Below are 72,089 nucleotides of genomic sequence, written 5' to 3'. Positions count from 1 at the left end.
GGCATCGGAAGGCATGCTATACAAAATTATATAGCACTGAATAATCTTCCTTCAGTTCAGCAGCATGGGCTAAATAAAGACGTCCTGTTTCAACAGCATGCTATCTTTATTATTATTAATAATAATAATAATAATCCTAACATTTGTTATTGTGTTGTTTTCTTCTGTTGGACTCAAAGCGCTCAAGAGAGCGCTGAGGATGTGATCAAGGGGCCACCCTGCATCGTAAGGAAGTCTTGCCCAAGGACTTCTTACTGAATGCGTACTGACCCCAGCCATGATTCATACATACCATGGTCTCCCATGTCAAAGGCAAAGCCCTTAACCAGTACACTATCCAGCCACCTTGATTAAGTGGTGAATGCAAGTATAGATCTTGGGAAAGCAATAGATATAGTATATTTGTACTATGCAAAGGTATTTGACATTATTCTGCATAATAGTCTGATGCAGAAGCTACAGAATACAGGGACTTGGAGAAAATGTGTGTATGTGGATGGAGTGCTAGTTAAGGGATGGAATGCAGAGTGGCTGGAAGGTGTAATGGTTAAGGGCTCTGCCACTGACGCAGGAGACCAGGGTTCGAATCTTGGCTCTGCCTGTTCAATAAGCTAGCACCTATTCAGTAGGAGACCTTAGGCAAGTCTCCCTAACACTGCTACTGCCTATAGAGCGCGTCCTAGTGGCTGCAGCTCTGGCGCTTTGAGTCCGCCAGGAGAAAAGCGCAATATAAATGTTATTTGTCTTGTCTTGTCTTGTCAAAGAGTGGTGGCAAATGGGTTATACTCAAAATGGGAAACTGTTAGCAGTGGAGTCCCACAAGAATCAGTACTGGGTCCAATCATTTTCAAGGTATTCTTAAATGACCTAGGGGATGGAATACAGTAGAGTAATTTTGCTATGTTCACAGTTGATACAAAATAAAGCAGCTTTATTAACAGTAAGCAGAATACAGTGACATATTACAACAATATCTTGACAATATGGCCATATGGGCAGCCATATGGCAGATTACATTTAATGTTGATAAATGTAAAGTCAGGCACCTTAGACATGCCTGTGGTAGAACATCATCCTACTAATATTATAAATGGGAAAGTTCGGATGTTTGGATGTTTGTTACTCGATCATGCAAAAATGGCTGAACAGATTTGAATGAAATTTGGCACACACAAAGTACATTACCTGGAATAACATATAGGAAACTTTTTATTCCCAAAACCAAAAAGTGGGCGGAGACAAATACAAATTTCACTGGGAAATGTAAACATCAGCCATTCTTACACTATTAATGGTAGGGTTCTCATACTTTGCACAGTTGGTCACTGGGAGACAGGGATTATTATTCAGAAAAGTGAGTGGAGCCTACACAAAACAATCAAAATTCACCTATTGATTTTCAAGGGAAATATCTCATTGCTGCCATTCTTGCACTGTTAATGGCACAAGCCTCAGACCTGGTACAGTTGGTCATTGGGTGACTGGGAGTAAAAATTCAGAAAAGGGGTGGAGCCACAAACAGCCAATCAGATTTGTTTCATTTTAATGCAAATTATTCATGCCAAAGACCACAAATCTCACAAACTTGGTCATTGACTAATTGTGTGTTAGAGTTAGAAAAAGTGGGCACAGCCACCACCAGCCAAGTACATTCCCAGGAAATGCCAGGCTATCAGTGGGCGAAGACAAATACAAATTTCACTGGGAAAATGTAAACTGAAGCCATTCTTACACTTTTAATGGTAGGGTTCTCAAGTATTGCACAGTTGGTCACTGGGTGACTGGGATTAATATTCAGAAAAGTGGGTTGAGCCTACAAAAGCCAATTAAATTCACCTATTGATTTTCAAGGGGAATATTTAATTGCTGCCATTCTTGCACTGTTAATGGCACAAGCCTCAGATCTGGTACAGTTGGTCATTGGGTGACTGGGATTCAAATCTAGAAAAAGGGGTGGAGCCACAGCCAATTAGATTTATGTAATTGCAATGCAAATCATTGATGCCAAAGACCACAAAGCTCACAAACTAGGCATTGAGTAGTTGTGTAATTGTGTGTTAGGATTAGAAAAAGTGGGCAGAGCCAACACTAGCCAAATACATACATGGGCAACGCCAGGCAACCAGCTAGTATAAAATAAATGGCATAAAGCTGAGAACATCAGGCTTAGAGTAGAACTAGGGAATACTAGTTGATAACAAATTGAGCAACCGTATACAATGCCAAGCAGCAGCAGTTAAAGCAAATACAATTCTGCGATGCACAAAACAGTAAATAAAATCACAAGGTGATAGTATACTACTCTACTGTATAAATCACTTGTGAGACCACATCTGGAGAATGGGATACAATGTTGCCACCACACTATAGGAAGAAGACTGATGTTCTAGAACAGGTACAAACATGGGCAACTGGGTTCATCAGAGGGATGGAAGGACTCTCTTACCAGAAAAGGTTGGACAAACTGGGCTTATTTAGCTTGGAAAAAGGTGATTGAGTGGTGACTTGACTAACATGTATAAATACAGTACATCAGAGAGCAATACAAAATCTTGGCAGATGAGCTTTTTGTCCCTAGGTTTGTACAAAGGGTAAGGGGATATGATCTTTGTATGGAAGAAAAATGTTTTTGCCATCTATTTTGAAAAAGGTTCTTTAGAGAAAAGGTGGTTAGAATGGGGAATGTCTTACCACAGGAAGTAGTTATGGCAAATTCTCTATCTGCATTTAAAAGGGGCTTGTATGCTATCCTTGCATTGAATTATATCCGTGACTATGTTACTAGGCCATTCCCAGAGGTGTTGATACAGGGATTTTATCTGACTGGCATCTGGAGTTGGGAAGGATTTATTTCTCTTTGAGGCTAATTGGACCAAGCCGTGTAAGGGTTTTCTGCCTTCCTCTGGATCAGCTAGGATATGTGTGGGTCCAGGAAAGTGATGTACCAATTTGTTTTTTCCTGATTGATCTTGATGGATGGATGTCTTTTTTTCAGCCAATGACTAGATATAAACTAAAGCTGTGTCCAAAATTTGCATTGTAATTATTAGACTGCGTATACAGTGTTTCTTGGTGTTTTGCTAGAGAGCTTTATACTAATCTCCTGAACAAATGCTTGGGATGATCTTAACCTTAAGCCCATGAGCAAATTAGTGGAAATCTCTCCTGTGGGGGCACAGAAAGTGATAACCAGGGATGCAGCTAGGCCCAGGCAAACCAAGCGGCAGCTTGGGGCCTCACCCAGAGCAGGGGCCTCCCATGCTACCAGAGCGCCCTGCCCGTGACATGTTTGGCCACCGCTGCCTCCTCATCACTCACGCACAGAACTCAGGTCAGTGGCAACATGAACAGAGGGGTGATTGATGCAGTGACCACAGAGTACACTTCAGATGCAGAAGTGAGGTCATTGCTCATTTCTAGTGGTGGCAGAACCATTCCCCAGGTGTATAGGTTCCTGGCGAACAGTCATTGTCCACCAGCTTGTATTAGTGGCGAACAGTACGGGCCGTTTGTGCCCATCCTATACTTTCCTATAGGGCTCTTGTTAGAACCTTCCCCCTGAAGTCAGGTGGGACAGGATGGCCAATCCAACCTGATCAGTACCTGGGCCACTCAACCCCCTATAAAAGGGACGATCCTGGTAGCCATTTTCACTATGTCTGTAGTCTGTGTAGGGAGAGGAGCCGTTGCTGCAGATACAGGGACAGTGTGAGGGTCCTGACACACCAGAGAGTGTTTTGTGGGTCAATTTCGTTTTTGTTTTTTTTAAATGCTCCTATTAACATACAGTGCTGCCCATAATTATTCATACTCCTGGCAAATTTTGACTTAGTTACTTTTATTCAATCAGCAAGTACATTTTTTGACGGGAAATGACATAGGTGTCTCCCAAAAGATAATAAGACAGTGTACAAGAGGCATTATTGTGGAAAAAGAACATTTCTTAGCTTTTATTTACATTTGAGCAAAACGTGTCCAGTCCAAAATTACTCATACCCTTCTCAATGATCAATACAGTAGAAAAGCCTTCATTGGCTATTACAGCAATCTAACGCTTCCTCTGCAGACCAGCTTTTTGCATGCCTCCACAGGTATTTTTGCCCATTCATCTTTAGCAATGAGCTCCAAATCTTTCAGGTTAGAGGGTCTTCTTGCAATCACCCTGACCTTTACCTCTCTCCACAGATTCCAAATTGGATTGAAGTCAGAACGTTAACGTTGTTGTCTGCTAACCATTTCTTCACCACTTTTGCTGTGTGTTTTGGGTCATTGTCATGCTAAAATGTCCACTGGTGCCCAAGACCAAGTTTCTCTGCAGACTGCCTGATGTTGTCGTTGAGAATCCTCATGTATTGCTCTTTTTTTTTTATGGTGTCGTTTACTGTGATTAGGTTCCCTGGTCCATTGGCTGAAAAACACCCCCAAAGCATTAGGTTCAATTGTTTGAAAGTGGGGATGATGTTCTTTGGGTTGAAGGCTTCTCCTTTTTTATGCCAAATGAAGGAAACATCATTGTGACCTAACAATTAAATTTTTGTTTCATCTGACCATAACACAGAAGACCAGAAGTCTTCTTCTTTGTCCAGATGAGCATTTGCAAATGCCAAGCGAGCTTTTGTGTGCCTTATCTGGAGAAGTTGTGTCCTCCTTGGTCTGCATCCGTGGAACCCAGCAGTGTGCAGTTTCAGTTGGATTGTCTGCCTTGAGACATTGCCACCAGCAGTGCCCAGATTCACCAGGATGGCCTTGGTGGTGATCCTTGCATTCTTCTTCACCTCTCTCACGATCCTCCTGGCCAGCACAGGTGTCACTTTTGGCTTCCGACCACGTCCTCTGAGATTTTCCACAGTGCGGAACATCTTGTATTTTTTAGTAATACTTTGCACTGTAGAAATGGCCTTTTAGAAATGGCCTTGTAGCCCTTTCCTGACTTGTGAGCAGCCACAATGTGCAGCCGCAGGTCCTCACTGAGCTCCTTTGTCTTAGCTATGACTGTCCACAAACCATCTGCACAAACCGTCTTATTATCTTTTTGGAGACACCTATGTAATTTCCCGTCGAAAAAATACTTGCTGGTTGAATAAAAGTAACTTTAAGTCAAAATTTGCCAGGGGTATGAATAATGATGGGCAGCACTGTACATTAAAATCACCGTAAAATCTTGGCAAAATAGCCGCGATCACTTTTTACAAAAAATGTGATCACTGCAATTTTGCCCTGATTTTAACACAATTTTAATGTAAGTCAATGGAAGCATCTTTTTAAAAACGAAAATGAACCGCAAAATGCTCTCCCCGGTGTGGCAGGGCCATTGGATAGGCTGCATTGTTATATTGTGCTGTTTAGCTGCTTCCTAGGTGCTCTGCTACTCATAGCTCACCAGCTAGGGACCCCAATAGTCCTTTTGAGCACTCTTCCTGACCACAGAAGTCATTGACCCTGCTGTGTGCTGTGCTGATATTTTGTTATTGCATTGTGGTGTGAAGTCTGTATAGCAACACAACACCTGTACACAGTTATACAATGTAGTGTGCAGCTGACTGCGTCACTGTTCTAGCCCACTATCACTGTGCATAATTGATTGATTGATTGATTGATTGTCACTGACCCCCAAACAGCATCACCTGTGTCACCTAACTAGGCGTTACTTTCAGTTATATCAGACAGCAGTCAGTGAAGTGTCAGGGACATTTCTAACAATACTCCTTGCCTGGTCACTCACTCAAACAACATGACAGGAAGAGGCAGGCCAAAACTCAAAAGGTTCCAGGGGGCACGGTGGCCTCGTCATCCCGTGGCCATGGCATATGTGATCTTCTGCAGAAGAAAGCCATTACTTCCCAGGATGCAGAAGAGGTGATTGACTGGATCATTCAGCATTCCACCTCTTGGACCTCTGCTGCACTGTTCCTGCATCCTCCTCAACCTACTCTGCTGTGGTCAACCGCAACACCACCTCCACCACCAAAACTTCTCCAACTGAATTGGATTACTCAGAGGAGGAGCTATTTTCCCAGGCATTGATTGGCTAGAATGATGCACAAGTGTTCTTGCCATCGGATGAGGGAGAGGAGGAGCAAGGCAGACACTCAGACTGAATGCACCACAAGGTGAAATGTGACTGCTGCTGCGGCCTTCTGTGAGCTTCAAGCTGTAAGCGATGATGGGGGTGATCATGATGGATGTCTTGTGGATGCCCACAAGAGAGGAATAGGAGGAGGAGATTTCAGAGGGAGAGACAAAACCTCGAAGAGGGAGGGAAAGGGTAGGAAGCAGGGAGAGGTCACAGGGGACAAGAGACAAACAGCAGGGTGTGACCTCAACTGGGGTCGGATAGACAACGCACTCGGTTCTAGACCAGCTCAACAAGGCTCTTCCCTCTGTCCAGCACACATATAGGGCAAAGGTCCATCTAACCACAGACAACTGGTCTTCAAAACACAGGCAGGAAAGGTACATAATCTTCACTGCCCACTGGGCAAACCTAGTGGTGACGGTGGGGGAAAGAAAGACTGCGTGGCTGTTGAGTGGAGTCTGTGCCACCACCACATCTTGCATGCAGGCCAGCCACTCCTTTCATCCTTCCTTGGCAGAGTCCTCCTCTTCCACTGTGCCCTCCTCTTCCATTGTGGCCCCTATGCTCCCCAGAGTCTGGTCCACCAATCAGGCACGACGGTCTTATGCAGTATTGCAGATGTTGTGCCTGGAAGCAAAAAGCAAGTGTCCGTGCTGCATACACAGGCCAATGAGTGGCCAGGGAATTGGTTGGACATTTCCGATGATCCTACACGGCCATGGCTCACCCTGCTGAGATTCAGCGGCAGTAACAAATGCCTGTGAAACACAACTTTTTTGCGACAGCCCCACCAAATGCAATTCCACGTTGCTCATGTTGGATCAGCTGCTCCAGCAGCAATGTGCTGTTAATGAGTATCTATGTGCACTGACTAGTAGGACAGTCTCCGGGGAGATGGGGTATTTTACCCAAGGCAATTGGTGCTTATCTGCAACGTTTGCAGACTGCTTCACCCTTTTGATGAGACCACTAATCTGGTCAGTCGCAGCAAAGGCAGCATCAGTGACATAATTCCTTACATCTTTTTTTCTGAAGCGTGAAGAAGCGGACGATGAGTTTACGCTATTGTCACTTGAAGAGGTACCAATCTCATCAGCTGTACATGGGCAGAGGTAGAAGTCTGAAGATGAGTCTGAGGTGGAGGATAAAGGCTAAGGTGGTGAGGCAGTGCAAGAGGAGCAGGCTTCCTAGGAGGCTGCTCACCTTTTGGGGGACCATGATCTTGTCTGTGGCTGAGGGAACAAACCATGATAGAGAATGGTGCCCTGGATGAGGAACAGGAGTTGCATTCCTCTGCCTCAAAGCTCATTTTAATGGGGCAGTTCATGCTGTTGTGTCTGAGCAAGGACTTCCTTATCAAATCCATGAAGGAAACAGACCTGTACTGGGTGGCAACTTTATTAGACCCTCGGTACAAGCAGAAAATAGCGTACATGCTACCAGACTCTTTAAAGGTTGGCCAAAATGCAGCACCTCCACACCAAGCTGAAACAGATGCTGTATTCTGCTTTTTTATAGAATGGTAGTAGAACAGGAAGAACCATTTCTAGCCAAAGTGGTGCCAGAAACACTCCCCCGCCTGCAAGATCAGAGTGATTTTATGCTGAAGGTGAAGTGATGATCATGTCCTACATAAGGTCCTTCTTCTGCACAGAGCCTCAACAGGGTTCTTCTGGATCTACACTCAGGGAACATCTCAACCAATAGATATCAACTACCTTGGGTTAACAATCACTTTGGACAGTTTGAGGAGTGAGGAACCTCTGGACTTATGGGTGTGTGGGGTTGACCTGTGGCGAAAAATGTCGGAATTTGCCATGGAGCTGTTGGCTTGCTCTGTCTCAAGTGTCTTGTCAGAAAGGACATTTAGTGCAGCTGGAGGGATTGTGAGACACAAGAGAAGTCATCTAACACACAGCAGTGTCAATTTTTATTTTACATTTATAAAACTGAACGAGTTGTGGATACCACAAGGTTACAGCACTGGTGTGTACTTTGGTCCTGATTTATTTGGATTTTTAGCAGTGGCGTAGCTTAGGAGCTATAGGCCCCAGTGAAAGTTTTACATTAGCCTACCCCCTCCCCAGCACACTATACATAACAATTGATATGGCAAACCAAAACCTGCCAAGGACAACCACATTGTCAGAGGGGAAAGAAGGAGATGGGGAACAGCTTGTTAATGATTACTACTATTCAAAGCATCTATAGAAGTGATTATTACCAGAACAGGACCAATAAAGAGCTAAAACTGCATTGAAGGAGGGCCCCTTTGGACCAAGGGCCCTGGTGTGGTCAGAACCTCTGCAACCCCTATTGCTACACCACTGACTTTTACCCATTACCACCCTGGCACATACCAGTACTCCGGGCCTCATGTGCCTCCAGGCCACAAGTGCAGCTTTCCTGCTCCTCTGCCATCACCCAATGTGTTGCTTGGTCCTACTTCTATTGGCTTTATTCCCCCCCCCCCCCTTCCCCCAACATTTTTGGTATCAATATTTTTTTTTATTGATTTTATAGTAATAGTACAACAAAAAGGAACAGTGTTGAACAGTTGCACACAGGCGATACAGTTAAAACAAAACTTGGTTTGAAAACAGTCTGGCAGCCTCTGGCAACATGTACCAGAAAGAACAAACCTGAGCGTGTGGCATGTACAACTTTAACCTTAAACAATAAACAAGAACATAGAACTCGGTCCTGAGAGGTTCCCCAGCAATCAGCACTGGGGACCAATTTTCGCGGGCAGGGCTAGAAGAGGGAGAGAAGGGCTAAACACCCGCTCACCCTCCATATTCCATGTCCCCTGACCAAAGGACACGGCAAAGAGAGGAGAAAGAGAAGAGGCTAAGAAAAGGGAAGAGAGGGAGAAGAGAGAAGGAGGAGAAAAGAATAGAGTCCGAAGGAGTCCAGGGGAAGTCAATATGTTGTAAATAGGTCGGCGTCCATGCCCGGGTATTCAAGATCTATCCAGGGTTTCCATATTTGAAGGAATTTGTTATGGGTGTTGCGCAAGAAGCTTGTTAGTTTTTCATTGACCATAAATTCTGACATACGTGCTTTGACCTCTGAGAAATTCTAGGGCGTTTTCTTCCAGTTCTTTGCTATTGTCATTTTAGCCGAATAAAAGAGAAAGGAAGCAAGCTTATTTTGATTAGTTGTGAGGCCAGAGATTTTACCGTAGAAGAGGACAATCCACCGGTCTTTTCGTATGGTAATGTGGAAAAGGGATTGTAAGAGGCCAAAAACCCTGCTCCAAAAGCGGGTTAGGTGCGGACATTGCCACTAGGTATGGTACATTGTGCCCTCCCCTCCACAGCCTCTGAAGCATGTGGAGTCAATATCTGAAGAGAGTTTATGTAGCCTTGATGGGACTAGATACCACCTAGTTAATACTTTATATGCAGATTCTATAGCGTATACATTCGTAGAGCAGCTAGCTATGCGAGACCAGCAGTCTGACCAGTCTTCACTGTCTCTATGGTGACCTAGCTCTTTTTCCCAACCTGAGATGTAGGAGTGTAGCCTGGCAGATTCTGGACGGGAGAGTCTAGAGTAAATTAATGAGATTGAACCGGGGCCAGATGGATTTCCAAGGCACATGTTCTCAAAGAAGGAGGTCAGAAGGGGAAATTCTCTGTCTCGTGTGAGTGTAGAAATACAGTGCCTGATCTGTAAAAATCGAAAATGTTCATGTGGAGGAGGGTCATATTTGTCTTTGATGTCCACCCAGGAGAGGAGGCCTCTGCCAGTCAAAAATGTTTTAACTAAGAGGAGTTGATGGTCTGCCCACCATTTGAAGGAGTCAGGGTTATCATGCCCTGGCGGAAGAAGAGGGTTGTGCAAAATTGGGCATAAGGGTAGATGTGAAGATTGCAAACCCCCTGAGTACCTGAACGTGTCCCAGATGCCAAGGTCTGACGAGAGGAAGGGGCTTAGTTGTTTGGGTCTAACTTGTTTTGGGATCCATAGAAGAGTATGTAGCTTAATGGGATGGCAGTCAGGGACATCTAGGAAGGTCCAAAGTGGGGCATTTTGCCCTTTGTAGAGAGATAGCAAGCGAGCTGCTGTAGCTGCTCTATAATATAAGAGGAGATCGGGGACTCCCAGGCCACCGTCGAGTCTGTGGGCTAGCAGAGTGGATTTTTTGATTCTGGATCACTTATCGGCCCAGATAAAAGATAATATCTTATTCTGGAGTAGTCGTAAAAAGAGGGGCGGAACGCGGGTGGGGAGCGTCCGGAATAGGTATAGTATCTTTGGCAATATAGACATTTTGATAGTATTTATCCTGCCAAACAGGGACAATGGTAATTGGGACCAGTTTGTCATTAGTGCGGTGACTTGTTTAAGTAGGGGGGGGGGGGGGGGTAGTTATATTCGAACAGTGAGTCAGGTTTGGGTGTTAGAATAATGCCTAGGTACGATATAGAGTTGGCCCATTGAAAGTCCAGAATTGAGGAGACTTCTTATTTGAGGGCAGGGTTTAGGGTGATGTTCATGGCCAAGGATTTCTAAGTGTTAATAGTGAGACCTGATATGAAAGAAAAGCCTTGCAGAAGGGCTAACAGGTTAGGGATAGAGGTAAAAGGTTGGGTAACAGCAATAAGCATATCATCTGCAAATAGCAGGGCTTTGTGGTTGACTCCAGCATATTCTATGCCTGAGATATTTTCATGCTGCCTAATGGCTATGGCTAACGGTTCTAGGGCTAAAATGAAGAGCAGGGGCGAGAGAGGACACCCCTGCCTAGTGCCCCTTTGTATTTGGAAGTGATTATAGGCATGGCCCATATATCTGATATTAGCAGTAGGTGTGGAATAAAACATTTTGATCTAACTAAGGAAGTGAGGGCCGAAGCCCCACTTGGTCAGGGCATAGTCTAAGTAGCCCCATGAGAGGGTATTGAAGGCTTTATATACGTCTAGTGATAGGAGTAGACTTGGTATTTTGCGGGAACGGAGGAAGTGAATAAGATGTGCTGCTCGCCTTGTATTGTCGCTAGCTTGTCTACCTGGAACAAATCCAACTTGGTCTTTATGTATGGCCTGGGAGAGAAAGGAATTTAGTCTATGTGCTAAAATTTTCCCTAGAATGTTAAGGTCTGTGTTGATAAGTGAAATGGGGCGGAATTGGTGGGCTTGCAGGATTGGCTGCTCAGTTTTTGGTATCATTGAGACTGTGGCCTGCAACATGGAGGCTGGGGGTGTCGCCCCCCAACATTTTTTATTATTAACCTGGCGCATGCCTCCAGGCCTCATGTCCGCCCTGGCCACAGGCACAACTTTCTTGCTCCGTCTACCACCACCCAGTATGGCGCTTGGTCGCACTTCAATTGGCTTTACTAACATAAGAAATATATTTTATTATTACCATGGTGCAAAGGCAAATGCAGGGGGGGGATTACAGCTGCCCAGAATCCCCCCTCAGACCAGGGCCTGTACAGTGTCTGGGGACAAGCAAAAGCTGAGACACCAGAATATCTGCAGGAATCCTGCAGCTCACAGCACTGCCCCCTTTCTTTCCTTGCTACAGTTGACTTTGGATGTAGCAGCAGCGTGTGTACAAAGCATGGAGCAGCTCTAGTGAACTTAACAGAGTCAGGTATGAACACAGCCCTGTGCCCTGCTGTGTGAATGCTTCACTTTCCCCTTCATTAACAATGTCGTCTGTCCTCATTATCTGCATCCACACTTCTCCTGATCTACGCCGTTGTCGATCAGGAGCAGATCAGACATTAGGTAATACTTGTCAGATTCTGTCAATCAGACGGTAAATTGCATTGTGTGTACCCAGCATGATGTCCTACCATATTAATATTATACAACATTGTGTATGGCTGAGGGAGTCCTTTCAGGAATTCCCCCCCCCCCTTGAAAATCTTGGGTTTGCCCCTGTGGTGCATGCCAGTTACTAAAGGCCTCAGTCCCATACAGACAGGGCAGTTTATAGGCTAAATTGCACCCAGGGCAAGGGTGTAAAAACTGTGCCCCCTTCCCCCCGCAACCCCGTGGATTTGCGAACCATTACTCTTTAGGGACAGTCACACAGCCACAGGTCACAGGTAGATCTGCCTACTTACTAGTGACTAGCCGCTCATCCAGGAGGAAGCAGGGACCATGAAAACACACAGGCGAAGAGAGCCCGGAAAGCTGACTCCTCCACGGGCGCCATGCACTGACAGCCTGCAGTACCTCTTTGAGGACATCAGGTGTCATCACACGGAGGTGACGTGATGATGACTTGACATCAGACACAAGCAGCCCAGGAGGAGTTGAGGAAGTTGATCACACTGGTAATCTTCTTCTTCCATTTGTCTGCACCACGCGTCACCAGCTCCCTATCTGTTATGTCCTTCTGCCTGCTCCCCCTTCTTCTACTTGCCGGTCTGCGCCCAGGGCGGTCGCCCTGTTCGCACTGCCCAAGAAACAGCCCTGCATACAGAGAATGAAAGTTAAATATTTTTTGGGAAGGTAATTGCCCATTTTTCTGGCCTAACCTAGTATGGCTGCTATTTTAAATGTTTAGGCAGGTAACTGCTCAATTTTTCAGGCCTCACCTTGATATTTCAATTGTTTAGGAGGCAGGTAGCTGTTCAATTTTTCTGATGTCACCTAGTGAGGCTGCCATTTGAAATGTTTTGATAGGTAACTGTGGCTGCTATTTCTAATTCTAATGTTCTTCAGAGGCACTAGGTACCCAAGATGCAATAAAACTAGGGGTCGTTGAAATTTTAGGTCACAAAAACAGGGTTTTGGTATTTAAAATACCTCTGCGTAAAATACCTAATCTTTGCGGAATATTTCACCCTTGATCCACCTCCGCCATGCCCCTGCCTGGGTATTGGTACACTTTGTATACCTTTCTTAAAGGAATTGTGCCTGTAGAAATGCCTTGAAGGTTTCAGAAGTACAACTGCCATTAAAGACAATAGGGCTCACCATGAACAATCGGTTCACAAACGTTCGTGGTTGCAAACGCATCCGCGAACACAACATCGGGAAGTTTGGCCATCCCTACATTTCTTGCATTTGAAGTGTGCCGCAAGATTACTGTGGGTTGCTCTCCTCTCTTCGGGTTGCCGCTGATCTGTAAGTGTTGATTAAGGGGAGACAGCAGGAAGCTACATACCCCTCACTGACACCAGTGCCCTGTATGGGAGGGGACACCTTTGACTACCTATACTAGGGGTGGCTATCTATATTGGGAAAACAACTTAGCTACCCTACCTATACTGGGGGATACCTTGACTACCTATATGTTGGGGGGTTCACCTTTAGCTACCTACCTATTCTGGATGGTTACTTATTATTTACCCAGGGGCAGGGGGGCACCTTTGGCTTCCTATTATTAATGGAGAAGGGGCCCATGACTGAGGGGGAGAGGATACAAATATTGTGCCACTTTGGGACACAAAAACCTTAGCAGCACCCCTGTTGATAACACCTTATGTAGTAGAATGGAGAGTGGCCAGAACTTCTGCTCAAGTTTTCTTGCCCCTTCCTGATCAAGTGATTGCTGTGACCTCGAGAGGAAGACGTGAGGTAAAGATATTCATGTACTGAAGCACTAAAATCACTCCTCTAGTCTCCCACTCCTCTTTTCTGTCATATACCTATACATTTTAATGGACAAGTTCATCAGTTTGAATTGATGATTCTTAAACTAGATACAACAACGCCCACTACAGGTGGCTTCTGTCAATGCTGTTCATATACAATATTGGTGAGTAAAAGGAATTCTTACGCTTTCTCAAGTTTTTTCTACTTTGTTATTTGACTATCCTGATTTTTGTTACTGTGTTATTAATAATTTCATATTTTGTCTCTCCAAAATGCTCCTGTGTTTTAATACCACTATAACCAGATGTATTGCATTATATTCAATGGCTGCAGGACCGGGCCGAGGCATAGGCTGGAGAGGCTCCAGCCTCAGGGCGCAGTGTAGGAGGGGGCGCACAATTCATTCAGCTGGCATTCCTAATTGTGTATGAAGCAGAAAGACATAACAAAAGGGGATACATAGCAATGACTGCAAGCCAGATAACTAGATATTAAGGTGTTGGGGAGGTTGTGGGCCCTGTGGCCCTCTTAGTCTAATAGCAATCAGTGTGTGACAGCTGGGGTGGGAGGGATGGAGGGGTGCACTTTGGTGTCTCAGCCTTGGGTGCTGGAGGACCTTGTCCCTGCTCTGAATGGCTGCTTGTTAGATTGAGTTTGACACTGTGAAAATCAACAGGCAAATAGTGAAATTTGATCAGCATAAGTATAAAAAACTGTTGTTGGTTTTTTGTTTGTTTGTTTTATTTAAGTCTCTTTTGAATTTAAGTCTGAAAAATTGTAATCATTCCTGCATGCCAAGACTGGCTTTTCCCGATCATAAGACACTAAATTCACGAAACTGTGGTAAGCAGAATTAAGTGGGTAATGCATTGCATGCAATGTATGGTCTGGGACCCACTAGCAGCGTTATTCTAAGCGCTTGTGATTGGAAACGCTCATGCTAATGTAATGCTACGGGTGATTTTTTTTTTTTTTAAATCACATCCCTCAAGTGGGATCACACCCATAGCATTACATTATTAGCAAGAGCTTTTCAAACCCCAAGAGCTTAGAAAAGCGCTGCTAGTGGGTTCCAGGCCTAAGACCAGGGTCACACTTAGCAGAATCGCATGAGTTATCCCCCTAGAACATATTTGAAAACTCACGTGATTCTGCTAGTGTGACCCTGGCCTAATGCATTTTGCTCTACTCATAATGGGGTTAGACTTTCCGCAGGCTATTCTGCATACTGCAATTTAGTGAATACATCCCAAGGTCTGTCCATGTGTTGCCTGAACATCAATGTTTTGGTGATTATTAGGGACGGTCATTGAGTTAAAAATTGTTGAGTTGATGCAGAATTATTTAAATTGTATACAGCATGAAAATGGACCAATTGAATTGCACTTTTGAGCATTTTTGCTTTAGGGCCCGTTTCCACTTGTGTGGTGCGAATCGCCGCGGTAAAAATTTGCATGCGAATTTTGCATGCGGTTGTATGCGAATTCGCATGGATGACGATGTATGCGAATTTAACCATGGCAGTGCCTGTGTGCTTTTCTATTGATTCCATTAAAATTCGCATACCAAAACCGCATGCGAATTTCCCATTAAATACATTGTATGCGAATCGCATAGTGGTATGCTGTATTTGAATTCTGATGGCTCTGCCGTGCAGATTTTTTCTGCACAGAAAAACGCTCAGAAATCCTGACAAGTGGAAACAGTCCCATTCACTTGTATTGTCTATGCGAATCTGCATGCAGGAAACGCATGCAGATTCGCACAAGTGGAAACGGGCCAATTGTTTTCTCCACATGTGCTATATACTTGGAGGAAGCTCAGCAGGGACAAATGGCCAAACACTTGCCATTTTAAAGCTGTCAATTAATTGACTTGACAGGTATGGTTTGTGCAGTAAAAATAAAATGAATTACAATGCAAATGAGTGGCGAACCTTGAATATGCTAGGTGACCACACAGATATAAAGGCCCCTACACACTTGCCACTTAGATCACTCGAAACAATTGTTTAGACAGCGATCATTGCCCAAAAAATAGTTAAAACTGGCCCTAGACTATGATACATACATAGACATATGACTATGGTAGGGATTAGATTGTGAGCCCCTCCTCCCAGAAAGAGTTAATGGACAAGACAATTATACTCTGTACAGCGCTGCAGAAGATGTTGGCACTATATAAATACAAAATAATAATAACAATTAGAATGGTATTGCAGCACAGCTTGGATAGAGTGAAAATACCATTAATATTATATACTACTAATATTACTTTTTTTTGGCTTAATTCAGGGATAACCTAAAGTTATCTGAACTTTCTATTAACAATTTTAAATGTGTACAAGGTTGGCATCCCTTTCGGGCACAGAGCAAGGTGTATAGGAAAGTTTTGCAGCAGTTCGCAGTCTCCTGTACTGAGCTCTATGCTTCCCAAGCTGACAGTTTCAAGTTGCCCCTCGCATTCGCCGCTTCTCACGATCCCCCCTGAAGGGGCCCCGCCACACACTGCCGGGAGCCCCCGAGCCGCCTCTATCCGCCCGGCCGACAGCTCCAGACGGCTCAGCGCTCGGAGCCTCCCCCGCCGGCTCATCGATCCGCTCGCCTTTCATGTGACCGGCGCTGTGGGAGCCAGGCTTCCTGGAATCAGCCCAGAGAGGGTCAGAGCCTTACCGGCCGCAGCGCTTCCAGGCACCGACACATGGACTGGGACCCCTGCACTGCCAGGGACAGCTGTCTAATCACTAGCTCTCTCTGTAGGTAAAACAGCGGGGCTTTGACTCAGAATATCATTTATTATACACGCCGCCATACAGCTGATGCTGCGTGTGCAGCTCCTAATTCAGCTCTATAGTCAAGCCGTACGCTAAAGTCTCAGCAGCAGATAAAGACCACACACTATAGCTGCACTACAAATCTCAGCATACTGAATTACGCATAAGACTTGCTACATAGATTTTCCACACTGCATTTTTCTTTGAAAAAAATATATATACAGTATTACACACCTGTATTTTTTAATTTATTTTTTGCTGTGTTTTTGCATAAGTTCCTATTTCGTGCAAAAGAAGTAGTGGCGTACCTAGGGCATTGGACACCCGACGCTGGGTATTATAAGACCCCCCCCCCCTTGAAAAAAAAAAGAAAGGAGCGAATTTGGCATACTAAGCGCGCCACATCAGGTAATGTCAGATATAGGTGCCACCAGTACAGGTATATAGTTTCCCCAGTAAAGGTAGTATAGTTGCTCCCATTATAGGTAGCTAGTATAGTTGCCCCAGTAGTATAGGTAGTATAGTTGCCCCTAGTATAGGTAGGTTAGTTGCCCCCAGTGTAGGTAGTTTAGTTGCCCCCAGTTAGCTATACTATACTACCTTCACTGGGGGCAACTATACTAGCTATACTGGACCCCAGTATAGCTAGTATAGTTGCCCCCAGTGAAGGTAGTATAGTATAGTTGCCCCAGTATAGCTAGTATAGTTGCCCCAGTATAGCTAGTATAGTTGCCCCCATTGAAGCTAGTATAGGTGCCCCCAGTGAAGCTAGTATAGTTGCCCCCAGTGTAGGTAGTATAGTTGCTCCCAGTATAGCTAGTTTAGTTGCCCCCAGTATAGCTAGTATAGTTGCCCCCAGTGAAGCTTGTATAGGTGCCCCCCAGTGAAGCTAGTATAGTTGCCCCAGTATAGCTAGTATAGTTGCTCCCAGTATAGCTAGTTTAGTTGCCCCAGTATAGCTAGTTTAGTTGCCCCCAGTATAGCTAGTTTAGTTGCCCCCAGTGAAGCTAGTATAGTTGCCCCCAGTGAAGCTAGTATAGTTGTCCCAATATAGCTAGTTTAGTTGCCCCCAGTATAGCTAGTTTAGTTGCCCCCAGTATAGCTAGTATAGTTGCCCCCAGTATTGCTAGTTTAGTTGCCCCAGTATAGCTAGTTTAGTTGCCCCCAGTATAGCTAGTTTAGTTGCCCCCAGTTTAGCTAGTATAGTTGCCCCCAGTATAGCTAGTTTAGTTGCCCCCAGTGTAGGTAGTATAGTTGCCCCCAGTGAAGCTAGTATAGTTGCCCCCAGTGAAGCTAGTATAGTTGCCCCCGTATAGCTAGTATAGTTGCCCCCAGTATAGCTAGTTTAGTTGCCCCCAGTATAGCTAGTATAGTTGCCCCCAGTATTGCTAGTTTAGTTGCCCCCAGTATAGCTAGTTTAGTTGCCCCCAGTGTAGGTAGTATAGTTGCTCCCAGTGAAGCTAGTATAGTTGCTCCCAGTGAAGCTAGTATAGTTGCCCCAGTATAGCTAGTATAGTTGCCCCCGGTATAGCTAGTTTAGTTGCCCCTAGTATACTAGTTGCCCCAGTATAGCTAGTATAGTTGCCCCCAGTATAGCTAGAATAGTTGAGGCCAGTGTAGCTAGTATATTTGCCCCCAGTATAGCTAGTATAGTTGCCCCAGGAGGGGGAAGCAGCGCCAGAAAGAGGGGCAGTGGGGACAGTGGTGGGGAGGGGGGCCAGAACCCCCTCCCTCACCTGGGACCCCTCCTTCTGCCTCTCTCCCCTCCATACAATATCAGCAAGTGCAGGCTCAGCAGGCGGCTGTTTGGTTTCACAGCTAGTGAAGAACAAGGACACGGGCCTAGCTAATGCTTTACCTACTTATCTGCAGCAAGTCTGACCCTGCTCTCACCAGGTTTGTTCTCACAAGTAATTACCAGTGACTACTAGTGATTCAAATGAGGCTTAAGTGGCGCAGGTGTGCGACGGGGATACAAGTGGTTATTTACCCATAATTCCGGCATCCGCCCTGCGTTCCAAACAGCTTGCACGTGTCCTATTGGTCGCGTTGCAAGCCTCACACCGGCGCACTTCCTCCTTCCGGCTTGTTTGGAATGCGGGGGGGGGGGGGGGGTGGGGTGGGTAGACAGCGAAATTATGGTTAAATAACCTCTTGTATCCCTGCCGCACACCTGCGCCAATTAAGCCTCATTTGAATCACGGGTAATCACTCGTGACTACTCGTGAGAGCAACCCTGGCTCTCACTAACAGTCAGCAGCCAGCAGAGAATGAATCCAATATGGCCACCGCAACTGCTTTTTGATGGGGGGGGGGGGGGATCCAGGAAGGGGTGCTAGCTGATAGGCTGCCATGTGTATGCTGATTGTGAGGTAAGGGGTCAAAGTTTAGCTCAATGATGATGTATAGGGGGAGATCGAACACGCCAAATGTTCGCTGCTAATGCGATCAGCCGATGTTCGCAGAATACTGTTCGTTGGTGAACTGTTCGGGCCATCTCTACTGTTTATAAGTGAGGAGTTGTTAAAGTCAATACAACCAATTAACACTTTTTCCCCCTGTTCCTTGAAATATAAGAACTAATTTGCAGCCCAGTAACCAGCCCAACACCCTTGAAAACGAGGTGTCTGCCCACCCTCATTACTATACCGTATATACTTGGGAGGTCAACGACACAGACTTGTAACTTTGCTTGGTTGAAATATAATGTCATTCTTCAACACACAAAATGAGAATGATGTCATTCAAAAACTCAGTTCCATGGGATGCAGTTACCAGAGTGTCAAATTAACTTTGACTATGGTACACGCAGTTGAGTTTTTAGGGGCGTTTGTCTACGCCGCAAATTGTGCTGCAAATCACCCCAGGGACTGCTGCACAAACCGCTGGCCTAAGGCCTAAAGCCTAACTGACAGATAAAAAGTGATATCCTCAGCACCCAACCATGCCCCTTCACTAATCTAAAGGTGGCCACTAATGATCCAATCTTTTTCATCCAATCTTACCATTTCTTACCATTTCCAATCTTACCTTTTCTATGTAATATAAGGGACTGCCTATATTATCTGTTGAAGTATATTTACTCAGTTTACTCTTCTACTACATAGATTTAGAAAGATTGGATGAAAAACATTTCATCTTTTTCATCCAAAGATGCTACCAAAGAGGTCAGTATTTTATTGCAGTAGCAGTTTAGTAAGGAGAACTGGACAGAAATGGTACTCAGCATATTGCCGAAACAAAAACATATCAGGTGAGGAAATCTGTCGGTGGATCCCTGAGGAGAAGGCCAATGGCGCTGGTGGACATTTGTACGACTTTAGATTTTTGGATGGAATGATCCATATCTGATCATATGACTATACTGTATTTACTGTCACACTGTGCGTTATCCATGCATTGTGTTGCATGTTTATGCATGCGTTTTGAGAAAACACACTGCATGCAGTGTGTTGCGATGCAGCACCCCATTACATTTAAACGCACTGAACGCCTTGTGAATGTCACGTATGTGGTGCATTACAGTGCAGCAAGCCACGTTATAATGCTTCCTTTAATCTGCACTGCAACGCATCACTTTGACCATAGCTTAAACCTTAGTTGCCTTGGTAAATCCAAACAGCTGTAGTAAAATTGCAACAAAAAAGCTTGAGTGCTGCAATAAAGTACTTACCTTATATACTCGCATACAAGCCTAATTTGTCAGCACAAAAATGTTCTAAAAAGTTACCCCCTTGGCTTATATGCGAATCAGTGGAGCAGAACGGATGGTGGAGCAGATTTTGTTACTGGCAGAGGAGCATAAGGATCGTGCACTAGTAATTCTGCTCTTGCCAGCTGGCTCTCTGCTGTGTCTGTGTACCCCAACCCATGCAACATGGTGTGCAGAGTGCGCTGCTCAAGACTACCTGTGTCCCCTGCCTTATAGAGCGGAGCGTGCAAGCAACGTGTCAGCAGTGCAATGATCAGGGATTCTTCCTATGTGGCAATCGCTGTGTCTCTTATATATGACACCATCTAGTGGCATCTTGAAAAACAGCTGTATCATCCTTGGGGCACTTCTGGCTACTGTGGAGGAGGCTATATTGGGAAGGGGGCTTATACACGAGTCAATCACGGTTTACTGGTTTCTGAGGGAAATGTGGGTACCTTGGCTTATACACAGGTCAGCTTATATGCGAGTATACGGTAGCCTTCCGTCACACACAAATCCTTGCTATTTGCACCTTTACAATTGTTCACAGGGTCTCCCTCCGCCTCTTCTGTGTTCTCCTTCCAAGTGATTGGAATCATATTCCCATGGTATAGACATCGGCAGAAGAATAGGATTTAGGGAGAATCCATCTTAGTTAGGAACTATAGATTTTAACTTAAAAACAGAATTGAACACTCACATCCTGGGTCCTATTGGAGCCGGTATTAGTTACAACACCTTGCACTACATCCAGTACATAACATTTTTTATACTGCTTATACACATTAACACATTCCTGTATTGTACACGTAACTAGTGGTGAGGCATGCTGTCATAAATGGGGCTCTCCAGAGTCACCAATTATAACAAGACTTTCATACCTTTTCTCGTCTTTTTCACTCTTTGCCATGTCTTTTCCTACCTACTTGACTGGCCTCTGCACCAATGCAGACACTAGGCAAGATATCTTGTGGGAGGATGTGCTAGGTAATTAATGCAGTAGTCATATTTTCAGCTGGCTTTAGGTACCTGCTAAAGATCAACTGAGAACTGCTAGAGGTAGCCATCAAAAATGCTGAGATGGTAGGCCAGCAGATCATGCAGTAATCCACTGCAGAACTGCTTTAAAAATAAATGTGTTCATACAGTATAATCTCGCTATAATAAACTCAGATATAGTAAACATTCGGGTATATTAAACTACCTTTCCAGGTTATGACCAATCTCCATCATAAGTCTATGGGAGCAAAGCCTGGTATAGTAAACCCGGATATAATATAACTTCTGTTATAGTAAACATGTTTTTTTGGCCCCTACGTGACACTGACTCTGGAGATAGTAAAAAGTGGGAGGTGCATGCATCATACGTCGCTGCAATTCCCGCCCGCGGAGGTAATAGAGCCAATCACAGGAAGCTGCTGCCTCTATTCAGTGACAGCTGCAGTTTTAAGGAGCCCTGGATACTGTACCAGCAGTTTGTCCAGCATGGCTATGCAGCTCTAAGGTATACATAACCTTGTGTCCACCAAATGTGCAAGTGCTTGTACTGTACCTCTTATAGGAGCACAGAGTTGCTCCTTTGCAGCAGAGAATGTACCACGGCATGCTGGGTAATTTCTAGGACAATTTCTGATGTAGTAAACTCCTGATATAGTAAACCACTTTTCCCTGTCCCTTGGAGTTTACTATAATGAGATTATACTGCACCATGTTATGGAAGAGAATAAGGCCTAACTATATTATGGGATGTCTGGCAGCCTACCACAAAGCCAAGCGCTGCCTGCATTCAGTTGCTGGATCATGTTTGGATGTTGTCTATATTGTGCTGCGTGTATTGCATACATTTGCAAGGCCATGGTATAGTATACTACAATATACTCTTTGTGTATATCTATACAAACTGGCGTAGTATCATTAGTTGCTTTGGTGTAGTATCAAGACTTTTGCGTTAGGTTTGTGTGAAAGATTGGACACTCTGAGCATTTCTTGTTGATCGCTTCTGCCTTCTGGCCCTTTTGGCTCTGGTGTACATCAGCACCATGACATTCAAATCTGGCCTCTGAATGACCCTTTTCATGGCAGGATCAGCAACTGGGTGACTAAAACAGATGGCTAAAGAAGCTTTCTGCACCCTGTCCACTTCCTGGGCTCCCTATACTCTGCATTTATCTGACTCTATGAAAAACAGACAGTTCATGCAACAGGCCCAGCCTTATGCCCCATACTCACGGGCTACATTTGTGGCCTGTCGCTAGCACACGGGAGCGTGTGCGCGACAGGCCGGCGACAGCTCGTCGCCAGGTCCCCCCGCATACACACGGCGGAGGGCCCTGGCAACTGATGCGAAGGTAGCTGTCAATGATGTTCCTCCCCCCATCGGAAGCTCAGGGTATTCCCTGCTGGTTGCTGTCGCTAGTCCGCATACCCACGCGGACTAGCGCCAATTGCGGCGGCAACTGTCGCCAGGCGATTGACCGCGCCAATCGCCTGGCAACAGCAGCGACGAGCGACGGTTCGGGGTGCGCGCCCGTGTGGCGCCTCATACTCACGGGAGACCTGTCGCCGCAACACGCGTGTGCTGCGTGTTGCGGCGACAATTGTAGCCCGTGAGTATGGGCCATTAGTTACCAAATTTAAAAAAATCATCCAACTCCGACTTCTCAGTTTATGAAACCTCAGACTCCAGGTACCCAAAAATTGCTCCATAGCCCTGGTCAACATGGATTACACACTTTGATGTAGGGGTAATATTTTTCAGTACAAGTGCAACATTTTTATTTTGTAGTTTCATAAAATGATCCCTTATATCAAAGAGTCCTGAACACACATATATAACCGGTGGGTGAAATCAAGTAAATGTATGAGTAAGTTCCCAGGTTCTAGGAGAAAAGCAAGGCATTGGAACGAAAAACAATATAAATGAGAGGAGCAAGTGCAATGTACATAGTGTTACTAGAGGGGACTGAACCCAAGACCTAGTTCACACTGCAAAATGAAAATGCTTAGCAATTGCAATTTTGCAAAGCAATTTTCAGAGCGATTTTTAAAGGAATGCATTTTTGCACATTCCTTTAAGAAAAATCACTCTAAAATAGTACAGGCAGCACATTTTTCATTTTGTCAAAATCGAAACTCTGCCGTGAGAACACCCTAATAGGGTGACACTGCTGTAGCACTTTGCTGATTGCTGATGATTGGCAAACTGAAAGCAATCGCTCACAGTGTGAACCAGCTCTACACTCCAAGCCACCATAATAGCCACTTAGCTATTGTGCTACCAGATCTCTGCATAACTCTAGCCAAGTGAAAAGAGTCTGTGGAACTACACCTTCATGTCACATGATTTTACTCAGCACTCTCTTCTGCACTACTATTTACTGGCAAAGCTGTATGTCTGGACAGTAGTGGAACCAGTGAAAACGCAGACTATGATTTTCTTTGGCTCCAGTTCAAGGATTCAGACAATTATTCTGGCAGTTGTATGGATTAAGCTAGAGGGCAGCCAGGGAAACAAACTGAACACAGGCATAAAAATTAGAGCCAGTCTGTAGTTTTTTTTCACTTAGGTTTCGAAATAACACTTGCGTAAATGCTATGATATGGACGGTTTACTGTAATAGTCACTGATCTGCTGCAACACAGAGGTTAAATTATTGTTATAAAAATTATGATGCACCAGTGAACATCGATATAATTTCTGCGATTAATCAAATTTTAATTAATGACCTCTGGAAGCGGGACTCAGTGAGAGCTGTGCGGGAAGATGAGATTTTTCAGAGCAGCAGGATGTCAGTCCCATTGGCTGTACACAGAAGATTACCGTGCTCCTTTTGGATGCAGTTATAAAATCTTAAAGACTTTGTAGACAAAAAATGTGTGGCCCATCGAGTGCTGGGAAACTATAAGTCCAACTTGCTGGGCCAGCGACTGCTAGGTATGCTGCTATGATAAGCTACTAATTTAGTGGAATGTAACTGCATACTAACTTGTAAATAATTATATTATATATTATTTAATATTGTTGTCAGGGCCTTGTTGATTCTGGGATTTGGTGGTGGACTTATGGCTGGAATACACGGGTCGATCCGGCAGCCGACTAGCCGCCAAATTGACTCCCGCCACGTGTGCGCGCGGATCGATTACCGCTCGTCCCCGCCGGCGCTTTCTTATCAGCGCTCGATTCCCTGTCATTGTCCGCCGGCGGGGATCGAGCGGGCGCGGGTCGAGCGGCTTGATTGGGCCAGCTGAATATTATCAGCTGGTCGATACACGGTACAGAAACGTACTGTGTATCCCCAGCATTAGACTCTCCTAGGGTGTGGCAGCTGAGGGATCATGGGTCATCACTAGCAACCCACCCCTACTGGGTGGTGGCCACCGGGTCATGACCCCTAGGATTGCCCTACTGGTGATGTAAAGAAGAGGAAGAGGTGAACCCTACAGTGTAGGGGAGCAAGCAGGACATTACTGGCAAGACTGACTGACAGGACTAATGTGACGAACTAACTGGACTAGCAGAATGAGGATGAAAGGACAGGACTGACCTGGCGGGGCTGACTAACAGGACAGGTGGGACCAACTGGCAGAATGGACAGACAGGATAGGCTCTTGCTCTCTACCCGGCAAGAAGGACGCTGTACTGAAAGACTTCTGTAGGTGGTTTTGGAGGATGCAGCAGGACACCAAGACCCTGATGCTGGGAGGATAAGCGTGGATTGTACTTGGCACAGGTACAAAGTCATTTCCAACCATTTCTGAAAATGCATTTTTACTGTGCTTAATTCCATTTTTTATAATGAATGCTAAAAATCTGTCCAGCACTAATTAGGGCATATTATAACTGACAACCACCTCTAGAAGGCCATGTCTCACACATAAAGTTCTGGGACTCCTGAATATGTTTGTTAGAAGCATTCATGCAGAAAGCCTCTGGCCATTTAAAATATGCACAATAAATAGGAAAATCAACCCCAGATATTGTGCGGCAAAGTCATTGTACACACATTACTATGGTGTAGAGGTCCACTCCCATAAATGGTCTGGAACCAGACATGCTATGGTCTTTACCTGTTGTGGCACCCCTGGCAATTGTAATTTGTTCAACGTATTGATCAATTCCAAACCAATTTTTACTACGTTCAGATGCGTTTCACAAAGTTCATGAAAAACTGTATAATGCATGTTCTTTTGGGAACAATAAAACACATTTCTCATATTAGACATGTTTATTGTATTGTTAGCTCATGCCTGCTAGAGTGGCAAGATACACCAAGGTGTGATGACCTGTTTAATACAGGCATTAAGAGGTTCCTCATAAACATCTGCTGGCATGGACTTTTTTTTTTGATTATTGTTTGAACAGAAAGAACCCAATTAGATAAACATTAACACAATCAGAAGTTTCAAGGAGAAGCTTGACCGGTAGGCAAAGGAAGGTGTGACAGTCATTCTACATTTGCATGTGTTGACTTCACTTGAACTGAATGTTTCAAGATCACCAGCAACACCTAGGGCACACGCACCTTCTGTTTTAGACACTGTTTTTAACCACTCTGTGACTACCTAACCCCGATTGGTGGCCACAGAGTCGCTCCCCCAGGACCACCTAACGCCGATTGGTGTCAAGTCCTGGGGGCGGCGATTAACAGGGAGCACTTGCACGCATGCTCTGTCATTCCCTGCTGAGACACGGAGCAGAACTCTGTGTTCAGCCTGCCAGCCAGGCTTTTTGACAGGCTGTAAAAAAGAAAAAAGCCGTTGTTTACATTGTACAGCGCTGCAATTTCCTGCAGCGCTGTATCGGGGACAGCTCTGTCACTGAGCTCTCCACTCGAGTGGCTCAGAAAGTGATCGCCTCTCATAGGCCGATGCCTATGAGAGGCGATCACACTGATTGGCTCTCAGGGGGGAGGGAGGAAGATCATTTTTTTTTTAAAAGAACATTTTTAAAAAAATAAAAAAAAAACTTTATAAATTAATAAAAAAAAAAAGCCTGCACCAGCGATCAGAGCCCACCAACAGAAAGCTCTGATGGTGGGCAGAAAAGGGGGAGGGGGAGATTCATTTGTGTGCTAAGTTGTATGGCCGTGCAGCACACTGTTAAAGCTGGGGAGTGTAAGCCTGTGGTCCTTAAGTGGTTAAGAGTTTAGCGTTATTATAAGTGTAACTTTCCTTTTGTAAAGAATTTGTTTAAAGTGTGATCCGAGCGGATGGGGCTGGAGGAAGCCCCAGGTATGTATAAATATTTTTATTTATTTGAGCTCTGGTTTTTTTTAAATATTTTCACTCTCGACACACGGCTTAACACTTTCTTATTTGTAGATAAGTACTTTCAGCCCTTGATAATGACATACAGCACTGTTTCTCACACCAATGCTCAAGGCCAACCAACAACAGTCCGTGTTTTGTGGAAATCCACAGGGGTAGTTAATCGGGACTGCTGAAGCACTAATTACCTCACCTGTGAATATCTGAAACATTGCTAACAGCTGTCCCTCTTTCGGAAGGACGGCCCCTCTTTGGGAACCCAATCCCTCTGTTCCTCTTTCTTCCTCATTTGTCCCTCTTTCTGGACTGATGTACAGATCTGTGTAAATATTGTTTAATTGAAAAAATTGTTTAATTGACTCTAAACTTTAGTCACATCCTTTAAATGTATATATTTCTTATTTTCACATGTTATTATGAAGGAAAATGAACCAGAATATAAAGTACCAGTGTGGTTTGAACTATAAAACAATGTACCGTATATTAGTAACAGACTTGACCAGCGCTGCATACACTTGTGTGTGTGTCACTCCCACCACCAGCACTTAATGGAGAGCGACTCCCCCATTAAGTTGGACCACTAATCACAATGGTCTAGTGCGCACAAAGGCTCCCCTCGCCTATATGTGTTGCTCCACTTTTGCTGCAGCCACCAGTAGTGAATGAAATCCTAGGTAGTTCCACTTTAAAAGTTTCCTCAAATGAAAAACATAAAACTCATAGCGCAACACTGTATAAAATTCTAAACTTTTATTCCAGTTATGCACTTACAAGCTCCAGGGATAGAGTTTTTCCTGCGGGCTCTCCAAAACTCTATGCGCTACCTATCCCTGGAGCTTGGAAGTGCATAACTGGAATAAAAGTTAAAAATTTTATGCAGTGTTGCTAGATGAGTTTTATGTTTTTCATTTGAGGAAACGTTAAAAAGTGGAACTACCTAGGATCTCATTCACTACTGGTAGCTGCAGTAAAAGTGGAGCAACACATATAGGCGAGGGGAGCCTTTGAATGCACTAGACCATTGTGATTAGTGGTCCAACTTAATGGGTGAGTCACTCTCCATTAGGTGCTGGTGGTGGGAGTGACAAACACAAGTGTATGCAGCGCTGGTCAAGTATGTTATTAACCACTTCACCACTGAGGGGTTTTACCCCTTGAACAACAGAGCAATTTTCACCTTTCAGCGCTCCATCCATTCATTCGTCTATAACTTTATTATTACTTATCGCAATGAAATGAACTATATCATGTTTTTTTCACCACCAATTAGGCTTTCTTTAGGTGGGACATTATGACAAGAATTATTTTATTCTTAATGTGTTTTAATGGGTAAATAGGAAAAAATGTGGGAAAAAATATTATTTTTCAGATTTCGGCCTTTATTGTTTTTAAATAATGCATGCTACTGTAATTAAAACCCATGAAATGTATTTGCCCATTTGTCCCGGTTATAAAACCGTTTAAATGATGTCCCTATCACAATGTTTGGCGCCAATATTTTATTTGGAAATAAAGGTGCATTTTTTTCAGTTTTGCGTCCATTCCTAATTACAAGCCCGTAGTTTATAAAGTAACAGTGTTATACCCTCTTGACATGAATATTTAAAAAGGTCAGCCCCTAAGGTAACTATTTTGTTTTTTTTTTATTGTATGTATTTTTTTTTTTTAATAACAAAAAATAAATAAATTGGGGAGTGTGGGAGGTAATGAGTTAATTTATTGTGTAATACAATGTATTTGTATGTGTAAAATTCTTTAGGGTGTAGTTTACTATTTGGCCACACAGTGAGTCTGTTTACATGCGACCTGTAAGCGTCCGGAAGGACGCTTACAGGAAGCAGTAGGAGGCTGGGAGAATCACAATGATCGCGCTGTTTCTAATAGAAGCAGCGGATCATTGTGGGGGCTTAGATCAACGAACGGGAATGGATTTTCCCGTTCATTGATCTCCGGGCGAGCAGGTGGCAGCGTGCACGAGCGGCGGGAGCGCAGACAGCGGCGGTAGCGCGGAAGGTACGGATTTCTCCGTCCCTGGGGGTTAAAGGATGGAAAAAGGGACGGAGAAATTCGTACCGCCGGGGGTAAAGTGGTTAATATTGATTGAAAGGACTAACTCACCTATTTTTGACTACAGCGAAGCTTAAGTCGCCGATTTGGGACTTTTTTTGTGTTTTTAGTGAATTGGAAAAGGGTTTATGACATTTAACTGGACTGATTCAATGTTATACCTCAAATGACCCGCAGTTTGAAGTAGCTGCTGAGTGATTAGAGTTCTACTATAGTATATTTTATTCTATGCGTTTGATACAATAAGATTTGGAACGTTACTCTCAGACCTCTTTTACATTGGTATTTTGACATATTGAGTGCAGAGCTGAACCAGCTTATGCTGGAATTGAAGTGAATGTACCATATATACTCGCATATAAGCCAACCAGCGTATTAGCCGAGGTACCTACTTTCCCAACAAAAACCAGGAAAAAGAGATTGACTCACATATAAGCTGCCTCCCCAATATAGCCACTTCCACAGTAGGCAGATGTGCCCCCAGTACAAGTCAGTTTCCCTTCACCATAGCCAGATGTAGCCAGATGTACTCAAAATGATGATACAGCTGTGTCTCAAGATGCCACTAGATGGCATCATAAATATGAGATACACAGGAAGAATCCCTGGCTATTGCACCACCGAAACATTGCTTGCACTCTACGCTCTATAAGCCAGAGGACACAGGTGGTCTTAAGCAGCACACTCTACACACCATGTTGCAGTTGATAGGGGAAACGGACACAGCAGGGAGCCAGCTGGCAAGAGCAGGATCACTAGTGCACGATCCTTACACTCCTCTGCCAGTAACAAAACCTGCTTCACCCCCCATTCTGCTCCACTGACTCACATATAAGCCCGAGGGGGGTAACTTTTCAGCACATTTTTGTGCTGAAAAATTAGGCTTATATGCGAGTATATGAGGTATTTTTCTTATGCAGTCTTTATGGTATGCGTGACTAGAGGTGTGCAGAGGGCATGATTAGGGGTGTGGCAGGGGCATGGCATAAGTGTCTCTCTTTCTTATCTCAAAAAGTTGGAAGGTATGCTGAAGTTTTCTGCAGAACATGTACTGTTAGTGGGCTTTGAGGACATGCTTGGGAAACACTGATCTACAGTATATTTTAATTGCTTGAATTTTGTTAAAGTTACATTTTTTTAGTTCCATTTACAAAATTAAAATTATATATTGTTTCAAGATCCATAGAGGAAACCATCTTGCAGCATGTCATCAGTTTATACTGAAACACCTGGGTTCACACTATGCCGTAGCAGTACCAGGTCTGTATTGTACTGATGAGCTGTACCACTCCAGAGTTCATTGCAGGGTCCACTGCCAGTCTTTAGCAGATGTATGCCATTTATCTGATGAGTGGCAACAGAATCTGCTGTCCTGAAAAATTGTACTGCCGAAATATATTTTGTAGCTGTCTACTAAGGACACCACAGCAACTAATTACATACAGGAAAGGGCCCATAGGAAAGCATTGACACTCTCTGCTTGTCGATGTGTCCACTCTGTCAGTAATGTGAAAATATAATGTAGCAATGTATTTCCCATCCCACTCAGGGTGTGCACTCTTGCAAAGTGTAGATGCTGTACAAACAACTGCAGCTGCATCCCTTATGAGACTAATTACAGAAATAAAACAAAAAAACATAAATTTTGAGATGATGCATGTAAAATATATTTAGGAGTTTAGGTGGTGCTCAGAGCCTGCAGAAGGTGTTACTGTGGTACACAAGTGGGCAGTGTTTGTGAAAGAGCATGCTATCCATGTGCTGTGTCTGCATGTGGACGGGCAACTTCTATAGCTTCTGGGTCGACTTTATTTACTTGTAAAATTGTTCTATGGTTTATTTGTCTTGCTTTACATTGGTCAAGTGTTCCTAAGCAGAGCATGTTTCTTGGACTGAGACTAGACTTGTCAAAGTTCTCAAAGAGTTAATAGTCCTACCCCTTCACTGTTCCTGGCTCACCTTCCATTGCTATGCAGACATGATTATGAACTGATTGCTAACAGAAAGCTGCCCCCCTAAGCCCTGTATAATATGGACTGTAACACAGACTATTAAGAATGACATGTTGGCCTGATAAAAATCCTTTCCCTCCACACTTCTCACTAGGGACGCGCTCAGTCATGATGGATATTATGTTGTAAATTAGCCTAATTCGGCTTTATCTAATTAACTACCAATCCATAGTCGCTCTTCCCTGCAAATACAAAGGTACTGCAGCTTATCACATTCACTGGGTCTGCTTTCAGTGTAAACAAATGGCAGTCAAAAATCAGATTTGCTTTTTCAGAAAGTGGCTAAAGGTATGTATGGATTATGTATGGACTTGAAATAAATGTTGCCTGGTCTGACTTGCCTAACCTCCCTGGCGGTTCATTTCTGTCTGGATTTATGAGCCTAAAAGCGGTACATTTTTTTTCAAGAATTTTAGCAACCAATTACATTTTTAGGCCTCCAATTCCATAACTCACCAAAATATATCAGAATAAAAACCTGGTAGACATTCTGCATATACTGTAAATAAAAGACTAGAACATTGTTGAAATAATTAAATTTATCAATATAGTGAAAAAATAGCAAGATTGTACAAATAAGGCAGCGGATTATTCTACAGTATGTACATGTATACCTAATACACCTTCTGCGTATGGTATATTTTAAAGCAGGGAACGGCACAGAGGCCAACATCACAATCAAGGCAGTAGAATCGTGATTCCCTTCTGACTTTTTTCCCTTTCTCATCAGCCTTTGAGCAGCAAACAACACATGTCCTGGTTGGTGTATTTTTTGGGGGGAGTGGGTGGGATATACTCCATGAAGTGACAGCCAGTGAGGCACTCCGGGTTCACAATGTAGGAGGCACAACACCCAACTCTGACATCTGCTGCGGTCTGATATTGCAGGAAGATGCATTCACACATCTTCCAGATAAAGTCTGCGTGAGTTACTGGCCTGTCACTGCACTGCTTGTAGAGGATATGTGCATTCCACAAGCTTTGCTCCAGGAGATGGCGAAAGATCCTTTTACAATACTTTTTCTGCTGTTTCCGTACAGCGGCGTAAAAAGTAATCGCTTGGTTGGCTCTGTCCACATCACCCATCATGCAATTGTAGTCCACCACGACCTGAGGCTTTTGAATGTCTTTACCTCCTCTTGTTCTGGCAGTGACAGTCGAGGTGTCGTGGACTGTACTGAGGAGGAGACAGACATCTTTCTTGTCACGCCAGCGGAGATCCAGCATTTTCCCCTTTTGGCAAACAGCAATGTCCCCAGTTTTCAGCTTTTGTTTGGCAAACGCTAAAGGCATTTCCCGCCTGTTAAGGTAGCCATACATCTAGCGATTCTGATTCAATCAACAAAGTGATTGATTTTATTAAGGAATCGACTTCAGTATGGTTGATTGAAAGCCGATCGACTAGTGGCCCACACACTACAAACGATATCCTTTGCGATTCACCTTCATATTCGATTTGACTGGTGTTGTGTTTCCATGCTCTGGATGCAAAATTCGATTCAGAGTTGATCGAATTACATGTGAACAGCAGCCGATTCCTGTACGATTGACCGATATCTTACATCCAGCTCGATCGACTGAGCTGGTCTATTCGACATGAAATCAGCCACTTTTCATCGATCGTGAACCCTGGAGCACACTAGATTCTTTCTCGATTCTATAAAATGATCAAACTGCATTGTCGATCTTACAGCAAAATCGCTGCCATAGGCATCAGTCCTATTTTGTATGAGGAACTCAAAAGTTCAGGGGAGCTGTAAAAATTATCAGTGGTGACACAATAGCCATTGTTCAGTAAAGGCTCAACCAGAGACAGCACAGAGGATGTTGCCACTCCATAGTTGTTGAACCTGGGGTTGAACTTGGTGCCTTTGCCAGTATACAGTATTGTATTCCATGATTTACTCACTCAGCATGTATGATTTTATACCAAAGGGGGCCTTCTTAGATGCTATGTACTGGACCCAACTCAGCCTCCCCTTATAGGCTAAGTTTTTGTGCAGGGTAGGTGGACTCCTCAAAGGTGTCGTTGTTGCTGCAGTGCAAAAACTTCATGATCAAGAAAAAAAAGGGGTAGCAATTATTTTATTGGTAGACCAATACCATTTCTGCAGGGGCTTCCCCACCACCCCCTGCAAAATAATTAGTTCCGAAAAAGAGCCAAATGTCCTTTTTGGTGGCCGGCTCCCATGTCCTGCTCCTTAAAAAACGCCCTTGAGTAGCAGCCAGTTGTTGGGTGGCACTCGTTTCCTCGACTATTATTTTAATGACCGCATCTGTGAAAAAGAGCTGCAGGTAGGCCAGGGGGTTGTGCTCACAGTCTACCTTCAGACCAGGCTCCCCAGTCAAAGGGAAATGTGGGTGCGCTGGCGGAGGCTAACTAGTGTCAATGGGGCACCAAATGCAGACATCACTGACCTCAATGTGATGGAGTCACTGTGGCTATGCGTTGCTGTCACTCGAGTCCGCCAGTGACTGCAGATCCCTCAAACGCCACCAGCGCTTCCCGTGTGAGACGCCTCCTGGAGGCTGACGCCATAGCAGATGACAGGCAGGCAGAGCTCAGTGCAGGCGGCAGGCAGAGTTGTCAAATGCAGGCAGAGGTCGTGCAGGCGGCAGGCAGAGAGTAGTCGGAATCCAGGCAGAGGTCAGTACAGGCAGCAGGCAGAGAGTAGTCAAAATCCAGGCAAAAATCAGCAACTGTAAGGCAATCAAAGTCCAGGCAAAAATCAGTGCAGGCAGCAAGCAGAGAGATTAGTCAAAATCCAGGCAAAAATTGGTAATGGGTAGGCAGAAAAGTAATCAGATCAGCAGATCTGCAGACTAATTATAAGTGGCAGAGTGCTGTCTGGGAGCGAGCATTCCTTTTGTGTTTGGTAAGTTGAAGGAGTGGTGGAGGCGGATTCCTGGTGGTGGCAGCTCCAGGGCTTGCCTGCACTTCCCTATTGTGTTACATTCTGGTTTGGAGGCCCCGAGTAGTGGCAGTGCTCGGGGCTCCCACCTGTCATGTGCACTAGGGTTTGCAGATAACACACGCACTTAGCTCAGACGCAGCTGGAAATCAAATGGCAACATTGCATTGGATACAAATCCCCTTGTATCCAATACAATGCTAAAGTGGGCCAACTAGTGCCTTAATTTTTATTTCCCTCGCCTCACACATGGTGTCATGCCACCCCCCAACGTAATGCTGCACCGCCGCTCGGTTATCATGAGTGGCCGCCTGGATCCCAGAACAGAGCAAGGTAAAGGGGAACCAGGCGGTTGGAGAGAGAGGCCTAGGTCCCGCTGGCCAGTGCTGATTGCGCACGGGACCCAGGAAAACAGCAGGAGAGGCGGTTTCAGCCAGCCCGAGCTGAGCTCCGGCTTACCGCTCTCAGCTACTGTGACTCAGCCTAAACTCAGCTCGGGATTACCGCCAGGGGGGTTAACCAGTCTTGCACCTAGCATTGGTTGGCTTATAAAGGTCTACACTTTCCAAAAACATGAGTATATTATTCAGTTTAGACCACTAATTGCCAAACTTAAACTGTACCTGAACTGAGGTGACATAATGACTTAAACATGGGTACATGTAGTACCTATCCTATTTTGAGTTTGCTTGTGTTCATTTCTATTTTCTTTAATATTATTATTATTTTTGCATTACAAGAGTTTATCAAACCACTGCTTTTATTTGTGCAAATGAGGCAGTAGAGAAGCAGTCAAATACAGCCATGGCTCTCTTGAGAAGTAAAGAGAAAGCATAATACTTGTATTTATCTGAACATAGACTTCTGAACAACAGAGTGCTGAAAATGTTAATGGTAATTGAAAATAGAGACTTACCATACCTCAGTAGAGGGAAGTCTCTGAACCAGGGGTAGGGAACCTATGGTTTGGGAGCCAGGTGTGGCTCTTTTGATTTCTGAAACTGGCTCACAGTTAAGGGTTGATTCACTAAGCTACACTGCTCAAGCAGCGCAGCTTAGTGTGACAGTGCAAGTAAAATTTTAAAAGTAGGCACACTACTGCTGTAGCTTGCACTACTAATTTACTCATGCTCCGCCCAAAACTAACAGCTGCTCCAACTGTCCCACCCTGGATTCTGTCAGGTCCAGTGACTTTGTAGGACGAGATCCCTGCTCTTTGATTGGCCCAATAGGCTGCCTGTCACTTGCCAAAGTGGGGATCTCGTCCTAGAAAGTGAATCAACCCCCAAGTCAGCTAGCCAATTGTACAAGCTGTTAGTTGGTATTTCTCCTGTCTGGCTCTCGGGGATATTGCTGATGTTGCTGAAAGCCAAGAGAAGCTGAAGACGTGTCTGACACTTTAGCTGCCCGGAGGATCAACTGTATACACATAACCAAGGCAACAGGGACGTGAGCCCTCTGCTGTGCATGCAGGTTGTGCCAGATATTGTATGGCACACACCGAATTACATTTTAAAATATGTGGGGTTTATGGCTCTCTCAGCCAAAAAGGTTCCTGACCCCTGCTCTAGACAGTCCAGAGGCTTTCCCTGATTTTCTTACGCCCCTCTAATCCTGCACTGAGACACTCTGAAATTATTAAACATTGATTTCAAATATTACTTGCGTCCACACTCCCCCTCCATGTATGAATGTAACCACACTGCGCAGATGCAAAGTATGGACCACGCCTCCGCAGCAGCACAAAGTCCTTCTGCTCAGGTGCAAATCCTAATGGAGCCTGCGCAGAGCAGCCATGCTAATACATGGGCGTAGCGCATCCGCAAAGAAGAAGAGGGTCAATGTAGATCGGAGAAGCCTCTGGAGCGTCTAGAGACATCTCTCTGCAGTGGTGCGAATCTAACTTTGTCCTTTGCTTCTAATTTGCTGTAATTATCTGCCCTAGGAGCTAATTGAGCCAGATTCTATTTCAAATGGCTGTTGTTTACACTTCACATTATGACTGCATCTCTTAAACTGAAAATAAGTAATGGTAAAGTTATTTTTACCATTACTATCAAACATACACCTAAGTATCTTATAAGTTTATTTTAAGATCAGGTTTGCTTTGCCATGTACAACCTACCAATCTTGCACCCAAAACAATGTTACCTGATCTCTTGGAATAAAGGGGCAAAACTTTCATGGGGCACTATGGCAAAAAATTGTAACATTTAAAATACATTTAAAAATAAACAAATAAGAAGTAAGTTTTTTTTCCAGAGTAAAATAGCCATAAATTACTTTTCTCCTATGTTGCTGTCACTTACAGTAGGTAGTAGAAATCTGACAGAAGCGACAGGCTTTGGACTAGTCCATCTCTTCATTGGGGGATTCTCAGGGATTTATTTATTTTCAAAAGCACTTTGCCAAAAACCTTATGCCAAAAAACTGTGTAGCGAGCAGGAAAGCTGGCCAGCATCATTGTTTAAAACCTTTTTAGGGAATATCTTTATAAAGAATAAAAGCCTTGCTCAGAATCCCCTATAACCGGTTCAGCACCGCAGTCCGAAAATCTCATGCATCCGAGCAACGTTCACCTCCCATTCATTCGCCTATAACTTTATTGCTACTTTACACAATGAATTGATCTATATCTCGTTTTTTCCGCCACTAATTAGGCTTTCTTTGGGTGCTACATTTTGCTAAGAATTATTTTTTTCTAAATCTATTTTAACAGGAAGATTAAGAAAGAAATGAAAACTATTCATTATTTCTCAGTTTTTGGCCATTATAGTTTGAAATTAATATACGCTAGCGTAATTAAAACTCATGTATTTTATTTGCCCATCTGTCCCGCTTATTACACCATTTAAACGATGTCCCTATCACAATTTATGGTGCCGATATTTCATTTAGATATAAAGGTGCATTTTTTCAATTTGCGTCCATCACTATTTATAAGCTTATAATTTTAAATAATATAATAACATATTCTCTTGACATGCATATTTAAAAAGTTCAGACCCTTGGGTAACTATTTATGTTGTTTTTGTTTTTTTTTAATTGTATTTTTTATGTTTATTTTTAATAAAAAAAGTGTATGTGGGTAATTTTTGGTGTGGGAGGGAAACTGTTAATTTTAAATGTAAAATATATATTTTTTTTAATTAAAAATGAATTGTGGTGCAGTCTACTATTCGGCCACAAGATGGCCACAGTGAAAAAAGTCCTAGATGCGAACGATTTCGCATCTAGGAACTTAAAAGCAGGGGAAATGTTTCCTGGGGGCAGAAATACCGCGCTCTCTGGAGAGAAAGCGTCGGTATTTCTGCGGGGAAGATAGATCGGTGAATGGGAATTATATTCCCATTCACTGATCGGGGGGCTAGCGGCGGGCAGCGGGAGCGCGCGTGGGGGCGCTCCCGATCGCGCGCACGAGGCGGCGGCAGCAGCAGTGCCTATCTGGACGAGGAAGCTCGTCCAGATAGGCCGAACTGGATAAAGAGATGGACTATTCCAAAACCTGTCGCTTCTGTTAGATTTTTACTACTTACTGTAAGTGACAGCAACATAGGAGAAAAGTAATTTAAGGCTCATTTTACTCTGGAAAAAGTATAAAGAATAAAAGCCTTGCTCAGAATCCCCTATGAAGAGATGGACTATTCCAAAACCTGTCGCTTCTGTTAGATTTTTACTACTTACTGTAAGTGACAGCAACATAGGAGAAAAGTAATTTAAGGCTCATTTTACTCTGGAAAAAATGTACTTCTTATTTGTCTATGTTTGCACATATTTTTAATTTTACAATTTTTCACCATAGCGACCCTTTAATGTGTACACTTTTCTCCACGTGGTAGACTCACACAACCAGGAGGCCCAGCTTCCAGGAATCAAATAACAAGTGAGGTCACCAAAACTTCCCCACCCATAACAAGTGTGGCCCCAACAACAACTACTTAGAGTGATCCTCCTTTTGGCAGAAGGAGGATGAGTTAAGACTTAAGACAAAATTACTGAAAACATAATTGTGCATGACTATTTACTCCCCTTGGGGCTTTCACCCTGCTGGGCTGCGCGCGCATCTCTTGTTGGTAGGCGGAGCTCCGCTCCGCCTTCAGTCTCCAAGTGGCGATATAATTACCTTTTACAGCGCTGCGATCTGCAGCAGCGCTGTACTGGGGACAGCCGTGTGACACGGCTGCCCCCCTGGGACATTAGAGAGCGATCGGCTCTCATAGGCAGAAGCCTATGACAGCCGATCGCCAGGATTGGCTGGCTGCGGGGAGGGAGGGAAGGAGGGAGGGGGGAACAAAATAGCCATATTTAATAAAAAATAACAAAAATATTTATTAAAAAAAATATAATGTGCCCAATGGATCAATTATCACTACCCGATATTAAGCTGTATTGAAAAATAAGCAGATAGAATGGCACACAACAATGTACCTGTAATAAAAGTGTGCAGTATCAAAAGGTTATCCCACCCTTCCATGTTTTTCTGTTTAAGTGACTGTATTGGATGTAGTGCAGGGTAGAATCTGAGAAAATAAACGAGGTCCAGTCACTTTCTTTTTAATGAGGAAAACTTGCCACATATTTTTATTGAAGCAAACTTGAATCCAAACGCAGCATTTACCAGATACATAAAGTTTGGGTAGAGACACCAAAAGGTGGGTGCTGGAACAAAAACACAACAGCACAACGGCCATTCTGATTGAATTCTAGGATGCTTGCTCAAGTGAATTCCAGGAGAAGCAACATCGCCAGAAGCAGGGATAATTACTCAGTAGGTACAACCCTATCAGTTGTGCCCACCATCGTTACCACAGGACCGCTTCCCGAGGGTCCACTATCATTTTGTGGTGATGCTTGAAAGATTTAGTCTGATCTGTAACCTTGGTAACCAATGCTTATACAGCTTATCATTGTTATCATTCAGGTTGTTGCGTTACTTCCACCTAACACACCTCATCGCAATGGCTATTAAAGTGAATGGAACATTACACACTTCCTGTGATGCGGCAGAAGTGCTCCAGCTGAAGCTGCTGTGCGTTATTGCACCACATGTGGCACTGGAAGAAATGAAAGTTTCTCAAAGTGCCAACTTTGAATATTGGCTTGTGTGCTGTGCGCATGCGCTGATACTGATTTTCAAATTACATGCTTACTTTCTACCAGTATGCACTGATGAGGATCAAACAATCCGAAACAGTCTGTATGCATGTTGGATTATTATGGCTCTGTACAAATTAACAAGCTGACACATCATTGCATTCCAGCGGTTCTGGAGGTGTGTTTAGCTTCTAAAAGTACAATGGTTAATTGGCATATATTCAGCAGTGATGCTCTGGGAAACATCTCAAGCTCACTCCAACCTGAATTATCGCAAATTCTTTCTGTTAAGAAAGCAAACTTTTGTCTTTCTACCAGTATAAACAGTACTTTTGCACCGTAAAGCATGGCTGCAGAATAGATATGGAAAGCAGAAGGTGCCACAAAATCACAATAGCTAAGCCCCCAAACAACAAACAAACTCTGTAATGTTGCATCATGAATTATTCCAAGACTCTCAGCGTAAGCAATGACAGGCTTTCTGCTATGAAAATGATGTATGGCCGGTAAACATCCTCTTGTAGACCCCCAGTGCCCAAGGAACAAGGTGACCATCTCCAAATACAGTTAAAGCACTGATTAGTATCCAGGGGCATATACCAAAAAGGTTCATTCACAAATGTCACACACACATAAATACACAGACAGAAATGCATTAGATCTAATAGTCCATATTAATCAGTTGGCGGATTCACATTTTAGGCATCTTTACATTTGCTAAAAAAAAACCTTGCACCTAGCTGCATTTTTTTTTCTTCACTCCACTCGAAGTTTTCATTAAAATGTATTGTACTGTGGGCACATAAATGTGGTATTAAAGTGGACCCAAACTAAAAATACAAGATTTCAGCAATAAAATCTATTGTCTAAATTATAATAATAAATAGCAGCCTTTTTTCAGCTGCATGATGACAAATATAAAATATTTTACATTTATTGGAGAAACCCCTCCCTTCCTTTCATATTGCCGCCAAATAATCCGGCAAACTGGTGGAGTAGGTGGTGTCCAGCAAAGGAGGAATTGCTAATGGCTGCCACCTGTATAACCCTAGTTATGCAAAGAGAAGGGTGAAAAGCATGCACTGAAATGCTCATAGGCTTGAAGGAGTGTTTATTTATATTTGTATGTGTCAGAGCGGTGCAACTAAATATTTTGAATTAAAAAATTTTTTGGTTTGGGTCCACTTTAAGTGGCAACATAGTCTTAATTTCTCCCTTTTAGTGTTTCTGAAATAACTTTCTTTATACAGGAGGATGAGGCAGTGCAGAGAGCCGACTACCAATTAGGACTGAATTGACAAGGCAGGAAGCAATGTTTTCTGAGGAATGGAACACCACAGAGACAAAGTAAAGGTATGTATATAATCCTGGCTCAGAAAAGTCATCCAGAGTTCAGGTACATATTTGTCTCCTCAGTTGAGACAAAGAACATAATACCCTGAGAATTTCTAACCTTTCTCCACTTAGCTAAGGCTATGGACTTGATTCCCTAAAGTGTGCTAACAGTTAGCACGCTGGTGAAAAGCCCATTATCACGCCTAAACTCAGTTTAGGCGTGATAAAATAAACTCGCGCGCAATAGCGCAGCACGGTGCGCGCCCAGTGCCCATTAAACCCTATGCGATGTTGCGCATGCACCGGACTTTGCTTTGCGCGCGAGTTTATTCCTCAAAACGGTGCTAACCTACTTAGTGCATTGGTTATCACGCCCAAAAGTCTTTAGGCGTGCTAAGTAGGTTAGCACCGCTTTGTGAATCAAGCCCTATGTATACAGCGTTAAAATGTAACAGCCACATTATAAAGCAAAAAGTCAAATCGCAATGCAAAACCTACGTGATGTTCACAGTGTGGCCGGTGCAGTGCGAATTTAATTGTGTGGCATCCCAACACACTGGATGTAGTGCTTTACTGCATTATGAGTGAGTTAGTAGTGACAGTAAAGCCACTAAACTAAGGCTAAGTATACAGGGAGTGCAGAATTATTAGGCAAATGAGTATTTTGACCACATCATCCTCTTTATGCATGTTGTCTTACTCCAAGCTGTATAGGCTCGAACGCCTACTACCAATTAAGCATATTAGGTGATGCGCATCTCTGTAATGAGAAGGGGTGTGGTCAAATGACATCAACACCCTATATCAGGTGTGCATAATTATTAGGCAACTTCCTTTCCTTTGGCAAAATGGGTCAAAAGAAGGACTTGACAGGCTCAGAAAAGTCAAAAATAGTGAGATATCTTGCAGAGGGATGCAGCACTCTTAAAATTGCAAAGCTTCTGAAGCGAACAATCAAGCGTTTCATTCAAAATAGTCAACAGGGTCGCAAGAAGCGTGTGGAAAAACCTAGGTGCAAAATAACTGCCCATGAACTGAGAAAAATCAAGCGTGCAGCTGCCAAGATGGCACTTGCCACCAGTTTGGCCATATTTCAGAGCGGCAACATCACTGGAGTGCCCAAAAGCACAAGGTGTGCAATACTCAGAGACATGGCCAAGGTAAGAAAGGCTGAAAGACGACCACCACTGAACAAGACACACAAGCTGAAACGTCAAGACTGGGCCAAGAAATTTATCAAGACTGATTTTTCTAAGGTTTTATGGACTGATGAAATGATAGTGAGTCTTGATGGGCCAGATGGATGGGCCCGTGGCTGGATTGGTAAAGGGCAGAGAGCTCCAGTCTGACTAAGACGCCAGCAAGGTGGAGGTGGAGTACTGGTTTGGGCTGGTATCATCAAAGATGAGCTTGTGGGGCCTTTTCGGGTTGAGGATGGAGTCAAGCTCAACTCCCAATCCTACTGCCAGTTTCTGGAAGACACCTTCTTCAAGCAGTGGTACAGGAAGAAGTCTGTATCCTTCAAGAAAAACATGATTTTCATGCAGGACAATGCTCCACGCGTCCAAGTACTCCACAGCGTGGCTGGCAAGAAAGGGTATAAAAGAAGAAAAACTAATGACATGGCCTCCTTGTTCACCTGATCTGAACCCCATTGAGAACCTGTGGTCCATCATAAAATGTGAGATTTACAAGGAGGGAAAACAGTACACCTCTCTGAACAGTGTCTGGGAGGCTGTGGTTGCTGCTGCATGTAATGTTGATGGTGAACAGATCAAAACACTGACAGAATCCATGGATGGCAGGCTTTTGAGTGTCCTTGCAAAGAAAGGTGGCTATATTGGTCACTGATTTGTTTTTGTTTTGTTTTTGAATGTCAGAAATGTACATTTGTAAATGTTGAGATGTTATATTGGTTTCACTGGTAAAAATAAATAATTGTAATGGGTATATATTTGTTTTTTGTTAAGTTGCCTAATAATTATGCACAGTAATAGTCACCTGCACACACAGATATCCCCATAAAATAGCTAAAACTAGAAACAAACTAAAAACTACTTTCAAAAATATTCAGCTTTGATATTAATGCGTTTTTTGGGTTCATTGAGAACATGGTTGTTGTTCAATAATAAAATTATTCCTCAAAAATACAACTTGCCTAATATTTCTTCACTCCCTGTACAGTGATGTGGTGTAACAGCCACAATATAATGCGGGAAGTCAAACCACAATGAACTACTTATGTGATATTCACAGTGTGCCCAGAGCAGTGCCTAACTGGAGCGTGGCATCCATACGCACTGCATGCAGTGCGTTACTGCATTGTGAGTGCATTAACAGTGACAGTTAAGCATACTTTTCATTGACTTTATGCTTCATTGTAAGGGCCTGTTTCCACTACACACAGATTGAATGCAGAATAGACGCAGAAAAACTGACTCCAATGAATTCCTATGGTAAAATCTGCATTAGAAAAATCGTGTTTAGTGGAAACAGGCCCATAATCATTCATTGGAGTCAGTTTTTCTGCATCCATTCTGCATTCAATCTGCGTGTAGTGGAAACAGGCCCTAAGTGACGCAACCCATGCATAACGTGATGCGACTTTTCCATTCTTTTGTGTTCCTGCAGGAAACACAGCGCAACAACCTTTCTGAGAACACAGCCTTAATGTATTACTGGGTATTTGCAATTGAAGTTTTTTTCCAATAAAGATATGCGAGCTGATTTGCCAGAGTAGACCTGATATTGATAATGCCATCTTCTCAACTTCTCTTCTTAAACACTGGTATGTTGGGGTTTAAATTTAAGAGGCGAATAGAAATGTTGTCAGTGAAGACAAAAAAAAATGAATAATATGAGAATTTCTAACTCATCCCCACCGAGCAAAGCGGGTGGTTTCAGTGCACGGTCGCTTAGCGCCACTAGGCACTCCCATAGCAGTTCAATGTTATACTGTGTGGGGCACGTAAGGGTAATTCAGGACTACAGTAATCGCCTGATTCCAAATTACATCTCCATCCGAGTTGCGACGACTTGGAGAGGAAATAGTATTTAACGCAGCAGGGGATCTGAGCAGCAGCAACTTCGGGGGTCATTAAACTTCCCTTTTCTAACAAAACAAACAAAAGTTTTGTCTGGAGCTCCCTTTAACTTTTGTCATTTTGTCACTTTAATGTAAAGTATTTTAAATCTACCTGAAAATATGAGGACTGCAGTTGATATTGTATTAGTTATGTGTTTTGGTAAGCCTGCTCTTGGTACTGTGCTCATGACAAGACGTGACAGAGAAATAACTGATTTCACAAGGCGTCAGCCGGTGCCGACGTCTTACGACATCAATTTATTGAGCAGTTATAAAGTTCTCAGGCGTGCCAAAGCATTTCCCCCATCCTGCCTTTATGTCTCTGGCACGGTTGTTATTCCACAGAAAGGAAAATTGTTCTCTAGCTCTTGCTCTGTCCTAGGAAGCCCCCTCTTGGAATAAATTTGCAAAACAGCATGTGAAAGGATATCTCTGCCTAGCAGTCATATAAAGAAAGCAGCAGGGTTCCCACAACTGGTCAGAAGTCAAATTAACACTAAATGTGAGCGTTTATGTATTCTTATAAAAAGGTGTGTGTGTGTGGGGGGGGGGGGGGGGGGGATCTGCCACTTATTGTTAGTGCAGAGCTGGTGTTTGCAGAAAAAATTCAGAATTATTATTAATCATTAAGGCAGCAATCTTAGTCAAATAAAATATTCACCATTTATTCAAGCACTATGCTCAATATAGAACAACCAAATGTATATTTATGTGTGTAAAGTACACAAATCCCATAATGTATTGCTATAGGTAACTATAATGCATATGTCAAAAAAGGACATCGGGGTTGATAGATGCACATGTGGGGGCAGACGTGTGCATTTTGCGTGCCTATAGTTACCTTGCTGCCTGGTTCTTTATCATGTATAGTTTTGGCTCTTATGTTCTTCTGCATTGTGTTATGACTTTGTCAGACAGTGGCTCTGGTCGTCACTGCAGATCTATGTCAGGATGTTTTTTTATGATGTAATGCATTGTTATGTTGTGTCTTCTTTGTTTCAAAAACTTTCAAAAATAAAGAATCTTAAAAAAAAATTTTTTAAAAAGGACACCGGCGAGATTCGGGTGCTGGGCGAAGCTGCTAGTAGAATATCTGTAATGCTGCCGATATTCTTTCTACTATCCAGTGCTGGATAATTACAATTCATACAATATTGGTACATTTACTGATATTCTATTATCATTTTACCTAACCTTCCTCTCACACTAACCATCCCTCTATTTACTCCTCACACTAACCTACTACTATCTAAACCTAACACTAACCCCCCTTAACTACTCCTAACATGATGCAGGAAACAAAAGCGAAAACCGAGAGCCCCTGATGGGGCAGATTATTACACGATTAAAGACAGTAAGTAGAATTGAGTAATAATACTTACAAAATGGGTCACCACTAAGGTAGCCACTGTGTAGGCAGGTGGGGAGTATAGAACCTGACCACACTCAGGTTAAGAAGTCGCTCTCTGTAGAAAGAAACAGGGAAACACACCCCTCCACCAATGGTGGACTAGCAATAAAGAAAATCCTGGAACAGATGCACAAAAAGGATAAAACAATGCTTTTAAAATTGATAAAAATGGGGGGTAGTGGTGGACTTACCTCCCCATAGAATACACATGTATGAGTGTAATTCAAAAATCTTTAATTGAGAACTCCAAAGTGCAACGCATTTCGCAGGATAATTCCTGCTTCATCAGGCAATATAAGGAGTAGGGATAATCAAAGAGATGCAAATTCTTCCAAGTTGATGCAAAGTTATGCAAACTTGTATGCAAATGTATGCAGTTTGAAAAAGGCCTAACCCAGGTTTAAATTCATTGGTCCATTTTGAAGCTGCATATATTTGCATAAAAATTTGCATAAACTCGGAAGAATTTCCATCTCTTTGATCATTTCTAATAAGAAGTAACTGAGGGACATACAAAACACCTGGCTAAGCTATACATTAATGAGGTTATGATGTATAAATAAGAAACAGTATAAAAATAACATTCCATGTTGGGAACAACATATATGTATAGCATCAAAAATAACATTACATTCATCATATGTGTAAGGTAGTGACAATGATGATATAGATATATGTTTTTCCCAATATGGAATATACATATATGTTGTTCCCAACATGGAATGTCGATCTGTAATGTTGTTTTTATACTGTGTATATAAGCTGTGTTTTTCAGTTTTGGTCAGGAACCAGTCCGACGAAGGCTTTTTATAAGTCGAAAGCTCACTGTTTATCCATCTCTAAGTTAGCCAATAAATGGTATCATCCTGATTCAAAACTTCTTATTTATACATCACAACCTCATGAATGTATAGCTTAGCCAAGTGTTTTGTATGTCCCTCAGTTACTCCTTATATTGCCTGATGAAGCGGGAATTAACCTGCCAAACATGTTGCTCTTTGGAGTTGTCAATTAACGTTTTTTGAATTGCATTCATACCTGTGTCTTCTATGGGGAGGTAAATCCACCACTACCTCCCATTTTTATCAATTTTAAAAGCATTGTTTTATTCTTTTGGCGCCTCTGTTCCAGGATTTTCTTTACTCCTAAGGCCCGGTTCACATCTGCATTTCCAGGCAAAAAGGATCGGTGAGCGGATCCGGTCTCCGCTTCACCGGATCCGGATGGCTCAGTCCGTGGCCCATTCACATAGTGAAAACGGATCTGATCAATGATTGATCGGATCCGTTTTCACTCAGCAAATACATACCTAATCTTGTGCCGCAGCCTGCGGTAGAGGCTTCCTCTTCTTCCGCTGTGATTACACATGTGACTAGTCACATGACGCATCATGTAGTCGCATGACGCGGAAGAAGACAGAAGCCTCTACCGCCGGCTGCTATGGAAGATTTGGTATGTATTAACCCTCCCTCGCCCACCCACCCAGCTGCTGCACCCTCCCCTCACCCTCCCGTCGCTAGATTCGCGTCGTGGCAGGCCCCCATCCCGCGTGGACTAGTGTGAAGAAACGTTCCATTTCCCATTGCCCCCAATGCTGCAGTATTTTTGTCCAGATCCGTTCCGCTAGGCAGAACGGTCCGGAAAATTAGGGCCTGCTGCATTTTTTGGATCTGGGGGCCGGAACGTATCCGTACTAACGAATGCATGTGAATGGATCCATAGGTTAACATTGGATCCATTCACATGCGTTCCGTTTGTACAGTATACGTTCCAGTTATGTTCCGGTAAAAAACGGTAATGTGAACCGGGCCTCTCACTAATCTACCGATATCTAAGCATACATATGCTAACCTACCGCTATCTAAGCCTAAAGCTCAACACACACCATACAATCTTGGTTGTACAATCTTACAACTTTCATGTAGTATAAGAGTTTATCCAATCGATCATTCCAGGTATTTTCAATCGGTTGGCCCTTATACTGCATAGATTTGGTAAATCTGTACATCCAAGATTGTATGGTGTGTGTTGAGCTTAGGCTCCTTGCATACTATGTTCATTGCATTGTGGTTCCAGTGCATACAGTAAAGTTTACAGTGCCATAAAAATATCCTTCACTGCTCTGTAAACACACACGTTACCCTTTAAATGCACTGTATGCAGTGCGTTATCCCGACAGAATCTGCCGCGCCGCCCTGCAATTAGTGTACCAACCCCCTAGGAATAACATTGCATCGTGTTGGGATGCAATGATATTGTGCGTTACGATGGATCACATTGCAGATAGTGTGCAGGGAGCCTAAAACGAACCTACTCGCAACATTAATCTACTACAGAGAGGCGAAAGAATAAACCTGCTTATGATGGTTGTCTTGTGTTGCTGTTCTCTTCCAATGACAGGATTAACTGGACAGAATTGAAACTATTTTGTCAGTTGTGATTCTTTACCTAAATTGTATTTTACATGTCTCTTCCTAGGATTCAGCTTTAGAGTGTAACTCTCCTGATACAAATAATGCTAATTTACTTCTGGAAAACAAAAGATCACTCAATTTTACTTCTGAACATCTTAAGCCCCATCTACACGATACGATTCTTTGTACGATTCGATTACGATTCTATTTATGATCCGATTAAATCTGACATGTCCGATCAGAATTCAATTCGATTCAATTCGATTTGCCACTGTTTTTCCATGGCGAATTGAATCAAATCCCGATCTGACACGTCGGATTTAATCAGATCATAAATAGAATCGTAATTGAATCGCACAAAGAATCGTATCGTGTAGATTGGGCTTAAGCATGATTGAGCAAGCATTATTCACCAAATACATTGAAAAAGGTCGCCATGGTAATGTGGGCACCAGGGATATTATTATTAGCTGCTAAAATATTGGTAAATGACCAATAGTCTACTATTGGGCTCTAGCTAATTCCAGTAGTAAAATATTAGTAATTTTTAATGATATCTTACTTATACCTAAACTGACCCTATGCTCACTTGAACCCTCCCTACCCTAACCTACCCTCTGCACCACAATCTCCACCAATATACAGTAAGTATCACCTTTAGCACTAAAAACTCCACTGAAATTACAATGATTATCAGGCACTGCCAGTGCCTAAATTACCCCTAGGCACTGGCATAGCCGAAATTAACAATAGGGTCTATGCTCCGCCCATTTTACCAGGTACCCAGCGCCCAAATGACCTACTTATTTACTCACATCTTTGCTGTTTGTCTTCCCATATGTTGTTAGCGATGGTCAGTGATGTGCAAATAATTGAGTTGAAACAAATTGTCATGTTAATTTAATGCAAATTTATGCAGCCTTTAAAAAAGGCCCAATCAAATGCTTGGCTCTTTCATACATCATGAACAACATGTAATGACTCTATGTTTTCTATGCACATGAAAACAATATAATCATTATGAGGTAACTGTATTATACAAAGACAAACGGAATGGAATGTGTTTTTATCAACAAAAATGGAATTTCCCTTTAAATTTCAGCATTTACTGTGACATAGCATTTTTGCTATTCACTTATTTCTCCCTGCATTATCTTATCAGCTTTGCGTGGTAAAGCAGGAAAAACTGTCTGCTGAGCAAAGATGACCTATGGATGAAGTGATTTCTGTCCGCCTTGTCCACAAGGCTGGATTTACACTTTATGTCCCTAGGCCAAGTAAGTTGTGGCTCCCCTTTCTTGTGCTGCAGCGCCGCTCCCATTGCATGTGCAACCCCCTCTTCCATGTGTAACATCCATATATCGCTACCCCTTTCTCTCAAGAGCAGCTCCCTTGAGCAGCAGTTTCCCTTTTTTCATGTGGTGATCCCCATTTTCAGCTTCCTCTTTTATATCTAGCAACCCTTCCTTCATATCCAGGTGTCCCCCGGGGCTGCATCCACCCAAGGCCCGGGCCTTCGTGGCCTTTCCAGTAATCGAGCCCTGCTCTTCCGTCTAAATGTATTTACACATGCCTCCATATAAACTGAGAAAGCAACATGTGGACAGGTGTCCTGAAGTCGTGTAAACAGCCGACACTCTACTCCAGTGGTCTTCAAACTACGGTCCGCGGGCCGAAGCCGCCCCCGCCCCAAGGCTTTTTCACTGACCCCCAAACACAAAATGTATAACTTACAGATGTGGCCCTCTGCACCTTTAAATATTGGCGGCTTGCATATAGAATAGCAGTGCTGGCACGACCCATCCACATACTGTAGAAGCCAGCGAGCAGTCATTCTCTGGCTTCCAATCCAATTCTGCATAAGGTGACACTGATGTGCAACTTAACGGCAGGTTGTCTCCTGGGTAGGCTTCACTGTCTGGTGCACAAAGATGTTCTTCACGCGCCGCATGACTGAAAGGCTGCTGCTGGGAGTTCTCCTCTGGGCATGATTGGGGGGAATATATACCTAGATTCAATGGGTTCTATTCACAAAGCATTACCACATTCGGTAATGCTGAAAACAGCTGATTTTACCAATCACCTTCCCAAGTTACAATTCACTAAATCTCTGCACAGAAAATTACAGTTCCCGACTAGTGAGGAAAATTACCGACTGGTGCGGTAATTACCTCGGGAAATGTCAAGAAATGTCATGCTTTGGTCTAAATTCATCAAGCATTACCACTTTTGGTAATGCAGAACAGCTGAAAATTCAGCATTCATGAAGTGGGGGAAAAAATATGAAAATGTTTACTATGCAATGTAGTTACACATTTTTCCCTTCATTCTTCACTTAGGGATGTACTTACTTTACCTGCCAGCGGTTTAAACATTAATAGCTGTGTGTTGAGTTATTTTGATGGGACAGCATATTTCCAGCTATACAAGCTGTACACTGACTACTTTACATTGCATGAAAGTGTCCTATCTTCAGCTTTGTCCCATGAAAAGATAAAATAAAATATTTACAACAATGCGACAGGAGTACTCACTTTAGTGAGATAGTTTACCATAGAGAATCAGACATTTTTGCTACTTTTTGTTTCTCGTTTTCTCAAACCAGAAGGGTAGGCCTGGTCCTCCAGCTGACGTAACAACACTACAAATCCCAGCATGAGTTGGTAGCTTCTAGCTGTCAGAGACAGATAGTCAGGTAATATACTGTGCGTAGACCTGGATATATATTTCAGCAAAGTGGAAAAATAAGCCTAGCGCTTGGAGACAGTCAGAGCATTACACACCCATGTGTGCGTGTAAACCTAAAGTGAGGGGGAGCTCCCAGTATTGGTAGAACAGCTGTTTGGCCCATCAGCTGCTGTTGTGCAGGGCTCTCAGCCAAGCCGTATGAGCTGGAATCCTCCGTGCTTACTTGGAAATAAAGCTCACAGATGCAGCAGCCGGCTGTGAGTCAGCTCCGGCTCCCAGGGTGCTGGGCTGAACCCCCCGCATAGCGGCGGGGTCAGACGCAAAGCCTCTCATTACCCACTGTGCCGAACCAGATGTTGAGGGAAGCCATCAGGGGGAGGATAAGGATGGACTGAAAAAAAAAGAAGAATGAAAAAAAATAGGAACTTCTGGTCTCATTATAACCTTTCACTGCAAGAAACAGTGTGCTGGGATGCAGTTTGTAGGGGGTTACACAATGTCCTGAGTTTAATTGGATATCTTTATTTTAATTTGCGAGGTCAAATTGGAAACATGAAGCATGGCCTGAGCTAATATATTTGCAATATGTTAACTTGAACTTAGGAATACTCTTGAAAACATATTGTGTGTCAGGCAGCTTTCCCCACAAAGACAGTTCCACACAGAGCAGGGGATTATCCACCAGGTAACCTAGGCAGGTGCTTGGGGCCTAGTAGGTGTCAAGGGGCCCACCTGCCACCTTCTTTGACTTCTCTCCACTTCAGCTTACCAAAAGGTCCACAAGGGGGCCCCAAATCTACTACCTTGCCTAGGGCCCCATTACATCTTAATCCAGGGTCGGATTTACCATATGGCACTGTAGGCATGTGCCTATATGCGCCTGATTATGGAAAGGTGGCTCACTCCCCTCCCCTAAATACTCCCCACCTCCTTCCCTATGCAGAGTCCTGAGCAGAGTGTAAATGAGAGGTTACTCACCCAGCTCCCTGCATTCCACTGATGAGATCTCCCTTCAGCGGGGGGCACCTCTTTCTACTTTATACTGAGGGCACCTCTGGCTAGTGGCTACCTAATGCTAAGGGGCACCTGTAGCGATGACGGGCAAGGGAAGTAAAGAAAAAGTGACAGCTGGGCCAGCCAGGACACTTGTGGTGCATATCCGTTGGTGTTTTTAGGTTCATGGAGGGCGAGGTCATTTGTGTCTATAGGCTTCTGTGATGTAAATCCGGGCGTGTCTTAACCCTGGTCTCTGATACATATAACCTCATTTTTAGAAAAATAAAAATTAGGACAATGTGGAAAATGTCAATAACAGCATGAAGATAATTTAAATAGTACAATGGCAACATATCAAATTCTGAAACAGAGAAGTGTGATTTATGAACAATAACGTCTCATTTTTAAACCGTGTCTGGCCTTGCTGGCCCTGGTACAAGTGGCAGACATGGACACTCTCTTAGGGCATGGAGTGTAAAGGTGCGTACACAGATAGAAGAAGGTATTGAGCGGCACCATCAAGTGTATTAGCTCTTAACTTATTGCAGACAACTTCACATGTTGCTAGTTGTCTGCAATACTATGAGCTAAATGGTGCCAGTTTCTACCTTCCTCTATCTGTGACTGGGTCTGGAGTGCCTTCTGACCTAATGACCTTGCACATCATAAACTACCTACACAGGAGTGCTATCCATCCCTACTTTGATTTAAGGTGCGTACACATGCACAATTACTGTCTGCTGGTCTTCTGTGTCTCTGGCGTCGCATACTCCACCTCCTCTAATCAGGAAGTAGAGTGAGCAGCGATGGAGACACAGAAGACCAGCAGCACATGAAGCTTTATTGTATGGAGACCGAAGCCCAGAAGAAGTGAGTTGTCAGAGTAACCCATGCCTGCCACTGCCTTTGTGGTGCAATAGAAGAGGGAGCACAGAGAGGGGCACCGAGGTGAGGGAGGGAAGAGTTGGGTCCCCTCCCTGTGGCTTTATCACAGTGTGTCCGATGCTCCCCCCTTGGCCCCCTCCGACACTGTGCCCCGGACGGACTTCAGCCCCTAAAAATGGTGCTGCTGAGGTACCACCCCCCCCCCCCCCCCTTTGCTTAAGGGCAACCTCTGGGAGCACATTGCGAAAGAGTCTTAAAGTGAACCAGAGGCGAAGCACCCTCATGTATTTTACCATATATATCAGTGGGAACATTAGAGAAAACACCTACCCTGCTCTCTGCTTCATTCTTCACTGCTCAGCCTGCTTGTTATCAGCCATGATAAAATTCCCGAATGAGCATTCAGTCTGGCTTTGCTCAGGAATCATTATAGCTGAGTCTGACTTCTCTGATGTCTTTTCAAGCCCAAGCCTGCTCCCTTCTGGCTCTGCTATAATGACTCAGCTATAATAATTCCTGAGCAAAGCCAGACTGCCCAGTCGGGATTTTATCAGGGCTGGTAAGAAGCAGGGTAAAAACCTGTACTGAGAAAGGGGGGGGGGGGGGGGGGTGGTTACTCACCTCGGGAGGGGGAAGCCTCCGGATCCTATTGAGGCTTCCCCCGTCCTCCTGCGTCCCATGGGGGTCTCGCTGTGCCCCTCCGAACGTTGGTGATGTAAATATTTACCTTACCGGCTCCAGCGCAGGCGCAGTAGTGGCGCTGCGCTCCGAAGTGGGCGGAAATACCCAATTTCAGTCAGGTCCATTCTACTGCGCAGGCGCAAGTCTCCGGCGCCTGCGCAGTAGAACAGACCCGACAGAGATCGGGTATTTCCGTCTACTTCGGAGTCAAAAGCCGAAACAGCACCCCCACTGGAGCCTGGAAAGGTAAATATTGAACAGGCTGATGGATTTGTCGGCATGGCTTTGTGGGGCTGCAGCCAGACCCCCGTGGGACAGAGGAGGACGGGGGAAGCCTCATTAGGATCCTGAGGCTTTCCCCTCCCGAGGTGAGTACCCCCCAGGGGAAGCTTTCCTTGTTACAGTGTCTCTTTAAAGGGAACCTAAAGCGATGCTTCTATATGTATTTCCTTTTAAAGGATACCCGAACTGACATGTGACAGGATGAGATAGACATGTGTATGTACAGTGCCTAGCACACAAATAACTATGCTGTGTTCCTTTTTTTCTTTCTCTGCCTGAAAGAGTTAAATATCAGGTATGCAAGTGGCTGACTCAGTCCTGACTCAGACAGGAAGTGACTACAGTGTGACCCTAACTGAAAAGAAATTCCCCCTTTTTTACCTCTTTCTTGCTCCCAGAAGCCATTTTCTGCTAGGAAAGTGTTTTATAGTTTGAATTTCTTATCAGTAAGGGTCATACTGTAGTCACTTCCTGTCTGAGTCAGGACTGAGTCAGCCACTTGCATACCTGATTTTTAACTCTTTCAGGCAGATAAAGAAAAAAAAAGAACACAGCATAGTTATTTGTGTGCTAGGCACTGTACATACACATGTCTATCTCATGTTTGCGTTTTTCCTATACTTAACTTTGAGGCAGAAACGCACCCGCAATCCAAAATCTGCAGCAGCCCGGGAGTATGCGTTTCTGCAAAACGCCTCCCGCTCTGGTGTGCACCAGCCCATTGAGATACATTACCCTAGCGGATCCACACCCACAAGCAGATCCCAAACCGCAGCAGAACCGCTCTGGTGTGCACTAGGCCTCTGACTGCAGTAGTGTCTGAATCACACACCTGAAACAAGCATGCAGCTATTCCAGTCAGATTTGAGTCAGAGCACCTGATCTGCATGCTTGTTCAGGGTCTGTGACTAAAATTATTAAAGGCAGAGGATCAGTAGGACAGCCAGGTAATATGCACTGTTTAACCTGCTGAGCGGTCTGGACGAGCTCAGCTCGTCCAACACCGCCAGAGGCTGCCGCTCAGGCCCTGCTGGGCCGATTTTCACCAAATAAAGTGCAGCACACGCAGCCGGCACTTTGCCAGCCGCGTGTGCTGCCTGATCGCCGCTGCAGCGCGGCGATCCGCCGCGTGCAGCGGCGAAAGAGGGTCCCCCCAGCCGCCCGAGCCCAGCGTAGCCGGAACAAACAGTTCCGGCCAGCGCTAAGGGCTGGATCGGAGGCGGCAGACGTCAGGACGTCGGCTGACGTCCATGACGTCACTCCGCTCGTCGCCATGGCGACGAGGGAAGCGAAACACGGAGGGCCGCTCATTGCGGCCTTCCGTGTTATTTCTTGCCGCCGGAGGCGATCAGAAGATCGCCTCCGGAGCGCCCTCTAGTGGGCTTTCATGCAGCCAACTTTCAGTTGGCTGCATGAAATAGTTTTTTTTTAATTAAAAAAAAAACCTCCCGCAGCCACCCTGGCGATTTAATCAGAACGCCAGGGTGGTTAAAAGGAAATAAATATGGCAGCCTCTATATCCCTCTTGCTTTAGGTTCCATTTGAAGCTGTGAAGCACCAACTTCTAACATATTGCATCTCACTAAAAATCCCCAGGTGCAGGCAGCAAGTTTTTTTATCTCACGGAATGACATCAGGCCCTTTGGGTGCTATAGAGAGACTTCGCTTCAGTTATCATCTGTTACTGAAAAGTACAACAAATACAACTCCAAACTTCTGAGCAGCTGAAACCCTACATCAGATAAAAATGGTGTTGCACAGTGTATTAGATTAAATGGGCACTATGAAACAAACAACCCTGTTTGTAGAGCATCATTAGAACATCATTCAGTATTTTTAAAACCACAGTGCCCTGGCTAATTTCCATAGTACTGCTGCAAAAAAAATGAAACGGTCTCATTCTTTTGTTTTGTTTTTTAATGAAATCTAAATCTTCCAGCTGTGATGAAAGGCTTTAGTGACAGGTTCTTTTAAGGTTCCCATTATGCTTTAGCATGGTGACTTAAAGACTGCAGGAAATGTTATCAGGCAGTGATAAACTGACAGGTAAGGTTTCTGGACTGAAATAATCTTTTTATAAGATCCATGACCTTGATCAAGTCTGTGTCACTAACCATGATGAACCAGAATTTGCAAGTACTGATGTTTACCACACTGCTAGTAGTGACCAATCTGTCATGTGGCTGACATCAAAAGTAGCAGGAATCCCTGTTAAGATGGTGTTAGACACTGGGTCAGCAGATTCAACAATAGCACACCAAGCTACTGCTAAAGGCCCAGTGCACACCAAAAACCTCTAGCAGATCTGCAAAACGCTAGAGGTTTTTGAAGCAGATTTCAGAGCGATTCTAGGCATGTTTAGAGACGTTTATTAACATGCCTAGCGTTTTTTGGAGCGTTTTCGTGTAGCAGATTACAAATATTGTTACAGTAAAGCTGTTACTGAACAGCTTCTGTAACAAAAACGCCTGGAAAACCGCTCTGATCTAGCGTTTTTCAGAGCTGTTTTCCACTTTCTTATACTTTAACATTGAGGCAGAAACGCCTCAGAAATCTAAAAAATGCTGCAGCCCCCGAGTTTGCGTTTGTGGAAATAACAAGCCGATCTGGTGTGCACCACCCAATTCACTTTCATTAGCCAAGTGGTTTCCCTCCTGCAGGCATTTTAAAAAACGCATCACAACCGCTCTGGTGTGCACCAGCCCAAAGACATATTCCAGGGAGAAAATACTACCATTCTAAATGCATGGTGGGGGAGGGTGGGTGGGTTTTTAAAATCATACGTAGAAGCTGGTGGCCTCAATTGTGGAGAGCTGCTGTTTCTCACCTGTTGAGTTGATTGAAGCAGCTGTCCCCAATTGGTCATGGTGGTTTGGGTTGCTTTCGAGCAGCGTGGACTATTTGGAGTGGTGCAGGACAATGGATTTTTCCCCCATGCTGTGATAGTTTGTGGGAGGTGTGGATGGTTCTGGGCTGGACACTTTTTGCTCGGATGTGGGAGGAGCTCCCCTTTTTTATTATTTTTTTTCTCTCTTGTGCATCCTGTTGTTGTCGTTTGGTGGGTGCCTATGTTGGCTCCCGTTGGGAAGTTGCTTGCTGGTTAGATGGGGGTGACTTTGGGTTGAGGATAGCCGGGGGTGTGGGTGATTGTGGGCAGCGCTGTATGGGTGTGTGGATGTGGGGTTTTCCAGGGGCCTGTAGATAGGTGTAATGTGTAGAGTATTAAATAAAGAGTAGTAAAAAAAGAAGGTGGTGGCCTTGCACTGTGGGGCTGGGAATAATAAGAGAATAGCAATCAACTGATAATCTATTAAAATTCCACTCTTATTAATATACACAGGGCTGGTTCTAGACTTTCTGCTACCTGAAGCAGACTTTGGAGGATGTGCATGGAGAGCAGTTGTGTTACATTTGGTGTGATCACTTTCATACCTATACTGGTCACTGGAAGTTCAGCATGGCTCCTCATGCCAGAAAACTCTCTAAAAAAAAGAGTTTTATATAAAGATGACCTAGGTTATAAGTAGATTGCTACTATCCTGATACTGAGCTGCAGTATGGTGGCTAAGATCATACAGCGCTGTAACAGGACAAGTTTCAATCAGAACAGGCCTCACCATGGTCGACCAAAGAAGTTGAGTGCATGTGTTAAGCATCGTATTCAGAGGCTGTCTTTTGCAAATATATGTAAGTGCTTGCAGCATTACTGCAGAGGTTGAAGGGGTGAGGGCTGCAAAGACAAATGTTTATTGTTTACAGTCAAGCATGGTGATGCAATTGTCATGCCATCATGTACTATGACATACTGAAGCAGAGCATGATCCTTTGGAAACTGGGACGCTGGGCAGTATTCCATGATAACCACCTTTTTTTAGAGCTATTCAGAATCGCACATGGCTCTTGAAAACATTGTGGCCCCATAGGAAAGCATTAGTTGCGTTTTCACATGTGATTTCATATTTTGGCAAAACACTACAGATTTTAACAAGTTTGACCCCTACCTAATCCTTCATAGGTTGCACATTCCAAAAACAGTCAGATGCACATTTACAAGGCCATGCACAAGCATGTCAAATGGCCCACATTGGCTTCATGGGAATTAGCTGATGGCCCTCACCCACTTGCCCCATTTCTATACACAAGGCTGTTTCCAGCTGCAAACATTTCAGGCAAAGGCCTGGAGTGCTGTGTAGTGTTCAGGGCGCAGATACTGTACCCCCTGTGAGCTTACCTGTGCACAGCTGTGAAATCTGCAGGCAGTACACTTTGCTGTGCACTGTGCTGCTGCCTGCATTTGATTGTGTAGACATAGCTGGTTGTGTGTCTGACCGCTCTCCTCCTCATTTGATAAGGAAATCCTGCCAGCTGTCCATCTCCTGGCCAATCATTAAAAAGGCTGTCAGTAGGTGCCAAGAACTGATTCTGTCACCAGTACAGTAAAAAGTTTCTGTGCAGGACAGCATGTAGTCTGGAGCATGTTAGATTGCTGCTGTCAGCTGCACACTGCAGTTGCCTGATCAGCTAGAAGAAGATAACTGAGAAGGCCAAATGACTGTGGAGAAAAAAGACTGAATATTTATGGCAACCAAGCTTGCAGAAAGGGCACTGGGGTTATCAAGCAACATAATCCTGGAGAAGCTACAGGGATGTGTGTATTGAAATGGGAAAATGGAGGTGAGACATTCCAAATCCAAAAAAGCTTTATTGGCAGGACCAAATACATTTAGCATTGCCAAAGCAAAACATCAGCATTCCTGTTTCAGTTTAACCGTGATGAAAAAGTCTTTGTGTACACTGGTAGCACTTGCATGTCACTAAATGAGATAAAGAAGTCTTTGGGAGTTTATTGGGGACCAGTTTATTAACCTCCCTGGCGTTCAGTTTCTGCTGGATTTCTGAGCAAAAAGCGATCCAATTAATTTTCATAACCTTTTTTCCTGTATCTTAACAAAATGTATCAAGCAGGGGTCTAGTGTACATTTTTAGTCCAATAAAAGTTTGAAACACAAAATCTAAACTTTCAAAATTACTCCCCAAAATCTTTGATCATTTTATACTTCCAAGCTGCAGCTGCTCAACCTGCACTAATACAGTAGAGATGATGGGCAGATTCGATCAAATCTGATTAGAGAGAGATCGGTTGGCTGCTCATACTCCGTAGGTTGATTCCCGATAAATTTCAACATGAAATCGCTCGGGAATCGGCTGTGCCCATTGCCTCGTCACTGCCCCCCCAATGTAAAAATGTACTCCTGTATGTGCATTTATACATTACCTGTCCTGAGTCGCCCACCACTTGGTGCCCATCTGTCTTCGGAATCCCCCACAGATTATTGTATGTAAGTAGCCAGGTCTAGGTGACCCCAGTATAGGCTAGGTAAGTTCACTTATCCCCAGTATAGGCTAGGTAGGTACAGATGTCCCCTAGTATAGGTGTTGCTCAGTATTGGCTAGGTAGGTGTAGGTATCCCCCAGGACAGGCTAGGTAGGTGCCGGTGTCCTCCAGGATCGGCTGGTTAGGTGCCCCCCATGATCAGCTGGTTAGGTGCCCCCCAGTATAGGCTAGATAGGTGCCCCCCAGTATAGGGTAGATAGGTACCCCCCAGTATAGGGTAGATAGGTGTCCCCAGTATAGGGTAGATAGGTGTCCCTCAGTATAGGGTAGATAGGTGCCCCCAAGTATAGGGTAGATTGGTGCCCCCCCAGTATAGGGTAGATAGGTGCCCCCCAGTATAGGGTGCTCGTGGTGGTGCCCCAGGAGGGGTTTTCTTGATAGAGATTCGGTGAGCTCTCTCCACTGTAAAAAAGGGTGAGAAAGTATTGTCGGGAAGTAGCTTTTTTAGAAGGGTTTCAACGTAGGTAGTTGCATCTTTACCTTCCATTCCTTCTGGTAATCCGAGGAGTCTAATGTTATTCCTTCGGTTGTGGTTTTCTGCATCCTCGGATCGGTCTTCCAGTGCTTTGAGGCGGTGTCGCATGTCTGGAATGGCTACCTCGTGTTCTCTCACCCGGTCTTCTGCATCTGAGGTACGTTGTTCTATTGCAGAGATTCTATCTCGGATGGTAGACATGTCTTGTCGCAGGAGCCCCATGCCCGCCTCCACATGATCTATCTTAGAGGTGAGGGTGGCTTGACAGACTTTTATGGCTTCCATCAGGGCCTCAGCATAGGGAGGGGGGGGGGGGGTTTCCTGGTCTTCCGTGTCGTCTACAGGCAAGAATTCTGTCCCCTGCTTGTTTTTATTTCTGCTGGAGCTGGGAGTCTCCGGAGGGCAGTCTAGGGCACGATTCTTCTCCCCCTTCTCCTTATCTTTATTGCCCTTTGTGCGCTGAGCCATCGGATCTCCGTAAGGGTGAAAGCGTGAGGAGGAAGAGAGATGGCTTCTAGCGGGGCCAGGTTCCTGATCCCAGTCTGTGCTGTTAAAATCAGTCGCCCGGAGGGTCACACCAATTAGCCAGCTTTAGCTCTGAGCAGGCAGGGAATCAGCAGGATGAGTTCAGGCTGTGGATGTTCAAATATTATTTCGCAATTTATAATAAAGAGAGCAAGGGCAGCGGAGCTCTCACACCACACGTCTTCTCAGCTCTACATCCAGGCCACGCCCCCCAGTATAGGGTAGATAGGTGTCCACAGTATAGGGTAGATAGGTGCCCCTCAGTATAGGGTAGATCGGTGCCCCCCAGTATAGGGTAGATAGGTGCCCCTCAGTATAGGGTAGATAGGTGCCCCCCAGTATAGGGTAGATAGGTGCCCCCCAGTATAGGGTAGATAGGTGCCCCCCAGTATAGGATAGATAGGTGCCCCCCAGTATAGGGTAGATAGGTGCCCCCCAGTATAGGGTAGATAGGTGCCCCACAGTATAGGGTAGCTAGGTACAGGAGCCCCACAGTATAAGTTAGCTAGGTACAGGGGCTCCTGTACACTATCTGCAGCATAAGGAATGTAAAGCTTAGTGTCCCCCCCCCCCCGATCCCCCCCTATTGTCCCCAATGCAGCCGCTGCCTTGTAAGATACATACCGAGCCTCGTTCCAGCAAGTGCACCAGCTGCAGATAGTATACAGGAGCCCCTGCACTTAGTTAGCTTATACTGTGGGGCTCCTGTAGCTAGGGAAACCCCCTAAGTGGCATGCCCGACACTGTGTTGGGCATACCGCTTTCAGCAAGAATTCCTTGCCCGACACAGTGTCGGGCATACTGCTCAGGAGGTTAAGTATACAGAAAGTCACAAGTCATTACTCAGCGTATAAAAACCATTACAGACTCACAGCCTTTAATCCTTCATATACACAAAGTGTAGCATGCACTCACAAATATCAACACCAGGAAAGCTGCAGGTTCAAATAATGTGCAAGGATGTGTGCTCCAGGCCTGTGCAGGTCAACTAGCGGAAGTTTTTACACAAATATTCAACCTCTCTCTCTCTCTTCGGGTGTAGTCCCCTTATGCCTTAAATCCACAACCATTGTGCCACTTCCAAAAAATCCTAGGATAACCTGTCTTAATGACCGACCAGTTGCTCTAACCGCTGTCATCGCCAAGAGCTTTGAACGACTGGTAGCCACACACACATTAAAGCCTCCATCCCATCAAATCTAGATCAACAGCAGTTTGCCTACTGAACAAATAGATCGACTGAAGACACCATCTGTGTAGCTCTCCATACTGCCCTCTCACACCTAGAAAAGCCCAACTCCTATATTAGGATGCTCTTTGTTGACTACAGCTTAACATTTAACACCATCGTACCTAGCCAGCTGATCAACAAACTCCATGCACTAGGTCTTGCTCCCTTCCATATGTAGCTGGTTATTGGACTTTCTTACTAATCGCCCTCAAGCTGTCTGTCAGAAAAACAGACACATCCTCCACCCTTACCCTGAGCACTGGCATGCCACAGAGCTGTGTACTAAGCCCTCTCCTCTACGCACTTTTCACCCATGACTGCCAACCTATCCATACCTCAAACATAATTGTTAAGTTTGCACATGATACGACTGTCATTGGGCTAATATCAGACAATGAGGAAGCTGCATACAGAGAAGAAGTTAGGAACCTGACTGCATGGTGCGACATTAACAACCTGTTATTAAATACAAAAAAGAACAAAGAAGTTATTCTGGACTTTAGAACCACCAAAGAGACCACTGACCTACCATTAATAATCTATGCAGAGGCTGTGGAGAGAGTTTCCAGCTTTAAGTTTTTGGCAGTCACCATCGCAGAGAACCTGTCCTGGGCTGACAATGCTTTAGCTGTAACTGGCAAAGCACAACAATGCCTCTACTTTTTGAGAAAACTAAGAAGCGCTAACCTTTTACAGAAGCTGCTGGTTAATTTCTACAGATGCACTGTAGTAAGCGTTTTGACCAATTGCATCACAGCCTGGTACAACAACTGCACCAAGGCTGCTAGAAAAGCCCTGCAGCGAGTTGTTAAAATAGCAGAAGTCATTATCGGCACTGAACTACCATCACTGGAACTTTTTGTATAAGACTCGCTGTATGAGAAGGGCCATAAATGCCTTGTTTGAGCTCCTGCCATCAGGTAGACATTTTATATCAATCTGCATACAAACAAACAGACTGAAAACCAGCATTTTCCCATCCGCCATAAACTTGATGAACTCTGAATCCTCTCTGAAATAATTAACACTGTGTACAAATTGTTTAAATATCTGTAATACCTGGCATACTTTAATTTATTCTATTTCTACCTTTGTTACTATCACTTTGTTCCCTATATGCACTGTGGGGTTGTCATGAAAAGTAATTTTGTTGTGTTACACGACAATAAAGTGCTTGAATCTAGAATACTCTTTATTTAAATATCTCTAAAATCACATAAAGACAAACATATTTAAAAGAGAAACAGATCTGGAACACCAAGATCTAGAAAGTTCAATACACATTATATCCAAAACATATTGATCAAGTAGGAAAAACTGGCAATTAATCTAATTGGGCATGTTTCACTATCTGAATGACTGAGGCCTCTTTTCTACGGACAGTTGATAATAATAATAATAATAATAATGGCAGTATTTGTATAGCGCCTTTCTCCTGTCGGACTCAAAGCGCTTGCGAGGCAGCCACTAGAGCGCACTCAGTAGGCAGTAGCAGTGTTAAGGAGACTTGCCCAAGAAACTCCTTACTGAAATAGGTGCTGGCTTACTGAACAGGCAGAGCCGAGATTTGAACCCAGGGCTCCTGTGTCAGGGTGATAGGCAGTGAAAAGCCTCTCAAACTCTCACAACTGCTTGCTGCTGCCTGGCAACTGCTTTCTGAGTACACAGTTCAACTGCCTGTGGAAATGAGCCCTAAAGATGCCCATTAACCATACCATTTTTTCACCAAATAAGATCTTTCGTTGCGATTTTCACCACTTAAGCCTAACTGGACGAAAATTTTCGTCCAGTTAGGCTGCGCGCACTCCCGCGGGCCCCCTGTGCGCGCTCCCGCTGGGGGTCGTTAGCCCAGCGATCAATGAAAGGGATTATAAATCCCTTTAACTGATCGGACACCCAGCCCCCCCCCCCCCCCCCCTCCCCGGAGAAAAGCCGACAGACACTCTTCAGACGCTGCGGCTTTTCGGAGATCAAAAAGTTCCCCTGTGGTCTATCTTCTTCCTGGGAGCGAGCTCGATCGCTCCCAGGACTTTTTGACTGTGGCCATCTTGTGGCCAAATAGCAAACTACACCAAAATCACCTTACATTGAATAAAATACATTTTTATACATGTAAAATCCCCTGTTTACCTCCCACACCAAAAAATACCCACATACCCATTTAATAAAAAATAAAATAAAAAATTACAATAATAAAAAAATAAAAAAAAACATAAATAGTTACCTAAGGGTCTAAACTTTTTAAATATTCATGTCAAAGGAGTATATCAATATGATTTATTAAATTATGGGCTTCTAAATAGTGATAGACGCAAATTGAAAAAATGCACCTTTATTTCCAAATAAAATATTGTCGCCATACATTGTGATAGGGACATAATTTTAATGGTGTAATACCCGGGACATATGGGAAACAATACATGAGTTTTAATTATGGAGGCATGTATTATTTTAAAACTATAATGGCTGAAAACTGAGAAATAATGCATTTTTTCAGTTTTTTCTTATTCTTCCTGTTAAAATGCATTTACAGTAAAGTGGCTCTTAGCAAAATGTACCACCCACAGAAAGCCTAATTGGTGGCGGAAAAAACAAGATATAGATCAATTCATTGTGATGAGTAGTGATAAAGTTATTGGCAAATGAATGGGAGGTGAAAGTTGCTCAGATGTAAAAAATTCTCAACCCTGTGGGCTGAAGTGGTTAATGATCAAATTGCATAGAAAATTCACCATTTATGAAGGCAATCGATAAAGAATGATTCTTTGGTTGATCGCTAAATAGGATAAAATTGATTAGAAAGTTGGATTTTATGGTTAAATTTGAAGAAAGAAACATTCAGTAAATGTGAACAATTGATAATTACCTCGCGATTATTTTTGATCATAAAAATCACATCATAAGATCGCATTTAGTGAAAAACTGTACTGTAAATGGGCACCTTTAAGCTGGCCATACACTAGGCCGATTCCCGCCAGATCGACAGCAGATTCGATCACTGGGATCGAATCTGCTGTCACATCGTTCCCGCAACAGGCCAAATTTCTATCCATTTCGTTCGATCCCGTCGATCGCTCCGTGCGGAAAATTACCGTTGATCGCCCACGGGTAGGGAGCGCGTCGCTAGCGGCGTTCGTGTACCCAACGACCGACGCAATAGAGCCCGCATACATTACCTGCTCCGCCGGCACGACTGCCCCCAGTCACCGCTGCTCTGTCTCCGCGCTGGTCTGGTCTGGTCTCCGGGTCCGCCATGTTTCACTTCTTCTAGCCCGGCAGGAAGTTTAAACAGTAGAGGGCCCTCTACTGTTTAAACTTCCTGCTGGGCAGGAAGAAGTAAAGCATGCCGGACCTGGAGACCAGAGCAGAGACGGAGCAGCGGTGACCGGGGGCAGTCGCGCCGGCGGAGCAGGTAATGTATGCGGCGGGGGGGGGGGGGGGAGGGAGGGAGCGGCGGCAGCAGCACCACCACCACAACAGATTGTGAACGGTTTCAGGCTGAAATCGGTTCACAATCTGTTTGCAGTAAAGGTAGCCATAGGATCCCTCTCTGATCAGATTCGATCAGAGAGGGATCTATCTGTTGGTCGAATCTGATGGCAAATCGACCAGTGTATGGCCACCTTAAAAATATAAAGGCCTCATACAATCATCAGAAATTGAGTAATAGGAATTAGTTGATCAAGGCTGAGCAAGTGGCTCCACACGTTTTGTGAAGGACCAAGCTTAGGCCTATATCAGTGCGAGACTATCTTTGAGTCTTTACTTTGGAATGTCACTATAATTAGTTTCCCCTTTCAAATCATACAAATATACAACTACTTCATAAAGACATACACATATATATAGGGCCAGTTCTCTCATGAAGCAAGATGAAACACTTGCATAAGGCGCAGAGATTACAGAGGGTTTGTACTGTATGTTTAGACTTACAGTATGCAGTCAGAGTAGGAGAAAAAGCAAGAGGAGAGTAAGCAAGGTGAAGAGGTCATCATTGAGGAAAAGCAGCTTGTTGTGCTGTGTGAGGAGTCTGACAGTGAGTGAGGAGCGGGGAGGCAGGAGAGCAGCATCATTTCATTTGAATTGCACAGCAGAAGGGAAGAGGTGGCACTGCTGTCCTGACTCAGGAGGAGGGGAGGATGGCTGAGGGTGAGCAGTTTGTTTTGTCACAGACTGGCAGCCAGCCAGTGTGTTATTATGTTGAGCTGCAGCATATCGTGTCTCAAATTGATGCATATGCTCCCTTGCTGACTGATAACATTAAATTGAGCAGAGTAAATTGTCAACCGCTGTGCGATCATTCCAAATCCAAAAAAGTCTAGAACAGCAGCAGAACCTCCACATGTCAATGTAAGATGATGGAGGGAGACATCAGACCAATGTTGGGATAGTATAGTAAACAGGTGCTGCACAGTGTAAAACTAAAAAGACACATGGAAATAAAGCAGCATAATCTGCCCCATATGCAATTAGCTTTTTCTCCTGACTTTTCTCCTAGGTGATATTTTCAAAAATTGTCAATTACTGTAAATGTCTTTTAAACCACAAGCAAGTAAGAAAATACTCAAAATAATTTTGATAGTACTTTATCCCTACTTTTGTGTGCTTTTTCAATTGCAGAGTACTGAAAAAATGTTTTAAAAAGAAGATGAAAAATTAGCTCCAAAGAGAAAACTCAGGAGAAAAAGTGAATTGCATTTACCTCAGTGTCAGGTGAAACTGCTACTAGCAATGGCCTCACCTGATGCAAAGTTCTGTCAAACCTGTAGGTGTAACTAACTGAAAGGCTTAGTTTGAGCCTGGGACTTGGCTGTCCTATGGCAGATCTCTCTCAATAATGTCAGATAGTGTTAAGGCCTATACCCACTATGCGATTTCTACGATTTTTCTGATGGCCGGTGATATTTTGAGGGATGAACAATCGTTTCTGCAATCATGTGATTTGGATACAGGTGCACAATTATGCGAACGACATTTGGCGCCACGCGGCGATAACGACCTTCACATGGGATTGGATATTTAAGATCCCCGACAACTCCGGACAAAGTACCGCAATCACTTGACTTTCCATTCGTGCCCATCAGGTGCCGTTGCGGGTACCCGCCAGCAGGAAGATGGATCTTGGGAAGCTTTCGTCAGAGGATGGGCTTGCCATCAGGGGACATTGCTAGGATCCATCTTCTTGCGTCGTCAGGTAAGTATTCAGCTTAAATATCCATAGCTCCTTCCTGGGATTATTCTTGCCTGGGATCAGGAACGTAGGAAGGAGCTCTGAACTTCCATTAGCTGACAGCACAGAGAGAGATCTGGCATCTAATAGGTGGATCCCAGGCTCAAGCCTTCCAGTTGCACACACATATGGGTCTGCCAGCATTTTGCATCAGGTGAGACCATTCCTAGCGGGGTTACAGCTGGCACTAAGGTAGCTACGCAGAGTGCACTTGTGCTATGTTGTCTTCGTTTGTCTAGGTAAGTGACTTAGGAGCTAATGAAGCACTAAAGTCGGGCAAATGACATTTTTCAAAAGATATAAAGATGACAACATCCATATTCCTCTTATTCCAATAATTACATTTGCTGTAATATAAACTACATCTGGTCCTGAATTTACCTTGTTTCTACTTGAAATGGATTCAAATAGGTGTGTATAGGGTACTAAAATCCGAGCTGAGAATCCTTTGGAGTGTTTGTTTTCCGTCATTCGCCATAAAATAGGAAAGCTCCAGGCTAGTCTTACAGCGTTAAGTCCAAGAAGGCCGCATCCCGGAATTTGCATCATAAACACGTTCAAGACACTAGAGGGATTTGTCTGCAGGTCTTCCAGTAACCGCAGGAAATGCAAAGCGATATCCCCAGCGAGAGCCTGCTCACCCCACACGAAGGCAGCAAAACGCTCCGTAATGGGATAGCAGGTTTATCTCCCATTCACTGGCATCATCTCAAGATTAACCCCATTATGTCTTCTGGAGACTATACACAATGACTACATCACCACCAGTTGTGCCAGTGCTTGTTGTCTTCCTTGGACTACAATATTCAAATAGACATTATTTACAATAATAGACTTGCTTTTTACTAAGGGCAAATAGGAGCCCTGGTTATTATTTTGAAAAATGTTAGACACAAACATCTGTTCACAAGAAGCTGATCAGAACCCCAGACAAAAATGTTTTCTTTTCATAAAGGCGTTCACACATTTTTTCATATGCATATTTTCACGTTATGGTGGCCACTGATGTTACAATCTTTTGTCCAATCTTACCAAATCCATGTAGTAGAAAGGTAAATTGTGTAAATATATTGGATGGATACTTTAGGCAGTCCCTTATATTACATACAGTGGGTTGCAAAGGTATTTGGCCCCCTTGAAGTTTTCCACATTTTGTCACATTACTGCCACAAACATGCATCAATTTTATTGGAATTCCACGTGAAAGACCAATACAAAGTGGTGTACACGTGAGAAGTGGAATGAAAATCATACATGATTCCAAACATTTTTTACAAATAAATAACTGCAAAGTGTGGTGTGCGTAATTATTCGGCCCCCTGAGTTAATAATTTGTAGAACCACCTTTTGCTGCAATTACAGCTGCCAGTCTTTTAGGGTATGTCTCTACCAGCTTTGCACATCTAGAGACTGAAATCCTTGCCCGTTATTCTTTGTAAAACAGCTCCAGCTCAGTCAGATTAGATGGACAGCTTTTGTGAGCAGCAGTTTTCAGATCTTGCCACAGATTCTCAATTGGATTTAGATCTGGACTTTGACTGGGCCATTCTAACACATGGATATGTTTTGTTTTAAACCATTCCATTGTTGCCATGGATTTATGTTTAGGGTCATTGTCCTGCTGGAAGGTAAACCTCCGCCCCATTCTCAAGTCTTTTGCAGTCTCCAAGAGGTTTTCTTCCAAGTTTTCCCTGTATTTGGCTCCATCCATCTTCCCATCAACTCTGACCAGCTTCCCTGTCCCTGCTGAAGAGATGCACCCCCCGAGCATGATGCTGCCACCACCATATTTGACAGTGGGGATGGTGTGTTCAGAGTGATGTGCAGTGTTAGTTTTCTGCCACACATAGCGTTTTGCATTTTGGCCAAAAAGTTCCATTTTGGTCTCATCTGACCAGAGCACCTTCTTCCACATGGTTGCTGTGTCCCCCACATGGCTTGTGGCAAACTGCAAACGGGACTTCTTATGCTTTATGTTAACAATGCCTTTCTTCTTGCCACTGTTCCATAAAGGCCAACTTTGTACAGTGCATGACTAATAGTTGTCCTATGGACAGAGTCTCCCACCTGAGCTGTAGATCTCTGCAGCTCGTCCAGAGTCACCATGGGCCTCTTGACTGCATTTCTGATCAGTGCTCTCCTTGTTCGGCCTGTGAGTTTAGGTGGATGGCCTTGTCTTGGTAGGTTTACAGTTGTGCCATACTCCTTCCATTTCTGAATGATCGCTTGAACAGTGCTCAGTGGGATGTTCAAGGCTTTGGAAATCTTTTTGTAGCCTAAGCCTGCTTTAAATTTCTCAATAACTTGATCCCTGGCCTGTCTTGGACCTGTCTTGTGTGTTCTTTGGACTTCACGGTGTTGTTGCTCCCCATATTCTCTTAAACAACCTCTGAGGCCCTCACAGAGCAGCTGTATTTGTACTGACATTAGATTACACACAGGTGCACTCTATTTAGTCATTAGCACTCATCAGGCAATGTCTTTAGGCAACTGACTGCACTCAGATCAAAGGGGGGCAAATAATTATGCACACACCACTTTGCAGTTATTGATTTGTAAAAAATGTTTGGAATCATGTACGATTTTCGTTCCACTTCTCACGTGTACACCACTTTGTGTTATTCTTTCATGTGGAATTCCAATAAAATTGATGCATGTTTGTGGCAGTAATGTGACAAAATGTGGAAAACTTCAAGGGGGCCGAATACTTTTGCAACCCACTGTAGAAATGGTAAGCTTGGACAAAAAAGATTGAATCATTAGTGGCCACCTTTAGATTGAACTTCCACTTCTGAGATTTGTGTCCATTTCCTGCATGCAAATTCTGGTGCAATTATACAGTCTATTGAAATCAATACTGGCAGCACTTTAGCATAGTGGATAGCACCCTTGCCTTGCAGCGCTGGGCCCCTGGTTCGGATCCCAGCAAGGGCACTATCTGAAAGAGTTTGTATGTTCTCCCCGTGTCTGCAAGGGTTTGCTCTGGGCACTCCGATTTTCTCCCACATCCCAAAAACATACAGATAAGTTAATTGGCTTCCCCCTGAATTGGCCCTAGACTACGATACATACACTACACAATACATCCATAGATATACTGTATGACTATGGTAGGGATTAGATTGTGATCCCCTCTGAGGGACAGTTAAGTGACAAGATACAGGTAGTCCCCAGTTAACGAACGAGATAGAGACTGTAGGTTCGTTCTTAACCTGAATCTGTTCTTAAGTTGGAACACTGTGCCATCTCTGCCCCCTGTACCTCCTCTGTGCCCCCCTGTGCCTCCAGTGTCCCCCTCTGTGTCACCTCTGCCCTCTGTACCTGCTTATACAAGTTTAAAAGCCATTTTTTCTTAGAATTTTTCAAAATCGATTTTTTTAAAAACTACAAGTCCAATTTGAAAAAAAATTTTTTTGACTTGTTCCCAAGGAAACACAGAATCCATGCCGTTCGTATCGGCGGGTCGTTCGTAAGTCGGGGACTATCTGTAATATACTCTGTACAGCACTGTGGAAGATGTCAGTGGTATATAATGTAAATACTAAATAATTATTATAATAATATCAAGAAGAATTATAATTATTGTAATTGACAGTGAATATGAGATTCTATTGAGGCAATATGGGCATAGCTGTAAAGATCACAATAATATTAAGAAAGATAACCTTATATTTCCTGTTTGTTTATAACATAACTAATTTCTATCTTTCCAACAAATCGGTTTATTTATTTTTTTTAACCATCAGCTCTACATTCTGAATGATATCATTCCCCCTGACATGTGACCTCCACTGCACTCCTATGCTTGTTTTCCAAACCTCTGTCCATTACATATGTTATCTCTTCCATCCAGCCTCACACCTGCTGCCCACATACATTCCTCAGCTCCCTGCCTTCTGGTTAACCCCAAAGTTCAGCACTTGTTTCCCTCCTACTTTTCCCATCAGCCCATGATTGATATGAAACCATATTCCCCAAGAAGGGTCATTTTTACCACCATATAAACCACAGAAGTTCATTACAAAGTCAATGTCTTTCTATAGGAGCAGTCGGGAAAGACAAAGGATTCTCTGGGTGCTATAAGGAATGGCCTTTAAAGGACAGTGCTGGTGATCCTGAGCATCTGGTGTAACTTTGTAGCAGCCATCATTTGCACTATAGTTAACAATACAATTGCATAGTATATACCCTTTTGTAGAGTTATGCACAGCTGACTGCTGCCTGCACCTTTACAGACTGTACATTAAAATGACCCTCTTTATTGCCCTGTCTGTGAAAAAAGAAAATAAAAAACTTCCATTTGAAACTTTTCCTGCCAAGATCATCATGGAACATACTTGACAGGGGCAAACCCAGGATTTTCAAGAGGGGGATTCCTGATAGGTCTCCCTCAGCCATGCACAATACAGTATAATATTATGATCAGTGCCGGGACAAGGTTTTCCAGCAACAGAGGCTGAGACTCAAAAGTGCGCCCCACCCCGAACCCCCCCCCCCCCCCCCCCCCCGGTCACCCCCTCTAGCCACTGCTTTGGCCCAGCTCTGGTAAGCAAGGTGCTGTGAAGCATCTCACACTGTGCAGTAAGTCGTTACTGAAGCAATGCACATAGTGTGAATGAGCCCTCAGGGCTCTTTTCCACTTAGAAACGTGATCACATTCCCACTGTGATCACATTTCTTCCTAATTTCCATGACCATAGTTGAGCTCCTATGCAAAGTAGAGCTTAATCACAACAAAATCTCAGCAGCAGGAGGATGACTACATCTGGGAGAAAATAATGCTTTTGCTATCAGCTAGAGATAGTAAGCAAATCGGTATTCCTTACACTGACAGACCTCCCCCTTCAAGTAAAATAAACACTGAACTTCAAAAGTAAATACATTCCGATGTCAGCAGCTGTTCCGACAAGCTGGGCAGAATGAAGGTTTTGGCTTTCTGATCTGGGACTGTTTCTATCTGCTGCACGATCTCCTGGTGCAGACAGCTACTCTTGTGTGCTCTGTGCTGAACACACACATCTTTTCAAAGCTAGCGCGCCTTACCTCCAGCCAGCGGCAGCTTTCTCCTTCAAGTTGCTAGGCAGCAGCTTTCTCCTTCACTTCCGTGAGAGGAGGCGAGCCGGAAGTTGGGGGTGGACAGAAGCCGCGGGCCAATCAGCTGTGCAACAACCCGAGACAGCCGTCCCTCCCTCAAAAGCACCCAAACACCAGCTACATAGGGAGAGTGGGCACCGCTTGGGGAATCAGGTGGCGATTGGCAGCGGGCAGACTGTGCGCCACCGCAAATACTTCAGAGACAGGAACAGGTCCGCGGGGAGAGTGGAGAGGAATGCGCCCTGGAGACACTGCGCTCAGAGGCTGGCGCCTCGCCAGCCTCTGCCTCGGCCCGGCCCTGATTATGATAGGACATCATGCTGGGTACACCTAATGCAATTTCCCGTCCAACTGACAGGATCTGACAATTATCAACAGGGATATGTGAGGGAGCAGGCTGGTGTTGTACTTTATACTGGTTGAACTCGATGGACGTATGTCTTTTTTCAACCAAAATAACTATGTAACTATGTAACTATATTCCCTAAATGTACGATCTGCTCCGGGTCGACAACAGAATCGATCGGGAGCAGTTGGGTACAGATAATAATGAGGAAAGTCGACATTGCTAATGAAGGAAAAAGTGAGGCCTCATTCACAGTGGGACGTTGCGGAGTTGCGTTATAAACTCTTATAACACAGCTTATCACACTGCAATGCTAATCCTATGGGACGATCACAGTGCGACGTTAGCATCGCATTGTAACGTGTAGCGTTATTGTAACGCACTGCTTGCAGTGCATTACCTCTAAATGCACACATTACCAGGTTCATGAAAGCATACTTTCATTGGCTGTATGCTTTACTGTACCTTCTATATGCGACGGTAACGCATCATTAATGTGCGATACCAGCTATTTTTGCTTTGTGTTGTAATGCTGCGTTGTGACTTTAACGTCGCATTACAATGCAATGTCCCACTGTGAATGAGGACTTAAGCATTCACACAGCAGGGCACAGGGCTGTGCTCATACCTGGCTCTGGTAAGTCCCCAGAGCTGCTCCATGCTCTATACATACGCTGCTGCTTCATGCTCTGTACACACGCTGCTGTTCCATCCAAAGTCAACTGTAGCCGGGAAAGAAAGGGGGCAGTGCTGTGAGCTGCAGGATGCCTGCAGTTATTCTGGTGTTTCAACTTGTGCCTGACCCCAGACACTGCACCAGCCCTGGTCTAGGGGTTATTCTGGGCAGCTGTAGTCCCCCCCACAACCTTGCGCTTGCCTATGCTTGAGTATTTCTGTTAACTGCACTCCACTCCATCAAGTTCTCCACTTCATAGGGGACTATCAGAAAAGGGACAATAAGAAAGGCACTGTAATGGGGGTATGCCAAGGCTCCACAGGCTACTGTTTATACACACAGTTGTAAGGCTTGACAGGTTATGTCCACAATCAGTGTCTATACCTCAATCTAGTGCTGTGAATCTGAGCCCGGCCCACATTCTTCACCTATAGACAAGCCCCCGAGTGAACAGGACACTTTATTTGTCTCCTGACTACTAGAGATGTGGCGAACGGTTCCCGAACTGTTCGCCGGCGAACATCTCTAAATTCATGGGCCTCTTACTACTTCCGGGTCGCAATGACCCGGAGTAGTACGCCTGCGCTGCCCGGCGGAGCGCGTCCTAGATCGCGCTCCCGTTGCCGGGCACTCTCTGCGCATGTGCGTGACGTCATGAGTGACGTCACGCTCATGCGCAGAGAGCGCCCGGCAACAGGAGCGCGATCTAGGACGCGCTCCGCCGGGCAGCGCAGGCGTACTACTCCGGGTCATTGCGACCCGGAAGTAGTAAGAGGCCCAGAGAGGTTCGCCAGGCGAACTGTTCGGCCCAACACTACTGACTACGGTTACCCCCAGATCTTAACGTGCAAGGTATACAGGCTGAAGTAGAGTGGACAAT

At 44.2% G+C, this 72,089-nt stretch overlaps 1 long non-coding RNA gene across 2 annotated transcripts; it reads left to right on the top strand.

Moving 5' to 3' along the window:
- The first annotated feature begins 16,214 nt into the window (after positions 1-16,214).
- On the top strand, positions 16,215-42,509 carry LOC137522720 (uncharacterized). Of its 2 annotated transcripts, none has more exons than XR_011022417.1 (3): positions 16,215-16,396; positions 39,711-39,813; positions 42,427-42,509. It is a non-coding gene; the product is annotated as an uncharacterized lncRNA (long non-coding RNA). The 2 variants fall into 2 exon arrangements; XR_011022416.1 differs by having other exon boundaries at positions 16,215-16,400.
- Positions 42,510-72,089: the final 29,580 nt, after the last annotated feature.

Source organism: Hyperolius riggenbachi, chromosome 6 (genome assembly GCF_040937935.1).
Source record: "Hyperolius riggenbachi isolate aHypRig1 chromosome 6, aHypRig1.pri, whole genome shotgun sequence".
In the NCBI taxonomy this organism is placed as follows: Eukaryota; Metazoa; Chordata; class Amphibia; order Anura; family Hyperoliidae; genus Hyperolius; species Hyperolius riggenbachi.
This window is presented reverse-complemented; position numbering and strand designations above follow the sequence as displayed.